At 41.5% G+C, this 72,089-nt stretch overlaps 2 long non-coding RNA genes across 3 annotated transcripts; one reads left to right on the top strand and one right to left on the bottom strand.

The window, feature by feature from the left end:
• Positions 1 to 47,077: 47,077 nt before the first annotated feature.
• Positions 47,078 to 48,636, bottom strand: LOC134911350 (uncharacterized). Of its 2 annotated transcripts, none has more exons than XR_010176502.1 (5): positions 48,566 to 48,636; positions 48,413 to 48,486; positions 48,191 to 48,262; positions 47,686 to 47,745; positions 47,078 to 47,318 (listed from the first exon to the last, which is right to left on the bottom strand). It is a non-coding gene; the product is annotated as an uncharacterized LOC134911350 (long non-coding RNA). The 2 variants fall into 2 exon arrangements; XR_010176501.1 differs by having other exon boundaries at positions 47,080 to 47,318; positions 48,417 to 48,486.
• A 2,167-nt stretch (positions 48,637 to 50,803) lies between these two features.
• LOC134911349 (uncharacterized) lies at positions 50,804 to 52,374 on the top strand. Its single transcript, XR_010176500.1, has 5 exons — positions 50,804 to 50,874; positions 50,954 to 51,023; positions 51,178 to 51,249; positions 51,695 to 51,754; positions 52,122 to 52,374. It is a non-coding gene; the product is annotated as an uncharacterized LOC134911349 (long non-coding RNA).
• The last annotated feature ends 19,715 nt before the right edge of the window (positions 52,375 to 72,089 follow it).

Below are 72,089 nucleotides of genomic sequence, written 5' to 3'. Positions count from 1 at the left end.
ACCATGTCAGGCAAGTGGTTAAGTATGATAGGCTGAGAAAAATTACAAATAATCCATGTAACAGTTCAAATCTGGTTGAAGGAGATCAAGCCATGGGAAAATAGGTCTAAATGTTTAACAACATGTTAATCTATCATTTATGAGAATATGTCAGCACGTGACATGTTGACAGTATTGCAGGTAACATATGTGAATAAAGGTTTCATGATTATAATAAACTTGAGGTGATTTCTGTATAAAACAAAGTTGAGTGACTATTTTGCTAATATAATTTCTATAATTCAGCAATCAGTGTCTGTTGGAGTCCAAGTAAACAAGGAGATCTTAATAGTTTTGCAACAGAATTTATCAGAACTTATCTACATAGATCATAAGGACAAAACTGTTACAGTTCCAAGAACATGTGCCAGTTAAACTAAGTGCTGAGAATTAGAGATGAGCGGGTTCGGTTTCTCTGAATCCGAACCCGCCCGAACTTCATGTTTTTTTTCACGGGTCCGAGCGACTCGGATCTTCCCGCCTTGCTCGGTTAACCCGAGCGCGCCCGAACGTCATCATGACGCTGTCGGATTCTCGCGAGGCTCGGATTCTATCGCGAGACTCGGATTCTATATAAGGAGCCGCGCGTCGCCGCCATTTTCACACGTGCATTGAGATTGATAGGGAGAGGACGTGGCTGGCGTCCTCTCCATTTAGATTAGGGTTGAGAGAGAGAGAGAGAGATTGACCTGAGGCTGTGATACTGTAGAAGAGAGTGCAGAGTTTAGTGACTGACGACCACAGTGACCACCAGACAGTGCAGTTGTTTGTTTTATTTAATATATCCGTTCTCTGCCTGAAAAAAACGATACACACAGTGACTCAGTCACATACCATATCTGTGTGCACTGCTCAGCCCAGTGTGCTGCATCAATGTATATATATATCTGACTGTGCTCAGCTCACACAGCTTATAATTGTGGGGGAGACTGGGGAGCACTGCAGTGCCAGTTATAGGTTATAGCAGGAGCCAGGAGTACATAATATTATATTAAAATTAAACAGTGCACACTTTTGCTGCAGGAGTGCCACTGCCAGTGTGACTAGTGACCAGTGACCTGACCACCAGTATATATAATATTAGTAGTATACTATCTCTTTATCAACCAGTCTATATTAGCAGCAGACACAGTACAGTGCGGTAGTTCACGGCTGTGGCTACCTCTGTGTCGGCACTCGGCAGCCCGTCCATAATTGTATATACCACCTAACCGTGGTTTTTTTTTCTTTCTTTATAGTCATACTAGTTACGAGTATACTATCTCTTTATCAACCAGTCTATATTAGCAGCAGACACAGTACAGTGCGGTAGTTCACGGCTGTGGCTACCTCTGTGTCGGCACTCGGCAGCCCGTCCATAATTGTATATACCACCTAACCGTGGTTTTTTTTTCTTTCTTTATACATACATACTAGTTACGAGTATACTATCTCTTTATCAACCAGTCTATATTAGCAGCAGACACAGTACAGTGCGGTAGTTCACGGCTGTGGCTACCTCTGTGTCGGCACTCGGCAGCCCGTCCATAATTGTATATACCACCTAACCGTGGTTTTTTTTTCTTTCTTTATACATACATACTAGTTACGAGTATACTATCTCTTTATCAACCAGTCTATATATTAGCAGCAGACACAGTACAGTGCGGTAGTTCATGGCTGTGGCTACCTCTGTGTCGGCACTCGGCAGCCCGTCCATAATTGTATATACCACCTAACCGTGGTTTTTTTTTCTTTCTTTATACATACATACTAGTTACGAGTATACTATCTCTTTATCAACCAGTCTATATATTAGCAGCAGACACAGTACAGTGCGGTAGTTCACGGCTGTGGCTACCTCTGTGTCGGCACTCGGCAGCCCGTCCATAATTGTATATACCACCTAACCGTGGTTTTTTTTTCTTTCTTTATACATACATACTAGTTACGAGTATACTATCTCTTTATCAACCAGTCTATATTAGCAGCAGACACAGTACAGTGCGGTAGTTCACGGCTGTGGCTACCTCTGTGTCGGCACTTGGCAGCCCGTCCATAATTGTATATACCACCTAACCGTGGTTTTTTTTTCTTTCTTTATACATACATACTAGTTACGAGTATACTATCTCTTTATCAACCAGTCTATATTAGCAGCAGACACAGTACAGTGCGGTAGTTCACGGCTGTGGCTACCTCTGTGTCGGCACTCGGCAGCCCGTCCATAATTGTATATACCACCTAACCGTGGTTTTTTTTTCTTTCTTTATACATACATACTAGTTACGAGTATACTATCTCTTTATCAACCAGTCTATATATTAGCAGCAGACACAGTACAGTGCGGTAGTTCATGGCTGTGGCTACCTCTGTGTCGGCACTCGGCAGCCCGTCCATAATTGTATATACCACCTAACCGTGGTTTTTTTTTCTTTCTTTATACATACATACTAGTTACGAGTATACTATCTCTTTATCAACCAGTCTATATATTAGCAGCAGACACAGTACAGTGCGGTAGTTCACGGCTGTGGCTACCTCTGTGTCGGCACTCGGCAGCCCGTCCATAATTGTATATACCACCTAACCGTGGTTTTTTTTTCTTTCTTTATACATACATACTAGTTACGAGTATACTATCTCTTTATCAACCAGTCTATATTAGCAGCAGACACAGTACAGTGCGGTAGTTCACGGCTGTGGCTACCTCTGTGTCGGCACTCGGCAGCCCGTCCATAATTGTATATACCACCTAACCGTGGTTTTTTTTTCTTTCTTTATACATACATACTAGTTACGAGTATACTATCTCTTTATCAACCAGTCTATATTAGCAGCAGACACAGTACAGTGCGGTAGTTCACGGCTGTGGCTACCTCTGTGTCGGCACTCGGCAGCCCGTCCATAATTGTATACTAGTATCCAATCCATCCATCTCCATTGTTTACCTGAGGTGCCTTTTAGTTGTGCCTATTAAAATATGGAGAACAAAAATGTTGAGGTTCCAAAATTAGGGAAAGATCAAGATCCACTTCCACCTCGTGCTGAAGCTGCTGCCACTAGTCATGGCCGAGACGATGAAATGCCAGCAACGTCGTCTGCCAAGGCCGATGCCCAATGTCATAGTACAGAGCATGTCAAATCCAAAACACCAAATATCAGTAAAAAAAGGACTCCAAAACCTAAAATAAAATTGTCGGAGGAGAAGCGTAAACTTGCCAATATGCCATTTACCACACGGAGTGGCAAGGAACGGCTGAGGCCCTGGCCTATGTTCATGGCTAGTGGTTCAGCTTCACATGAGGATGGAAGCACTCAGCCGCTCGCTAGAAAAATGAAAAGACTAAAGCTGGCAAAAGCAGTAGCACCGCAAAGAACTGTGCGTTCTTCGAAATCTCAAATCCACAAGGAGAGTCCGACTCCAATTGTGTCGGTTGCGATGCCTGACCTTCCCAACACTGGACGTGAAGAGCATGCGCCTTCCACCATTTGCACGCCCCCTGCAAGTGATGGAAGGAGCACCCGCAGTCCAGTTCCTGATAGTCAGATTGAAGATGTCAGTGTTGAAGTACACCAGGATGAGGAGGATATGGGTGTTGCTGGCGCTGGGGAGGAAATTGACCAGGAGGATTCTGATGGTGAGGTGGTTTGTTTAAGTCAGGCACCCGGGGAGACACCTGTTGTCCGTGGTAGGAATATGGCCTTTGACATGCCTGGTGAAAATACCAAAAAAATCAGCTCTTCGGTGTGGAAGTATTTCACCAGAAATGCGGACAACAGGTGTCAAGCCGTGTGTTCCCTTTGTCAAGCTGTAATAAGTAGGGGTAAGGACGTTAACCACCTCGGAACATCCTCCCTTATACGTCACCTGCAGCGCATTCATAATAAGTCAGTGACAAGTTCAAAAACTTTGGGTGACAGCGGAAGCAGTCCACTGACCAGTAAATCCCTTCCTCTTGTAACCAAGCTCACGCAAACCACCCCACCAACTCCCTCAGTGTCAATTTCCTCCTTCCCAAGGAATGCCAATAGTCCTGCAGGCAATGTCACTGGCAATTCTGACGAGTCCTCTCCTGCCTGGGATTCCTCCGATGCATCCTTGCGTGTAACGCCTACTGCTGCTGGCGCTGCTGTTGTTGCTGCTGGGAGTCGATGGTCATCCCAGAGGGGAAGTCGTAAGCCCACTTGTACTACTTCCAGTAAGCAATTGACTGTTCAACAGTCCTTTGCGAGGAAGATGAAATATCACAGCAGTCATCCTGCTGCAAAGCGGATAACTGAGGCCTTGACAACTATGTTGGTGTTAGACGTGCGTCCGGTATCCGCCGTTAGTTCACAGGGAACTAGACAATTTATTGAGGCAGTGTGCCCCCGTTACCAAATACCATCTAGGTTCCACTTCTCTAGGCAGGCGATACCGAGAATGTACACGGACGTCAGAAAAAGACTCACCAGTGTCCTAAAAAATGCAGTTGTACCCAATGTCCACTTAACCACGGACATGTGGACAAGTGGAGCAGGGCAGGGTCAGGACTATATGACTGTCACAGCCCACTGGGTAGATGTATGGACTCCCGCCGCAAGAACAGCAGCGGCGGCACCAGTAGCAGCATCTCGCAAACGCCAACTCTTTCCTAGGCAGGCTACGCTTTGTATCACCGCTTTCCAGAATACGCACACAGCTGAAAACCTCTTACGGCAACTGAGGAAGATCATCGCGGAATGGCTTACCCCAATTGGACTCTCCTGTGGATTTGTGGCATCGGACAACGCCAGCAATATTGTGTGTGCATTAAATATGGGCAAATTCCAGCACGTCCCATGTTTTGCACATACCTTGAATTTGGTGGTGCAGAATTTTTTAAAAAACGACAGGGGCGTGCAAGAGATGCTGTCGGTGGCCAGAAGAATTGCGGGACACTTTCGGCGTACAGGCACCACGTACAGAAGACTGGAGCACCACCAAAAACTAGTGAACCTGCCCTGCCATCATCTGAAGCAAGAAGTGGTAACGAGGTGGAATTCAACCCTCTATATGCTTCAGAGGTTGGAGGAGCAGCAAAAGGCCATTCAAGCCTATACAATTGAGCACGATATAGTAGGTGGAATGCACCTGTCTCAAGCGCAGTGGAGAATGATTTCAACGTTGTGCAAGGTTCTGATGCCCTTTGAACTTGCCACACGTGAAGTCAGTTCAGACACTGCCAGCCTGAGTCAGGTCATTCCCCTCATCAGGCTTTTGCAGAAGAAGCTGGAGACATTGAAGGAGGAGCTAACACGGAGCGATTCCGCTAGGCATGTGGGACTTGTGGATGGAGCCCTTAATTCGCTTAACAAGGATTCACGGGTGGTCAATCTGTTGAAATCAGAGCACTACATTTTGGCCACCGTGCTCGATCCTAGATTTAAAGCCTACCTTGGATCTCTCTTTCCGGCAGACACAAGTCTGCTGGGGTTGAAAGACCTGCTGGTGACAAAATTGTCAAGTCAAGCGGAACGCGACCTGTCAACATCTCCTCCTTCACATTCTCCCGCAACTGGGGGTGCGAGGAAAAGGCTCAGAATTCCGAGCCCACCCGCTGGCGGTGATGCAGGGCAGTCTGGAGCGACTGCTGATGCTGACATCTGGTCCGGACTGAAGGACCTGACAACGATTACGGACATGTCGTCTACTGTCACTGCATATGATTCTCTCAACATTGATAGAATGGTGGAGGATTATATGAGTGACCGCATCCAAGTAGGCACGTCACACAGTCCGTACTTATACTGGCAGGAAAAAGAGGCAATTTGGAGGCCCTTGCACAAACTGGCTTTATTCTACCTAAGTTGCCCTCCCACAAGTGTGTACTCCGATAGAGTGTTTAGTGCCGCCGCTCACCTTGTCAGCAATCGGCGTACGAGGTTACATCCAGAAAATGTGGAGAAGATGATGTTCATTAAAATGAATTATAATCAATTCCTCCGCGGAGACATTGACCAGCAGCAATTGCCTCCACAAAGTACACAGGGAGCTGAGATGGTGGATTCCAGTGGGGACGAATTGATAATCTGTGAGGAGGGGGATGTACACGGTGATATATCGGAGGGTGATGATGAGGTGGACATCTTGCCTCTGTAGAGCCAGTTTGTGCAAGGAGAGATTAATTGCTTCTTTTTTGGGGGGGGTCCAAACCAACCCGTCATATCAGTCACAGTCGTGTGGCAGACCCTGTCACTGAAATGATGGGTTGGTTAAAGTGTGCATGTCCTGTTTTGTTTATACAACATAAGGGTGGGTGGGAGGGCCCAAGGACAATTCCATCTTGCACCTCTTTTTTCTTTTCTTTTTCTTTGCGTCATGTGCTGTTTGGGGAGGGTTTTTTGGAAGGGACATCCTGCGTGACACTGCAGTGCCACTCCTAGATGGGCCCGGTGTTTGTGTCGGCCACTAGGGTCGCTTATCTTACTCACACAGCTACCTCATTGCGCCTCTTTTTTTCTTTGCGTCATGTGCTGTTTGGAGAGGGTTTTTTGGAAGGGACATCCTGCGTGACACTGCAGTGCCACTCCTAGATGGGCCCGGTGTTTGTGTCGGCCACTAGGGTCGCTTATCTTACTCACACAGCTACCTCATTGCGCCTCTTTTTTTCTTTGCGTCATGTGCTGTTTGGGGAGGGTTTTTTGGAAGGGCCATCCTGCGTGACACTGCAGTGCCACTCCTAGATGGGCCCGGTGTTTGTGTCGGCCACTAGGGTCGCTTATCTTACTCACACAGCGACCTCGGTGCAAATTTTAGGACTAAAAATAATATTGTGAGGTGTGAGGTATTCAGAATAGACTGAAAATGAGTGGAAATTATGGTTTTTGAGGTTAATAATACTTTGGGATCAAAATGACCGCCAAATTCTATGATTTAAGCTGTTTTTTAGGTTTTTTGGAAAAAAACACCCGAATCCAAAACACACCCGAATCCGACAAAAAAAATTCGGTGAGGTTTTGCCAAAACGCGGTCGAACCCAAAACACGGCCGCGGAACCGAACCCAAAACCAAAACACAAAACCCGAAAAATTTCCGGCGCTCATCTCTACTGAGAATACTGCATTTCAAAGATACAAGCCAAGAAATTTCAAGTATGTCAGAAGACAGGCCACAAAGCATCTGAATACAAACTAATAAATGTGAAAGTGGATGCTACACAGAAAAAGAAATGTAACAGAAAATAACAGTCAGCTTTTGAGTGTTACAGACAGTCACAGAAAAGATTACTCAGGTGCCACCAGACATTGCAGTTGCAGTCAAGAGTGGTTCACTACATTAAGCATGTGTGATCCTATCACAGGCAGAAGAATAAGAAATACAGTACTTACAACTACAAAAGTTGGAATAGTCACAATCCACGTGAAAATAGGAGGTGAAACCAAAGTAACAGAAATCCAAGTGTCATTACAGGTACATTGGGACAAACCTCATAGCCATAAGTGTCCTAGAGCAGAATGTATTTAAACTTCAGTTCACAGAAGGAAAGAGTGTTGTGCAGAACTAAAGAGGGACTGTAATAACAGTTACCCAGTGCTGATAACTATATACTTAACACAGAGGAGTGTTATGCAATGATAACTTCTGACTCACAGAGTATAGAATTCAGCACTGAGAGCTAGGTCATCTCTGATATAACAGTATTTAAAAATGTCTATACAGGATGGTGACAGGTATATCTTTGAACAATGCTGAAAAACCAGTGTGTGAAAGTTGTATAATAGGCAAGAAAATCCATTGCCGCTTATCAAAAATTGCAACCAGAGCTGAGGCACCACTGGAGCTTGTGCATACAGATGTATGTGGTCCAATGGAAGAAAAATTGAAAAGTGAATACAGATACTTCATAAGATTCAACGATGACTTCAGCGGAATGACACATATTTAATCAAGAAAAAGAAGTGATTAGCAAAATTGCAGACTACAAGAGATCAGCAGAAACTCAAACTGGTCACAAACTAAAGATATTGGAGTGTGAAAATGGAGGAGAACATCTAAGCAAAGATGTTGAAACATTCTTGAAGAAGAATGGCATTGAACATTAACTGTCAATTGCATACATGCCAAAGCAGATTCATGTAAGTAAGCGTGTAAATCATACTATAGTAGAAAAAGCTCAGACTATGCTGTAAGTTGTCAACCTGGACAAGTGCTTTTGAGCAAAATTAGTGTCTACAGTGTTTTATCTAAATAATTATGCTCACACAGTTGCTCTAAAAGATAAAATACTGATAGAAAGGTGGGCAGGAAAACAACCAAGTATCAATCATCTCAGAGACTTTGGGTTCATTGCATATGTACACATACCTAAGCAGTAGAAACATAAGCTGGATTCCAAATCCATAAAATAAATCATGCTTGGATACTGTCAAGAAAGTAAAGTATAAAGACTTTGAGACTCTAAATAGAGAAAGCTTATAAAATCAAGAGATGTTTCATTGAATGAAACAGCACTACTTAAAACAAAGCTGTAATAGGAGTTACAAAACAAGTACTGTATATGTAATTGGATATGACAACAGCTGAAGACATGCATGAAAAAGAAACTACCAGCGTGGACATCCACCGTAAGAAAAGAACTTCAGCAAGATGAAATAGTGGAGAACCACCCAAAAGATATTATGAGGAGTTTGCAAATGCCACATTCTGTGAACATCAAATATTTCAAAAGGCAAAGTCAAGTAATGACTAGTGAGAGTGGAAATCAGCAATAGACAAGGAGATGAGATCACTCTTTGACAACAATTCATGACCTGTAGTTGAGAGACCAAGTTACTGAAAAACAGTGAAAAGCAAATGGATCTTCTGCATAAAGATGAAAGTAGATGGGACTATAGCCTGTTACAAATCTCATCTTGTTGCAAAAGGCTATATGCAGAAATCTGGTAATGACAAAGGTGGAACTTATACTTTCCTGTAGCAAGACACAGTAATACTACATTTGGATTGCTATAGCTATAGTACCTTGTACAATACTGTTATACAAATTATACTTTGACTAGGGAACCAGACAGGCATGTCAGAGAGAAGCTTGTTGGGGGTTCATTGTTATAAAAGTTACAAATGGGCACTAAGGCTACGCATCTCATTATGTAATTGTATTGTTGTGTTGATTGCAGTATATTACATTGTACTTGTGCTGTGCAGATTGTTGTGCATAGCAGTGTACTTGGATCATACTGATTACTGAGGGTCATTCCGACCCGCTCACACGCAGCGATTCTTCGCTGCAGTGCGAATGGGTCAGAAATGCGCATGCGCAGTGGACGCATTACGCATGCATGTCGTTGCCTGGCGACTATCGTCACTGGGCAACGATGCCGCCAGTGACAAATATGATCACAGCGGCGATCGCAAGAAGATGGACAGGCGGGAGGCGTACGGGGCGGATACTCACCGTTTACAGCCATTTTCGGGGAGCGGTAAGAAAAACACAGGCGTGACCAGGTGAATGGAGGGCGGATGTCTGACATCAAAGCCAGGACCTGCATCGCTGGATCCGTCACACAGGGTAAGTAGGTCTAGGGCTAGTCTTGTTTTGTGTGAATCTTTTTTAACATAGCAGGGCAGCACAAACGTTCACAGCCCTGCTATGCTGAAATACACACCCCCATAGGTGGAGATTAGTTGATCGCACCAGCAGCAAAAATTTGCTTGGTGCGATCAACTCGGAATGAGGGCCACTGTGCAAATAATATGTTTGGACTGTGTATCATGCTTTGTATTTATAACGTACTGTGTTAATTGCTGTAAAATATATTTATTAAAGACTGAGGCACTGAGGTATAACTTGAGGACATTATAGAGGTGTCTCAGTCTGATGGCATATAAATGGGCATAGCTTGAATGGACTCTGGCATTAGTGGCATATAAAGAGACATGTGGGTGTTCCAGCATATATAGGGTTGTAATGGGATTCTTACATCATATGAGGGGCTCTTATATATTACCAGTTATTTATATAGCGCACACATATTCTGCAGTGCTTTACAGAGAATATTTGCCCTTTCACATCAGTCCCTGCCCCAGTGGAGCTTACTATCTATATTCCCTATCACATGTACACGCACACACATTCACACTAGGGTTAATATTGTTGGGAGCCAATTAACCTACTAGTATTTTTTGGGATTGTGGGAGGAAACAGGAGTACCCGGAGGAAACCCATGCAAGTACGGGGAGAATATACAAACTCTGCACAGTTAGGGTCATGGTGGGAATTGAACCCATGACATCAGTGCTGTGTGGCAGTAATGCTAACCATTACACCATCCGTTCTGCCTTATATCATACAAAGGTGCATGATGGGGTTCTGGCATACTGTATAAAGAGACACAAGTTTATTAGAGTGGTAAGAAAATGACCTGAAATCTGACAAAGCTGTTGTAATTAGTGATGAGCGGGTTCGGATCCTCGGAATCCGACCCGCCCGAACTTCACCTTTTTTTTACACTGGTCCGAGCGACTCGGATCCTCCCGCCTTGCTCGGTTAACCCGAGCGCGCCCGAACGTCATCATCCCGCTGTCGGATTCTTGCGAGACTCGGATTCTATATAAGGAGCCGCGCGTTGCCGCCATTTTCACACGTGCATTGAGATTGATAGGGAGAGGACTTGGCTGGCGTCCTCTCCATTATAGTAGAACACAGAGTGACTTAGTTAGTTATAATTGTGGGGAGGATTGGGGACGGGGAGCAGCTGTTAGGGAGTACAGTGCAGGGTTTTGATTATACCACCAGTGAGTTTAATCCTTTGTTTCTCTGCCTGAAAAAAACGCTCCGACCACCATATCTGTGCTCACTCAGTGTGCTGCACTGCTGCATGATATATCTGTGCTGAGTGCACTGCTCTGCTCACACTGCCTAATTGTGGGGACTGGGGAGCAGTTATAGCAGGAGTACAGTGCACAGTTTTGCTGACAGTGACCACCAGTCCAGTATACGTTTGTCTGCCTGAAAAACACTCCTGTTTTTTTTTTTTTCTTCATACTAGTTTAGCAGTCTGCTGACAGTGTCCACCAGGTCCGTTATACAGTATATTATATATATAAGCAGCAGTACGGTAGGCCACGGCTGTACCTACCTCTGTGTCGTCAGTGCACTCGTCGTCCATAAGTAATATAATACTATACTATCCATCCATCTACATTGTATACCTGTGGTGTTTTTTTTTTTTCATACTAGTTTAGCAGTCTGCTGACAGTGTCCACCAGGTCCGTTATACAGTATATTATATATATAAGCAGCAGTACGGTAGGCCACGGCTGTACCTACCTCTGTGTCGTCAGTGCACTCGTCGTCCATAAGTAATATAATACTATACTATCCATCCATCTACATTGTATACCTGTGTTGTTTTTTTTTCTTCATACTAGTTTAGCAGTCTGCTGACAGTGTCCACCAGGTCCGTTATACAGTATATTATATATATAAGCAGCAGTACGGTAGGCCACGGCTGTACCTACCTCTGTGTCGTCAGTGCACTCGTCGTCCATAAGTAATATAATACTATACTATCCATCCATCTACATTGTATACCTGTTTTGGTTTTTTTTTCTTCATACTAGTTTAGCAGTCTGCTGACAGTGTCCACCAGGTCCGTTATACAGTATATTATATATATATAAGCAGCAGTATGGTAGGCCACGGCTGTACCTACCTCTGTGTCGTCAGTGCACTCGTCGTCCATAAGTAATATAATACTATACTATCCATCCATCTACATTGTATACCTGTGTTGTTTATTTTTCTTCATACTAGTTTAGCAGTCTGCTGACAGTGTCCACCAGGTCCGTTATACAGTATATTATATATATAAGCAGCAGTACGGTAGGCCACGGCTGTACCTACCTCTGTGTCGTCAGTGCACTCGTCGTCCATAAGTAATATAATACTATACTATCCATCCATCTACATTGTATACCTGTGTTGGTTTTTTTTTCTTCATACTAGTTTAGCAGTCTGCTGACAGTGTCCACCAGGTCCGTTATACAGTATATTATATATATATAAGCAGCAGTATGGTAGGCCACGGCTGTACCTACCTCTGTGTCGTCAGTGCACTCGTCGTCCATAAGTAATATAATACTATACTATCCATCCATCTACATTGTATACCTGTGTTGTTGTTTTTTTCTTCATACTAGTTTAGCAGTCTGCTGACAGTGTCCACCAGGTCCGTTATACAGTATATTATATATATAAGCAGCAGTACGGTAAGCCACGGCTGTACCTACCTCTGTGTCGTCAGTGCACTCGTCGTCCATAAGTAATATAATACTATACTATCCATCCATCTACATTGTATACCTGTGTTGTTTTTTTTTCTTCATACTAGTTTAGCAGTCTGCTGACAGTGTCCACCAGGTCCGTTATACAGTATATTATATATATAAGCAGCAGTACGGTAGGCCACGGCTGTACCTACCTCTGTGTCGTCAGTGCACTCGTCGTCCATAAGTAATATAATACTATACTATCCATCCATCTACATTGTATACCTGTGTTGTTGTTTTTTTCTTCATACTAGTTTAGCAGTCTGCTGACAGTGTCCACCAGGTCCGTTATACAGTATATTATATATATATAAGCAGCAGTATGGTAGGCCACGGCTGTACCTACCTCTGTGTCGTCAGTGCACTCGTCGTCCATAAGTAATATAATACTATACTATCCATCCATCTACATTGTATACCTGTGTTGTTGTTTTTTTCTTCATACTAGTTTAGCAGTCTGCTGACAGTGTCCACCAGGTCCGTTATACAGTATATTATATATATAAGCAGCAGTACGGTAAGCCACGGCTGTACCTACCTCTGTGTCGTCAGTGCACTCGTCGTCCATAAGTAATATAATACTATACTATCCATCCATCTACATTGTATACCTGTGTTGTTGTTTTTTTTCTTCATACTATTTTAGCAGTCTGCTGACAGTGTCCACCAGGTCCGTTATACAGTATATTATATATATAAGCAGCAGTACGGTAGGCCACGGCTGTACGTACCTCTGTGTCGTCACTCGTCATCCATAAGTAATATAATACTATACTATCCACCCATCTACATTGTATACCTGTGGTGGCTTTTAGTTGTGCGCAAAATATGGAGAACAAAAATGTGGAGTTTAAAAAAATAGGGAAAGATCAAGATCCACTTCCACCTCGTGCTGAAGCTGCTGCCACTAGTCATGGCCGAGACGATGAAATGCCATCAATGTCGTCTGCCAAGGCCGATGCCCAATGTCATAGTACAGAGCATGTAAAATCCAAAACACAAAAGATCAGTAAAAAAATGACCCAAAAATCAAAATTAAAAGCGTCTGAGGAGAAGCGTAAACTTGCCAATATGCCATTTACGACACGGAGTGGCAAGGAACGGCTGAGGCCCTGGCCTATGTTCATGGCTAGTGGTTCAGCTTCACATAAGGATGGAAGCACTCATCCTCTCGCTAGAAAAAAGAAAAGACTTGCGGCAAAAGCACAGCAAAGAACTGTGCGTTCTTCGAAATCACAAATCCCAAAGGAGAGTCCAATTGTGTCGGTTGCGATGCCTGACCTTCCCAACACTGGACGGGAAGAGCTTGCGCCTCTTTTTTTCTTTGCGTCATGTGCTGTTTGGGGAGTATTTTTTGGAATTGCCATCCTGAGTGAGATGGGCCAGGTGTTTGTGCCGGCCACTAGGGTCGCTTAGCTTACTCACACAGCTACCTCATTGCGCCTCTTTTTTTCTTTGCGTCATGTGCTGTTTGGGGAGTATTTTTTGGAAGGGCCATCCTGCCTGACACTGCAGTGCCACTCCTAGATGGGCCAGGTGTTTGTGTCGGCCACTAGGGTCGCTTAGCTTACTCACACAGCTACCTCATTGCGCCTATTTTTTTCTTTGCGTCATGTGCTGTTTGGGGAGTATTTTTTGGAAGGGCCATCCTGCGTGACACTGCAGTGCCACTCCTAGATGGGCCAGGTGTTTGTGTCGGCCACTAGGGGCGCTTAGCTTACTCACACAGCTACCTCATTGCGCCTCTTTTTTTCTTTGCGTCATGTGCTGTTTGGGGAGTATTTTTTGGAAGGGCCATCCTGCCTGACACTGCAGTGCCACTCCTAGATGGGCCAGGTGTTTGTGTCGGCCACTAGGGTCGCTTAGCTTACTCACACAGCTACCTCATTGCGCCTCTTTTTTTCTTTGCGTCATGTGCTGTTTGGGAAGTATTTTTTGGAAGGGCCATCCTGCCTGACACTGCAGTGGCACTCCTAGATGGGCCAGGTGTTTGTGTCGGCCACTTGTGTCACTTAGCTTAGCCATCCAGCGACCTCGGTGCAAATTTTAGGACTAAAAATAATATTGTCAGGTGTGAGGTGTTCAGAATAGACTGGAAATGAGTGTAAATTATGGTTATTGAGGTTAATAATACTATGGGATCAAAATGACCCCCAAATTCAATGATTTAAGCTGTTTTTTAGGTTTTTTTTTTTTTTAAAACACCCGAATCCAAAACACACCCGAATCCGACAAAAATAATTCGGTGAGGTTTTGCCAAAACGCGTTCGAACCCAAAACACGGCCGCGGAACCGAACCCAAAACCAAAACACAAAACCCGAAAAATTTCCGGTGTACATCACTAGTTGTAATATATTTCTCAGGCTTTAACACATTTTCAAAAAACATCTGTTAGGAGGTTTTAAGTGAACAACAAACCAAAACCATATGAATGTACTGTATGCATGTTATCGTACCAGTCATTGCTTATATCCAATTTTTTACTGGAAATGATCAGCTTTTGATGTGTACAGATATTTATTACATGTAGAATCCTTTTATTTATAATTAATGCATGGAAACACAGTGGTTAACAATGCTACCTTACAGCGCTTGGACCATGTACATGATTCTAACTAGGACACTACCTGTATTGAGTTATCTGGGTTGGGCATGGGATACCGACAGTCAGGATGCCAGCGGTCAGAATACTAACACTGGCATTCCAGCTGTTTGAAATCCTGACAGGGGTACTGCAGTTAATTAATCCTAACCCTCCCCCTGCAGCCTAACCCTAACCCTACGCCCCTGCAGCCTAACCATAACCTTCCACTCTCACGCAGTCTAACCCTATCCCTCCCTCCCCACAGCCTAACCCTGGGGGTCATTCCGACCTGATTGCTAGCAGGCTACTTTTAGCACTGCTGCGATCAGGTAGTCGCCGTATACAGGGGAGGGGGAATCGCTGTGCAGGGCTGCGCTCGCTTGTGCAGAGAGCTGCACAAACAAAAGTTGGTGCAGCTTCTGAACAGCTCAGGACTTACTCACCCGCTGCGATCATCCAGGATGGAGCTGATATCAGGATCCTTCCCTGGAAACAGCTGGGCATGCCTGCGTTCAGACGGACACTCCCTGAAAACGGTCAGTTGACACCTCCGGCTGGCCTCTTCCTGTCAATCTTCTTGCGGTCACGGGTGCGATTGCTTTCTTCGTTAGTTCTACCACTACCTGGTGACTGCCATCACCAGGGAGCGACGCGCCTGTGCATTGTGACCCATGCGCAGGTGCACTACAGACCTGATCGCACCGCTGCGAAAAACGGCAGCTTGCGATCAGGTCGGAATGATCACCCCTAACCCTTCCCCCACAGCCTAACCCTAACCCTTTCCCCACAGCCTAAAACTAACCCTCCCTCTGCAGAATAACCCTAAACCTCCCTGGCATACTTACATTCGGGATTCCGGCATTGGAATTTTGCCAGCTGTTGGGATTCTGGTGCTGGTATTCTGACCACTGGGATTCTGTACACCGACATGTCAACTACATCCCAGTTATCTATGTGTTTCTGTGGGTTTTCTCCAGGTGCTTCAGTTTAGCTTTTAACACTCCAAGGACATAGGTTCATTGGCTATTGACAGAATTAGCTTCACTATAAATAGCGGTTAATGAAAATCCAATCTAATATACATAAATCAGCAAATGTGTAAATTATCAATTTAACTTTACTATAGCAAAGACTTACAAAACATAAAATCTACTGTATTAGCTAAATATATGTTTTTCACTAGAAAACACCTTGTATATTTGAATAACAGCAAAGTTATTACAGTATCATATCTATAATGGATGCGAGGTGTGCAGTGCACAAGAGGTAGAGCCCCTGGGTCCAATAGGGCCCACACTGAACACCCTGCTCCAACTTAATAAATGTACCTTCTGCGACAGCTGCCTCTCACTAAGAAATCTTTAGGAATATGGCACCAGCGATATATACCTGGGGATATGTGCATGCACAGTAGACTCTGGCACTGTGCCAAAGTCCAAACTGTACATGTGTCAACCCAAGGAAGTTTCATATAGTCACACAGTTTTGGAGATACCCTATTCCAAATAAAGTTTTCTTTGTCTGTTTTGTGCTGTACTGTACATCAGAATTAACTTCTGATAAATTTACAACTAGGACATTGGGGGTGATTCCGAGTTGCTCACTCGCTAGCTGCTTTTAGCAGCATTGCACACGCTAAGCCGCCGCCCTCTGGGAGTATATCTTAGCTTAGCAGAATTGCGAACGAAAGATTAGCAGAATTGCGAATAGAAATTTCTTAGCAGTTTCTGAGTAGCTCCAGACCTACTCACAAATAGCGATCAGTTCAGTCAGTTTCGTTCCTGGTTTGATGTCACACACACGCCCAGCGTCCGGCCAGCCACTCCCCCGTTTCTCCAGACACTCCCGCGTTTTTCCCTGAAACGCCTGCGTTTTTCTGCACACTCCCATAAAACGGTCAGTTTCCGCCCAGAAACACCCACTTCCTGTCAATCACACTACGATTACGCCGTGAGTAAAATACCAAACTTTTGTGCTAATTTACTTGGCGCAGGCGCCCTGCATACATTGCGCAAGCGCAGTTTGCGACTAATCGCTCCGTAGCGAAAAAAATAACGAGCGAACAACTCGGAATGACCCCCATTATTTATTAATTTACTGTAGTTCTCAATACCTGTATATAAGATCTGCATTAAACTTAATTCTTTGGATTTTGCAATGGGACTGAGAAAACCATCTGTTGCAAAATACAGATGCGACTGAACATCGGTTCCAAGCACTTTCAAGTTTCTAATGTTACTTATATGACTATTAATACATTGTAAGTTTGTCCTCTATTCTAGGACATACAAGAAATATATTGGGCAGCATAAAAGTCCTACCAGCATTTCTCCGTGTTGATTTAAGATTCAGGATGTTGCTTACTCACAATGCTGTGGTTTATCTCTTTATAATAAAGAAGATCACACTTAAAGTGACAGAAGATCTTCAACAACATATGCTTGTGTTTCAAATTTTTACCAAAGCCATCTGCCTTTATTGCGGTCGTATTTAGCTCAGATGAAAAAGTATGAGCAGTAATGCAGACATGTGCTGCCTGCATTGGAATTATAAATGATAATATGTATTTAAACAGTACGGATGGTGTAATGGTTAGCATTACTGCCTCACAGCACTGAGGTCATGGGTTCGATTCCCACCATGGCCCAACTGTGTGGAGTTTGTATATTCTCCCCGTACTTGCGTGGATTTCCTCCGGGTACTCTGGTTTCCTCCCACAATCCAAAAATATACTGGTAGGTTAATTGGATCCCAACAAAATTAACCCTAGCATGAATGTGTCTGTGTGTACATGTGGTAGGGAATATAGATTGTAAGCTCCACTGGGGCAGGGACTGATGTGAATGGCAAAATATTCTCTGGAAAGCGCTGCGGAATATGTGTGCGCTATATAAATAACTGGTAATAAATAAATAAACAGAAATAAAGGGGGGAAAAACTACTGGATATTTCTTGGTGGCAGTATTTATTAGAGATGAGCGGGTTCGGTTTCTCTGAATCCGAACCCGCCAGAACTTCATGTTTTTTTTCACGGGTCCGAGCGACTCGGATCTTCCCGCCTTGCTCGGTTAACCCGAGCGCGCCCGAACGTCATCATGACGCTGTCGGATTCTCGCGAGGCTCGGATTCTATCGCGAGACTCGGATTCTATATAAGGAGCCGCGCGTCGCCGCCATTTTCACACGTGCATTGAGATTGATAGGGAGAGGACGTGGCTGGCGTCCTCTCCATTTAGATTATAAGAGACTGAGAGAGATTTACTGGAGCTGACTAGGAGGAGTACTGTTACTGTAGAAGTGTAGAGACTGAGTGGAGAGAGTTTACTAGTGAGGACAGTGCAGTTTACTTTATAATCCGTTCTCTGCCTGAAAAAAGCGATACACAGCACACAGTGACTCAGTCACATACCATATCTGTGTGCACTGCTCAGGCTCAGGCCAGTGTGCTGCATCATCTATTATCTATCTATATATAATATTATATATATCTGTCTGACTGCTCAGCTCACACAGCTTATAATTGTGGGGGAGACTGGGGAGCACTACTGCAGTGCCAGTTATAGGTTATAGCAGGAGCCAGGAGTACATAATATATTATATAGTGAGTGACCACCAGACACACAGTGCAGTTTATTTAATATATCCGTTCTCTGCCTGAAAAAAGCGATACACACAGTGACTCAGTCAGTCACATACCATATCTGTGTGCACTGCTCAGGCTCTGGCCAGTGTGCTGCATCATCTATTATCTATATATAATATTATATATATCTGTCTGACTGCTCAGCTCACACAGCTTATAATTGTGGGGGAGACTGGGGAGCACTACTGCAGTGCCAGTTATAGGTTATAGCAGGAGCCAGGAGTACATAATATATTATATAGTGAGTGACCACCAGACACACAGTGCAGTTTATTTAATATATCCGTTCTCTGCCTGAAAAAAGCGATACACACTGTGACTCAGTCAGTCACATACCATATCTGTGTGCACTGCTCAGGCTCAGGCCAGTGTGCTGCATCATCTATATATATTATATATCTGTCTGACTGCTCAGCTCACACAGCTTATAATTGTGGGGGAGACTGGGGAGCACTACTGCAGTGCCAGTTATAGGTTATAGCAGGAGCCAGGAGTACATATTATATTAAAATTAAACAGTGCACACTTTTGCTGCAGGAGTGCCACTGCCAGTGTGACTGACCAGTGACCTGACCACACTAACCACCAGTATAGTTAGTAGTATACTTATATTGTGATTGCCTGAAAAAGTTAAACACTCGTCGTGTGACTTCACTTGTGTGTTTTTTTTTTTTTTATTCTATAAAAATAAAACTCATTCTGCTGACAGACAGTGTCCAGCAGGTCCGTCATTATATAATATATAATATATACCTGTCCGGCTGCAGTAGTGATATATATATATTTTTTATATCATTTATCATCCAGTCGCAGCAGACACAGTACGGTAGTTCACGGCTGTGGCTACCTCTGTGTCTCTGCACTCGGCAGGCAGTCCGTCCATAATTGTAATACCACCTAACCGTGGATTTTTTTCATTCTTCTTTATACATACATAGTTACATAGACATCTTCTCTTTATCAACCAGTCTATATTAGCTGCAGACACAGTACAGTACGGTAGTTCACGGCTGTGGCTACCTCTGTGTCTGCACTCGGCAGGCAGTCCGTCCATAATTGTATACCACCTAACCGTGGTTTTTTTTCATTCTTCTTTATACATACATAGTTACATAGACATCTTCTCTTTATCAACCAGTCTATATTAGCTGCAGACACAGTACAGTACGGTAGTTCACGGCTGTGGCTACCTCTGTGTCTGCACTCGGCAGGCAGTCCGTCCATAATTGTATACCACCTAACCGTGGTTTTTTTTCATTCTTCTTTATACATACATAGTTACATAGACATCTTCTCTTTATCAACCAGTCTATATTAGCTGCAGACACAGTACAGTACGGTAGTTCACGGCTGTGGCTACCTCTGTGTCTGCACTCGGCAGGCAGTCCGTCCATAATTGTATACCACCTAACCGTGGATTTTTTTCAGTCTTCTTTATACATACATAGTTACATAGACATCTTCTCTTTATCAACCAGTCTATATTAGCTGCAGACACAGTACAGTACGGTAGTTCACGGCTGTGGCTACCTCTGTGTCTGCACTCGGCAGGCAGTCCGTCCATAATTGTATACCACCTAACCGTGGATTTTTTTCAGTCTTCTTTATACATACATAGTTACATAGACATCTTCTCTTTATCAACCAGTCTATATTAGCTGCAGACACAGTACAGTACGGTAGTTCACGGCTGTGGCTACCTCTGTGTCTGCACTCGGCAGGCAGTCCATAATTGTATACTAGTATCCATCTCCATTGTTTACCTGAGGTGCCTTTTAGTTGTGCCTATTAAAATATGGAGAACAAAAATGTTGAGGTTCCAAAATTAGGGAAAGATCAAGATCCACTTCCACCTCGTGCTGAAGCTGCTGCCACTAGTCATGGCCGAGACGATGAAATGCCAGCAACGTCGTCTGCCAAGGCCGATGCCCAATGTCATAGTACAGAGCATGTCAAATCCAAAACACCAAATATCAGAAAAAAAAGGACTCCAAAACCTAAAATAAAATTGTCGGAGGAGAAGCGTAAACTTGCCAATATGCCATTTACCACACGGAGTGGCAAGGAACGGCTGAGGCCCTGGCCTATGTTCATGGCTAGTGGTTCAGCTTCACATGAGGATGGAAGCACTCAGCCTCTCGCTAGAAAAATGAAAAGACTCAAGCTGGCAAAAGCAGCACAGCAAAGAACTGTGCATTCTTCGAAATCCCAAATCCACAAGGAGAGTCCAATTGTGTCGGTTGCGATGCCTGACCTTCCCAACACTGGACGTGAAGAGCATGCGCCTTCCACCATTTGCACGCCCCCTGCAAGTGCTGGAAGGAGCACCCGCAGTCCAGTTCCTGATAGTCAGATTGAAGATGTCAGTGTTGAAGTACACCAGGATGAGGAGGATATGGGTGTTGCTGGCGCTGGGGAGGAAATTGACCAGGAGGATTCTGATGGTGAGGTGGTTTGTTTAAGTCAGGCACCCGGGGAGACACCTGTTGTCCGTGGGAGGAATATGGCCGTTGACATGCCAGGTGAAAATACCAAAAAAATCAGCTCTTCGGTGTGGAGGTATTTCACCAGAAATGCGGACAACAGGTGTCAAGCCGTGTGTTCCCTTTGTCAAGCTGTAATAAGTAGGGGTAAGGACGTTAACCACCTCGGAACATCCTCCCTTATACGTCACCTGCAGCGCATTCATAATAAGTCAGTGACAAGTTCAAAAACTTTGGGTGACAGCGGAAGCAGTCCACTGACCAGTAAATCCCTTCCTCTTGTAACCAAGCTCACGCAAACCACCCCACCAACTCCCTCAGTGTCAATTTCCTCCTTCCCCAGGAATGCCAATAGTCCTGCAGGCCATGTCACTGGCAATTCTGACGAGTCCTCTCCTGCCTGGGATTCCTCCGATGCATCCTTGCGTGTAACGCCTACTGCTGCTGGCGCTGCTGTTGTTGCCGCTGGGAGTCGATGGTCATCCCAGAGGGGAAGTCGTAAGCCCACTTGTACTACTTCCAGTAAGCAATTGACTGTTCAACAGTCCTTTGCGAGGAAGATGAAATATCACAGCAGTCATCCTACTGCAAAGCGGATAACTGAGGCCTTGACAACTATGTTGGTGTTAGACGTGCGTCCGGTATCCGCCGTTAGTTCACAGGGAACTAGACAATTTATTGAGGCAGTGTGCCCCCGTTACCAAATACCATCTAGGTTCCACTTCTCTAGGCAGGCGATACCGAGAATGTACACGGACGTCAGAAAAAGACTCACCAGTTTCCTAAAAAATGCAGTTGTACCCAATGTCCACTTAACCACGGACATGTGGACAAGTGGAGCAGGGCAGGGTCAGGACTATATGACTGTGACAGCCCACTGGGTAGATGTATGGACTCCCGCCGCAAGAACAGCAGCGGCGGCACCAGTAGCAGCATCTCGCAAACGCCAACTCTTTCCTAGGCAGGCTACGCTTTGTATCACCGCTTTCCAGAATACGCACACAGCTGAAAACCTCTTACAGCAACTGAGGAAGATCATCGCGGAATGGCTTACCCCAATTGGACTCTCCTGTGGATTTGTGGCATCGGACAACGCCAGCAATATTGTGTGTGCATTAAATATGGGCAAATTCCAGCACGTCCCATGTTTTGCACATACCTTGAATTTGGTGGTGCAGAATTTTTTAAAAAACGACAGGGGCGTGCAAGAGATGCTGTCAGTGGCCAGAAGAATTGCGGGACACTTTCGGCGTACAGGCACCACGTACAGAAGACTGGAGCACCACCAAAAACTACTGAACCTGCCCTGCCATCATCTGAAGCAAGAAGTGGTAACGAGGTGGAATTCAACCCTCTATATGCTTCAGAGGTTGGAGGAGCAGCAAAAGGCCATTCAAGCCTATACAATTGAGCACGATATAGGAGGTGGAATGCACCTGTCTCAAGTGCAGTGGAGAATGATTTCAACGTTGTGCAAGGTTCTGATGCCCTTTGAACATGCCACACGTGAAGTCAGTTCAGACACTGCCAGCCTGAGTCAGGTCATTCCCCTCATCAGGCTTTTGCAGAAGAAGCTGGAGGCATTGAAGAAGGAGCTAAAAGGGAGCGATTCCGCTAGGCATGTGGGACTTGTGGATGCAGCCCTTAATTCGCTTAACAAGGATTCACGGGTGGTCAATCTGTTGAAATCAGAGCACTACATTTTGGCCACCGTGCTCGATCCTAGATTTAAAGCCTACCTTGGATCTCTCTTTCCGGCAGACACAAGTCTGCTGGGGTTGAAAGACCTGCTGGTGACAAAATTGTCAAATCAAGCGGAACGCGACCTGTCAACATCTCCTCCTTCACATTCTCCCGCAACTGGGGGTGCGAGGAAAAGGCTCAGAATTCCGAGCCCACCCGCTGGCGGTGATGCAGGGCAGTCTGGAGCGACTGCTGATGCTGACATCTGGTCCGGACTGAAGGACCTGACAACGATTACGGACATGTCGTCTACTGTCACTGCATATGATTCTCTCAACATTGATAGAATGGTGGAGGATTATATGAGTGACCGCATCCAAGTAGGCACGTCACACAGTCCGTACTTATACTGGCAGGAAAAAGAGGCAATTTGGAGGCCCTTGCACAAACTGGCTTTATTCTACCTAAGTTGCCCTCCCACAAGTGTGTACTCCGAAAGAGTGTTTAGTGCCGCCGCTCACCTTGTCAGCAATCGGCGTACGAGGTTACATCCAGAAAATGTGGAGAAGATGATGTTCATTAAAATGAATTATAATCAATTCCTCCGCGGAGACATTGACCAGCAGCAATTGCCTCCACAAAGTACACAGGGAGCTGAGATGGTGGATTCCAGTGGGGACGAATTGATAATCTGTGAGGAGGGGGATGTACACGGTGATATATCGGAGGGTGAAGATGAGGTGGACATCTTGCCTCTGTAGAGCCAGTTTGTGCAAGGAGAGATTAATTGCTTCTTTTTTGGGGGGGGTCCAAACCAACCCGTCATATCAGTCACAGTCGTGTGGCAGACCCTGTCACTGAAATGATGGGTTGGTTAAAGTGTGCATGTCCTGTTTTGTTTATACAACATAAGGGTGGGTGGGAGGGCCCAAGGACAATTCCATCTTGCACCTCTTTTTTCTTTTCTTTTTCTTTGCATCATGTGCTGATTGGGGAGGGTTTTTTGGAAGGGACATCCTGCGTGACACTGCAGTGCCACTCCTAGATGGGCCCGGTGTTTGTGTCGGCCACTAGGGTCGCTAATCTTACTCACACAGTCAGCTACCTCATTGCGCCTCTTTTTTTCTTTGCGTCATGTGCTGTTTGGGGAGGGTTTTTTGGAAGGGACATCCTGCGTGACACTGCAGTGCCACTCCTAGATGGGCCCGGTGTTTGTGTCGGCCACTAGGGTCGCTAATCTTACTCACACAGCTACCTCATTGCGCCTCTTTTTTTCTTTGCGTCATGTGCTGTTTGGGGAGGGTTTTTTGGAAGGGCCATCCTGCGTGACACTGCAGTGCCACTCCTAGATGGGCCCGGTGTTTGTGTCGGCCACTAGGGTCGCTAATCTTACTCACACAGCTACCTCATTGCGCCTCTTTTTTTCTTTGCGTCATGTGCTGTTTGGGGAGGGTTTTTTGGAAGGGACATCCTGCGTGACACTGCAGTGCCACTCCTAGATGGGCCCGGTGTTTGTGTCGGCCACTAGGGTCGCTTATCTTACTCACACAGCGACCTCGGTGCAAATTTTAGGACTAAAAATAATATTGTGAGGTGTGAGGTATTCAGAATAGACTGAAAATGAGTGTAAATTATGGTTTTTGAGGTTAATAATACTTTGGGATCAAAATGACCCCCAAATTCTATGATTTAAGCTATTTTTTAGTGTTTTTTGAAAAAAACACCCGAATCCAAAACACACCCGAATCCGACAAAAAAAATTCGGTGAGGTTTTGCCAAAACGCGTTCGAACCCAAAACACGGCCGCGGAACCGAACCCAAAACCAAAACACAAAACCCGAAAAATTTCAGGCGCTCATCTCTAGTATTTATTGATATCCTTAGATTCTTTCCTGGTTTATTTCTGAAAGGTAAAAAGTCCTAAATTCTTGAAAAGGAGTATTCACATCATCTAGGCCTTCCATCTTTTTATAAAAGCCCACTGCTGCTGAAGCCTTTACAAGGGAACTTCAGCAATGCTTCCCTATGCAAAGAATGGGTAAACATATTTATCATAGACAGCAGTGGTAATAAGCGCTAATGGACTGGGATTAGCTGAAGGTGCCCACAGTAAAACAAAATACTTATTTTTGAAAAACATTTTTTTTAAATAATTGTTTAAAGAATTTGTCAGGCGAAAAGCTGGCACACACATACACTCCTTATCACCTAACTGGTCTGGCAAGTGGTAAGACTACTCCTGCTGCCAGCCAGCATTGATGGTGAACTGAGGTCACCTGCCCCACTGACATTGTTTTGTTGAATTACCAAATAGAACATATTGCTACGATGAGCAGCAATAGAAAATCTACATTTCTGTTAGGTATTAAAAAATAATTTCCATAAGCATTTTGTCTCCACCATGGTATATATTTAGAGTTTCAGTTGATCAGTTTAAAAATATCCAATATCTTTCAATGTTAGTTAAATTCAACAAATACTGTAGAAACCTTGAATTTAACAAAAAAATGGGGTCTACCGGCAATACCAACAGACATGCATAAAATATGCATTATTTGTTATCCAAGGGATCAAGCATTAGCACTCACTCCCATCATCTCAGCTTCTTCAGTGACTGCTGCCTCTCCTTCGTTCTGCTCACCTTCTCCCATTCCCACATCCAACATTTATCTTGTGCTTCTCCTCTACTTTGGAACTCACTCCTATACTCTATCAGGCTTTCTATCACTTTTTTACTCTTTTAAACAATCTTCGAGATTCAGTACATTAAACAAGCCTATCATACACCCTAACTCTCTACTCAGAACCTCTTACCACTAATTCTCCCCTTCTAGCATATCCCTGTCACTAGTGCACCCATATTCCTATGTTTACTCTCTCCCCACCAGCGACACTGATGTGGATTCAGGTTTACTAAACTGTTAAAAATCTCCAACTATTATTTATTTAGTCCCACCCCCCAATATCAAATGACTGCCCGCCATTAGTTACATGTTTACCCCACACTCATCTCTTCATTATAATAATGCCCTTTGCCCACATTACACTAAGGGGCAGAGTTGAGCATACAGTATATAGCCTGTGGATTGTAGATTAGGTGTTTTCTTGCAGCACATGTCCCAGAATTGAGCTTATACAAGCACAGATACACAGTTGTGTGTATTTCAGTGGCATCTCAAAGTGTGGATAAGTGGTCTGTAACAAGACATTTGCATGCAGGGAAAGGTCAGAGATGGCATGTTAGTGAAATTGAGAGCTTTGTAGAGTTTGCCAAGATGATAAATACTCTCGTTTCCAGATGTATCTTTTTCACCTAGTATAGGGTTGGTGGAAGTGTGCATTAATGATGATGATGGGTATCAAGCCAAGCATATGGTTAGAGGCAGTCTGCTCAGAATAAAAACATGTACTGTAGTTCCCCATTGGAGAAGTTCTGTCTGACTTGCATGCAACTCTGCATCAGCCCCTTAGTGTTCCCTGAGCACTATACCTTCTTCCATTTGGATTCTGGAGCTGCATGCTATATGAAACATACTCTTCTCTCAGTCTACCCTGCTGTCTGCACATGTGTGGTCTTATGATTGGGTGAGAGAAGGTGGAAGAGCAAATTAAGCTGATCTATGTGATTTATATAGTAAGGTGGCTGGAGAGGTGATAGATACCATAAACCATAACAATGCCTAGGGTAGCCACCCACCGCATACTATAACTCACCCAAATTCTCCTTCCCTTACCCCTCACATGTCGGGAAAGTAAAGCTAATAATCCATGCCCACTAATACTGTACACAAGTTTTGGGCTCTGTCCCTGCTCTGGCTGGACCTCATATTGACATTAATTCCTTGCACAGGCCTGCAGACAGGGTGTGTGTCCACACGCCACTTAAGTTGCTGTAGGGTGGTACAGATGGTGTACTGTTTATCATTACTGCCCCACAGCACTGACGTCATGGGTTCGAGTCCCACCATGGCCCTAATTGTGTGGAGTTACCCCAGTTTCCTCACACATTCTAAAAATATACTGATAAGTTAATTCGCTCCTAACAAAAAATAACCATAGTGTGTGCATGTACATGTGCAGACAAGATGGGCCAAGTGGTTCTTATCTGCCATTAAATTCTTTGTTAACCCACCTCCCCTGACTGTAGTCACTGGGGTCAGCAAACACTGATCATGTATCCTTGTGGTTGGGAGCCTCAGCAGTGATATAAGGGAGTGCTCCAATCCAGCATATTCATGCCATTGGCTGCCCTGTTTGTGAGGGGTGATTGGACTATGTGTGCGTCTATAGGGGCTTCGGTATGTCACACATTCCTTATGAAGACCCTATGCATTATTATGATTTCCTGTACTCTCAGAAAGATGGTTCTGATGCCACATTGCTAAAAGATGGAGTGTAGGTCCTAAAGTATATTGCTGATTATTGAAGAGTTCAAATTAAATGTGCTCATCTACAGTATGTTGGTGTGTGGAGCGTGCTATTGCGCTTCCTCCATAATGCTCGATTAGATGAAGAATTTACCTTTACCAATATGGCTGCCATACTTTAGTCTGTGTATGTGTGATGCTATCTTGTGTAACAGCGTCAGGGAACTGGTATCATCTCCTGGAGTAGATGGCAGGATGCAGCAGCTGAGAGATCACAGAAGTCAGTTGGTTTAGTGAAACTGGCCTCTATAGTTTTATTGTGCAGCAAAATAGAAAAAAACATGAAATCAAAATACATTGCCGGCTGCCATTATCTAAACACAGAATAATCCTAATGCACTGATAAAAATACAAGGAGAAGTTTACCAGGCACAGTTTACTGGTTTTCAATAGCAGGTTTCTCTCTCACAGAGACTTACATAGTCTCTCCTCTTTCCCCAGGCAGTGTGAGAGAGCAATGGTCAGGCTGACAGCCTTTTGAACACACCCATACAGCTAAAAGCCCTAATTAGCCTGTTGTGAGGCTAAAAGCCCAAAGATCCAAACTGGGCCTAAATGGATGGGGAACTCACTCTTTGGTCTCACATCCAACAGCAAGACCCTTATCCAGTTCTTACCAAAAGCTCTCAGCAGAGCCAACACAATATTCCTGGAGGTTTAAAACCCATAGGTTAGAAACCTGGAGCAAATATACCTGCCTTTACTACTATTCCAGTTATATTATTCACACTTGTCACTATGTTTGAGCATTGCAGTGGTACGCACAGGTGGGTACTACTCAGCTCCATGGGGACACTGCAGAATACCTGTTTCTCTCTTGATCCTGCCTACATACATGACCGGCTAGTCCTATGCTTTAAACCATCTTAGTTTTATGCCCTGTTCCATCAACCCTATCTGTATAATGGAACTGTGAGTACAGCTGTACTATCACTGAGCACTACAATAACACAAGTTCCTGGTTAAGTCTATCCTCCATGCATGCCTACCAAACTATTATCCACTGGTCTCTCCTAATAACATCTTGTGTACAATCTGTCCTACTCTTATTGTGAAAGGCAGTCTTTCCTTCTTTTTGCTACAAATCATAAACTTCTTTATAAGAATTTAAAAGATATATTCTAACTTACATAACCATCTCCATCCAACTCTGTTTCACTTAGTTTAGTCAGCTAGCTAGCTCGGTGCAACCTTTTGGCCTTAACTGGATGAAAACAATATTATGAGCTGTGAGGTGGTCAAAATTGACTGGTAATGAATGGTATGGAGGTTAATAATACCGTAGGAACAAAAATTGGCCAACTTTACATGATTTTAGTTGTTTTCATTATTTAACAAAAAATACAAATAAAAAAACAAACTCAAAACATGTGAGGGTGATCTTGTCAAATTAGAACTAAAACAAAAATGAATACTGATCCGAAACCAAAACACAGGGGTTGGTGCACGTCTCTAGATGCTGACAGTCACTATGGGAAACAGAAGTGGATTTTGGCTGCTGTAAGATGGTAATTTTCAAGACTGGGAGCTGACAATTTGGAGAGAGAGACATGAAGAAAAACAATAAACCCAGGCAATTCCAGATGCAACTACTAGTTATATTATGTTTAAGGTCATGTTTATATTTGTTATATACTGTAGTACACTTTAGTGTTAGTTTACGTTTCTACACTGTTGGTTTTCTGTTTGTTTTTTAATGTATTCCAAGTGAGCAAGTAAATCTATACATATAATACAAATGTACTGTATAAAATACATTGTACAGTAGCTTTATATTTCCCCCCAAAACAATTGTTGTATAAAGATAAAATGTGCTTCTGCACTCAGTGATTTCTGATCTTTGAAACTTTACTATATACAGTATTTGCTTTACTATTACGTTACTTGACACAAGAAACTTTTTTCATACTACGATTTGTGAATTATTTTTTAAACCATGTAATGATTAATTGGTAGCAAGAGTTTGTAATGATCTATGTGCATTTAAAAAAAAATACAAAAAATAAATAAGGCAGAAAAAGGTTGGTAACTGGACAATAAAACTGAGACAAGTATAAATCATGCATCGGTATGCAACAGCTGAAGACTAATTACTCATATCTGTCTTGAACATTGTACATTGGTATAAGAAATGGTAATGACTTTTTGTTCAAGTCTGTCTTGGAATATTTTGCAATAAGTTCAGAGTAATGTGGGATCCCCGATGCTAAGTGAACTGTTTCACATGATCTATCACTAAAATGGAGATAGCTTAGATATAAGTCATGTGAATGGGACTTTTAGGTATTTGGTTCTGTATTATATTGTTTGGTGACTAAAATAAAATATTTTATTTTTTTTATGAGATAATACCATATCCAGGCAGGTGAATAAGGGATATCTTTATTTATTTATTTATTTATTTATTGCAACCACGATTAAAGTGATTTGGTACTATACAATTAAATAAAAAAAATACATAATTAACATATACATATACAAACACACATACATACATACATACATACATACATACATACATACATAACTTAACAGTGGTGAATTTCATATTATGCACATGAGTCACGTGCCTAACGGTGGCACTTATTAGGTAGTGGTACTTGGATGCATGTTTTGGTACTATCAACCTGAAATTAACAAGTAACTGCTAAATATTTCCAATCTCCTGTACCATAAGTCATCTTAAGTGCTAATGGGTAGGATATCCACATACTGTCGCTGTAAGTTGTATGTATAATTAAAAATAAGACATTAAATTGCCAATGACATGGTGCTCCCTGATTGGCTGGCAGGATCAGCAGTGACAGTAGTCACGGGGGGTCCCGGCATTCGGGAAAAGGGGTTTCATGTGTAAACATGGAACCCCTTTAGTGCGTGGGTTCGGGATTTTTTTTTTTAACCCCATGTATGCTACATGGACTAAAGAGGACAGAACTACACTGGATAATAGGTGAGTATTTTGGGCATCTTTTAACTGGGACAACGGGACAAGGGGACCGAGGGGCTACGTGGGACAATAGTTAAGTATGTGAGTGTGTAAGTGTGCATGTATGTAAAATAAAGCTTTACTTTCACGGTGTGTGTGTTGTTGTTTTTTGGGGTATTTTTTTATAGTAGAACTACAGGTACCAGCGGGCCCGTTATTTCCCTGCATGTTGGTACTTGTGGTACTCCAAGTACCAGCTTGCGGGGGAGGCTTGATGGGACTTGTAGTTCTCCCGCAAAAAACAATATTCTCTTTTTTACACAAAGGCTATCAGCCTCCCATCCACCGCCCACGGCCCTTGGGTGGCTTGAGGGGGGGTCCCCTTGATTTAAGGGGTCCCCACTCCTCCAGGGTACCCCGGCCAGGGGTGACTAGTTAGGAGGGGTAATGCCACGGCTGCAGGGACCTATATAAAAGTGTCCCCCAGCTGTGGCATTATCTCTCTGGCTAGTGGAGCCCAGTGCTAGTTTGAAAAATACAGGGGACCCCTACATCTTGTGTCCCCCATATTTTTGGAACCAGGACCGGACGCAGTGCCTGGTGTTGGTTGTTTAAATGTGGGGGGCCCTACGCAATTTTTCCCCTGTATTTTTACAACCAGGGCCGGCTCAAAGAGCACGAGGCTGGTTATACATGGGAGGGGGGACCTTGCACAATTTTTTTAAACATTTTTAACTGTTTAAACACCTCATCACGTACACAATGAAGCCCTGCACGGATCTTACTCCCGTAAAACACTGCCCGACAATATGAATCACATCGATATACCGTCTGGTGCTTCACAAGCTTTTTTTAAAAACACATAACATAAAGCCACAACATATGGTAAACTGTAGTTATTTTAAACCCACATCTGATAAAACTAAGTATAGCCAGAGGGGATGTAGTTATATGACCAGCGGTCAGGAGACCGCTGGTCACAATACCGGCAACTGCATCCTGCCCACCCACAATCCCAAAAGTCGGCATGCTGACTAACAGGGACTATTACCACTTGTGGGTGTTGGCACAGCTCGCCAACAAGCCCGCAGTGTGGCGAGTGTAGCAAGCCCGTAACAGGCTTCATTGCTCTCACCCCCCCACCGGGCATCTCAATGCCAGGATCCCACCATCGGTATGGTGACCGGCTGTCTCCTGACCACCGGTCACACATACCCAACCCTAGTCAGAGTATACAATTAACAAAATAAAACCAGAAACAATTTGATAATGTTAGCATTGAATGTTTTCTGGTGTTTATAATGTAGTTCCTACAGCCAGAGTACCAAGAGGTGTTGGGGAGCAATGAGCTTTTGAAAAGGACACCTGATGCAAATGTGGCCGCACCTCAACTGCACTGGGGGAGGCCCAACCTGTCTACTTCCCTGAGCCTTAATAACCCTATAAGCATGTTACACCAAATCATTAGAAACACGCATCAAGAAAGGCAATGTAGGAGCTAGTTAGGAACCAATACCAACCTGTTCAACATGCAAGAAAGTATTGGAAGCCATTGTAAAATGTCAATGGAATCCTGGAGGTGATGCTGTTGCCCAGGGTGCAGGGCACTAGGGGTGGCACCATTGTTGCTGCATGGCACCTGTTTGTGACTTGCATATGAAACGGCATCCTGCAGCCAGTAGCTCTGCTGCAGAGATACCTGGAACGTCCAAGGTGCTCTCTGGGCAGGCACCCTGCACCTGCAGAGCTGCACGAGGCATCCATAGGATGCCCTGGGCAGTGCTCTACTTCCCAGAGCTTGCACCACCACCCCCAGATGTTACATTATCATATCACGGCCCCATTCTGGCCCTCCTTGAGGGGGTATAGGTAAACACTTTTGGATCACTGTATGATGTATCAGGATTCTGTAATTCACAGGGATTTTACATTTTATTTGGACCATGTGCACTAACTTCTAATTTGTTAAAAAAAAACAGTTAATTGGAAGTCTTGGAAATATTCTCTTGACATGACATTGTCCAAACAGAAATGCGCTTTGACTCAGCTAAGTAATAATACCCTTTATTCGCTAAAAAAAATGCATCTCCTTATTACTAGCAGCAGACCAAAAAGGAAAAACTTAAAAAATTAAATCACCCTATTTACCTGGTTCCATGGTAGATTGTGCTTGCTAATCAGATAAAGGTGAATTAGTGGGAGCTGAACTGATGATTGAATAGTTAATGCAACTAATTAAGTGGGAGTCCATAAGATGATTGATAGAACTGAAAAGTTGGGAAAGGAGAAAAAAAATATGTCAGGAACATGTCACAGAACTACATACAGCATACACAAATTAAATGATAAAAAATTTGAATATGCATTAACACTAAGAAAAGCTAATTACAGTGATGGTGATTCATATTTTACTGTGGACTAGAACAAAAAAAGTTTATTTTCTTCTTCTAAAGCATTCCTGTGAATATCTATCATGCGTGAAAATGATTTAAAAATGCATTTGTTTATGAGTGTGACTTAATGCCAAAGTCTGTAATCAAGAAGAAATGTAATGAAATTTTCTCAAATAACCAATTTACTGTGATTTTTTTTGCGCAAAGTACTTTACAAACTGCTGCATGTATTAATGGCAAAATCACCAGAAGGCTGCAAGATTGCTGAAACTGCATACAGCTTGAGCTATATCTAGAATATTATAAAGAAGCACGTTAAACATATGTATTAAGTTGTCACTTCAAGAGGCCCAAACAATTAAAAACTATGCTGTAACAGTCTTGTGGTATTGCACCAAAATTTGGTAATTTACTCAAGAACGATGTAGTATCTTTTAAGTATGTTCTTTCACTTTTAATAACCTGCTGTAAATAGTAATCCAGATATTTGGACACATGACAAAATAAGGAATCCTCGCTGAGACGAATGGGTGTACAGGAGTTTTGTAGTGATTTATGTGCAGTTTTAGGATTGTATAGAATATCAGGATATGTGGTACTTCTAATAGCAATGCTGTCTTGGTTTGATCGGTTATAATTATATCCTTTATTGCAGCATGTAACATGCCATCCAATTCCTTATAGTATAATTCTGTATGATCACTGTCCAATTTGCTATATATACGGTAGTAAAGTCCAGTAATTGCTGGTATTCTTAATTTTCATCCCCACGACAACCCAATGTCTCTGCAGAGCTTTGGTCTCTTCAGGGCCGATCGCTCCAAGGTTCTCTCAGGAAAAACGAAGAGCGGTGGAATATGCTTCTTCATCAACGACAGATGGTGTACCAATGTCATGTTCCTAGGCAAATCACGTAGCCCTCACCTGGAGATGCTAAGTATCAACTGAAACCCCTTCTATTCCCCTCCTCAATTATCCTTGTGGGAGTGTACATCCCCCTCCTCGCCTGAGTGAACGAAGCCCTGCCCCACCTGGCCTTATGCATATCCGACATAGAACAAAAACACCCAGACTCTCTGCTTATAGTGCTGGGCGACTTCAACAGAACTAACCTGAGCATGGAGCTACCTAATTACAAACAACAAGTCACATGTCCCACTAGGGAAGAGCGCACCCTTGACCACTGCTACACTACCCTAAAGTCTGCCTTCTGGTTTATCCTGTGTGCTACACTCTGCCTATCTGACCACTGCCTCATCCTCCTACTCCCTACCTTCAGTATACACAGAAGTTGAAAGCGGTTAAGCCTGTCATCAAGGCTGTTAATAAATGGACCAACGAGGCCAAGATGAAGCTACAGGACTGCTTTGACTGCATGGTATTCGAATCCTTGGCAACTGACCTGAATGACCTGACAGACACTGTCATATCCTACATCAGCTACTGTGAGACATGTGTGTACCTACCAAGACTTGTCACATGTACAACAACAACAAGCCTTGGTTCAATGCCCAGCTCAGGCAACTTCTTTGGGCCAAAGAGGAGGCCTACAGCAGTGGTGATAGAGAGTTCCTAGTTCGGTTGTATAGTGTTCTGACTAAAGAAATCAGACTAGCAAAAAAGCGGTTCTTGGACAAGCTGACAAATGATCTCTCCATCATTGACCCTGTATCTGTATGGAAAGGAATGCAATCCATAACCAACTACAAGAAAACATCGAAGTACACTACCATGCACCAAGACCTAGCAGAAGAGCTGAACCACTTTTATTGCAGGTTTGCAAAAGAAGTCCCCTGCGGTCCAAACAATCACCTCTATGATGCCCCGAACACCATCAGTCAACTCCAGGCACTGCAAATCGCCCAAGAAGAGGTGGATGCACTGTTCAAAAGGGCCAAACTAAGGAAATCTCCAGGTCCTGAATGAGTGTCACCATCTGCCCTGAGAGCATGTGTGGGACAGCACACCCCCATATTCACCAAGATCTTCAACAAATCACTGGAGCTACAGAAAGTCCCTTCCTGCCTCAAAAGGTCCACTATTGTCCCAGCCCCCAAGAAACCCTCTATCACAAACCTGAATGACTACAGGTCTATAGCACAGACGTCTGTGGTCATGAAAACGTTAGAGCGTCTGGTTTTGAATCACCTGAAAACTGTGAATGTCCATCAACTGGATCCCCTACAGTTCACCTATCAATTGAATTGGTGTGTCAAGGATGCAGTCAACCTGGGCCTGCACTACATTCTACAGTGCCTAGACATTCTTGGTACCTATGCGAGGGTCCTGTTTGTCGATTTCAGCACGGACTTCAATACAATTGTCCCCAGCATCCTCCACCCCAAATTACTTCACCTAGGGTTCCCATAAACTAACTGTTCCTGTATAGTAGACTTCCTGACAGATAGGACACAGGTGGTGAAAGCGGGGGAATTCACCTCTCAAGCACAGTCCAATAATACAGGGGCCCCTCAGGGCTGTGTCCTCTCATCCCTGCTCTTCTCCCTGTACACAAATGACTGCACCTCAGAGGCGCAATCAGTAAAGATCATCAAATTCACTGATGATACCACTGTCATTGGCCTCATCAAGGACGGGACTCAACCCCCTCAAAACTGTTAAGATGATAGTGGACTTCAGGAAGAAGTCAGATAGTGCACCTCCGCTAACAATTGCTAACAGTGTGGTATCGCTAGTGGACTCCTTCAAGTTTCTAGGGACCACAATCTCCCGGGACCTTAAATGGGGGTCCAACGCTGACACCACTGTCAAGGAAAGTGCCACAGAGGCTGTTCTTCCTCAGGCAACTAAGGAAGTTCAACATCCCACAGAAGCTCTTGCTCCTCTTCTACTCCACGATTATGGAGTCAGTACTGTGCTCCTCGATACTAGTATGGTACGGCTCTGCCAGCATGAGGTACAGATGCAGGCTCCAAAATGTGGTCAGAACTGCAGAGAAGATCATCGGGGCTGACCTTCCCTCAGTCCAGGACCTGTACCTGTCCATAGCTAAAAAGTGGGCAACAAAGATAGTAAAGGACCAATTACACCCCGGGCACAGCATGTTTAACTTGCTTCCTTCAGGAAGGCATTACAGGGCCATCCCCTCAAGGTCTACCAGAAGCCTCAAAAGTTTATTTTCCCTGCAGAACTCCTGAACATTGACTGACTAGATGTACATGTAACTCACTTGTGTCCCTACGGTATTCCTATCCGTATGACTTTACTTGCTCCACCCCCCACCTGCTTATCTGTTACTTACTTGGCTGTTGTATAGCAAACTGAAGACAAATTCCTAGTATACACAAGTATACCTGGCCAATAAAGCTGGTTCTGATTCTGTATCACAATAGCGCTCTCTTTATCCATGGGGTGTACTGTAATATCCATGTAACTCGAGATGTCTTTTAAGGATTTAAATTCCATACTAGATAGATTGTGTCCCATTGATCTATAATCTTCTCGCAATCCTCTGTACAGTTAGTCATAGTCCATGTAAATTATTTTATAGCTGAATTGCAAGATGCTAGGTAAAAGTTGGACTTAACTTTCACCGGACAAGTTTGACTGCATGTTATAACAGATTCTCTCTTCCCCCAAAAATGTTTAGGGCGTAATTGCCTATTTAATCTGCAAGTATCAATTTTGCTAGTAAGGTTATTGTGCAGGTTTACAGGCACAAGACTTAACCCTTTCTGCAACACGCATAACTCTTTATTCGTGAAAGTTCTAGAGGAGAGATTAAATATTATCTCTTGCTTTTTGCATTCTATGATTTCTATGGTACTGAGTGCCACACAAAATATTGGTCTGTATTTCTCTCTGTGATGGAGTATGAGGGCTCCATCTAAAAGTGCAACCGCTATTGGTATTACCAAGTCCGGATACTGAGGGACTTTTTCACCTGTCATTGTGTAATAAATCTTTTAAATGCACTATGGAGTGCTGCTTCTCTTTCTTTTGACAGAAATTGCGACCGACTGGACTTTGGGTTTTGAGAAGGCTCAGCTGCTGTCCACCTACCTTGATTGAATATTGGATGGACTTGGTGCTTTACATATAAAATATTTTATAAGGAGAGGTGGAAGATTTGTTTCCCACCGGACTGTGGTGCTATATTTGGCGCAGAGTAATCTTTAAAAAAAAAATAAAAATCTATCTATCTATCTATCTATCTATCTATCTATCTATCTATCTATATATATATATATATATATATATATATGTTTTATATCTACATAGATAGATAGATAGATAGATAGATAGATAGATAGATAGATAGATAGATAGATAGATAGGAGCCCACACAAACCTTAATCCAGCCCTGGCTAAATCCATACACATTCGTATTTGCTTGTAATTCAGAATCAGGCCCTATGCGTCTTAAGTGTTTATGTAATGAAAAATATGTGGCAGTTAAACTATCATTAACCGAGCTATAGTTATTAGCTTATTATTCATACTTTTCTCACTGTAGACATTAAAGTGTAATACTGCAGTAATTAGATTTTCAACAAACAACAGCAGAGCATAAAGCTTTATCACTTAATTCACATCTTCCCTGCAGTATGTGTCAATGTGTTATCACACAACACTCCGGCCAGATAGCTGATGTTCACTATATAATTATAGAGACATGAGTCTTTGTAATCAAAGATGCTGTCCAGTATTTCATGTTTCTGTGTGTATGCTGACAGCAGATCTTTACACTGACGGGTTATACGCTGTTTCATTTTATCTCTGTTGTTGCAAAACAATATATGAAGACACCTATATGTTGAATTGGTTGCGCAATAGTTTGCCTTACTAAACAAAGCCAGTATATAAATATAAACAGCAGCTGTATGCTCCAATGTCAAAGTCAAGCTGAGGCAATGTTAGAATATGCACTAAAACCTTTCTGTTGTCGAAAGAAGACATTGACATGCATTTAATGAATGACCTTTGACACAATCAGGGTCATCAGTTGGGACAGCTATTTTTATATCACTCAGGGTTTATTTAACAACTGTTTTCTTCCTATTTGTCAGTTACATTTTGCTTTTGGAACTGTATGTGTACAAGGCTTTTCAATAAAAATGTTCTGTGTATACAATATACACACACACACACACACACACACACACACACACACACACACACACTGTATATACATTTTATTTTCTGCCACATTCACCTCTAAAATTCTCTTGAATTACATCACTAAAGATGTAGAAATAATATGAATACGCTCACACAGTATGATTTGCTTTGACTATTGTAATCCTTTACAAACTGACCTACCCAGTATAAATGTTATAATTTCAATCCTTTTTGATGTACTAGACAAGTCTAAGTTTACTTTTATATATATATATATATATATATATATATATATATATATACGAGAATTCCACATGGTGGAGGGTGCACTCTCACTAAATACAAAGTCCAAACATTACTTCACGACAAAATATTTATTGTAGCCTCATGGGTTTCGACGTTTCGATCCAAAACCAGGATCTTTTTCAAGAAAGGCCATACATAAATCATCAAATCCAATCTTGATAAAGTGATTCACAATGGTTAAAAGTATATATCTAGAAAAAATGAAACAAAACATGACTAAGCCTCCCAGGTCCCAATAAGTAACAATAATGGTAACACTGACTGTTACAGGAATTTGTACTACTCATGCAGCAAATTATCAAAAATAGAAAAAATAGAAAAAAGACCAATATACCAGAGCAGGTGGCTAAGGGTGAATGTTCAGGAGGATGTACTAAAACACCATGTGTGCAACATTAATCCCACGCATAGGTGTACAACTCACTTATCTTCACCTCTATCAGCACATTCCAGTAGTACTGTGCCTAAACAATAAGGCACTGTGTGTACGTGAAAATCTGCATAATCTCAACAGTCAAACCAGACAGCTGCTGTAATCATAAAAATATCTGTTGTAAACACAAATCAGAACAATCCATTAGTTGTGTGTCTATGAGTCTTCTTAATTTGAGCTAGTTTATTAACTTTTGACATCTATCATTAATTGAATGCACTCCCCTGATGTACTATATTGTGATCAATGTCTGTATGTAATATGTAGATGTCAATTGTTTACTACATAAGTTTTAATTGTAATTGTCATATATGTATGTTTTTGTTTGTGTTTTTGTATTGTTTATTGCTGCAGCTACCTCCTGGGTCCCCTGTAACAATTCTTTGACTAGTTTCTATATATTTGCGAAGATTGCTTTTTTCTGAACCATATATCAGCATGGTTGGTTGAAGATGGGTGGTTTAGGAATGAGTTAATCATTAAATACATAACCCTATTTTATTATATTCTAGTATTGTTTCCCCATGTTTGAACCACACCAGCAGCTTGCGTTCTACCGACCTCGGCCGCTGGAACGCACGGGACTTCTGGTTTCCGGCACTCGGTGTGAGGAGTGCAGTCCGGTTTTTCCCGCTGGCGCTGTGGTGAGTGTAGGTGCGGGTGTGCTAATATTGGTTGCGGCTTGCTGCTTTGCGTACATGCCCCCTCTGTTATGCAAATTTTTTGTTGATTCCCTGTGGCCAGTTGAAGCATGCGTTCCTCCGAGTTTCTCGGGTGGAACGCAGGGCACTTCCGGTTTCCGGTCCTGGACACGTGGAGCGCGAGTCCATTGTGCCGCGGGTTGCTTGGTGACCATGAGGGGTGAGGTGCACGGCGGGGGTGTCTCTTCCAGTCCCCATAGCTATTAAAGAGTGGCTTGAGTGAGCTTAATAGGTTGTACAGGTGAATAATGAGTTTGACCCCATTGACCCTAGGTACTTCCGGGTCATGGGGTATTTAAACCTCTGCTATTGATAAGGTTTGTGTATGCAGCCCTGGCTTGTGTGGAGTTCCTCCTGCATCTGTGAGTAACTCCTGAGTTTGTCCCACTGACTTAATCTTTGCTGGTTGAGCAGTTTACTGACTCGGATCTATTATTGTTTGTAGTTATGGATGCTATACCCAGGTGCTGCCCCATGTGCATGCTTTGGGCCCACAGGTATTTATTGAATATTGATTGTGATCCTAGTTGCACATGATTACGTTTAGATATGTATTGTTAATACCTAGATGTTTTTGTGATTACAGCATTCATATGCTTTTTCTATTGAGAGCCATGGATTGTATCTGTGAGATTGTTTAGTCCTGGTGCTACTCCATGTGCACCTTTTTCAGACATACAGGTATCTGTCACTGATTAAGCTCTATAACCTTGTTCTGATTTGTGTTTACAACAGATATTTTTATGATTACAACAGCTGTCTGGTTTGACTGTTGAGACTATGCAGATTTTCACGTACACACAGTGCCTTATTGTTTAGGCACAGCACTATTGGAATGTGCTGATAGAGGTGAGGATAAGTGAGTTGTACACCTATGCGTGGGATTAATGTTGCACACATGGTGTTTTAGTGCATCCTCCTGAACATTCACCCTTAGCCACCTGCTCTGGTATATTGGTCTTTTTTCTATTTTTTCTATTTTTGATAATTTGCTGCATGAGTAGTAGTAATTTCTGTAACAATCAGTGTTACCATTATTGTTACTTATTGGGACCTGGGAGGCTTAGTCATGTTTTGTTTCATTTTTTCTAGATATATACTTTTAACCATTGTGAATCACTTTATCAAGATTGGATTTGATGATTTATGTATGGCCTTTCTTGAAAAAGATCCTGGTTTTGGATTGAAACGTCGAAACCCATGAGGCTACAATAAATATTTTTGTCGTGAAGTAATGTTTGGACTTTGTATTTAGTGAGAGTGCATCCTCCACCACGTGGAATTCTCGTCTACATTTGCAGTCCTTTGTCTTTTGGGAGCACCCACCACTGGAATCCTGATGAGAGTGCAGAACTGTCTCATTTGTATTGGTTTAAGACCTCTTTCATGCGGTCTTTTCTTTTCTGACACCCATCCTCTTATCTAGTTTGAAGTGGCACTCTAAACGTGACTTTCTTGCATGCAGCATATGTGTTTTTCTGTTTATTACTGTTTTTCATGTAAAAAAAAATTACAAAAATGTCACAGGAAGGTGCCTATCTGCTTGATGACGGTCTGCTGTCACAAGCGGAACAAGGTACCTTATTCTTTACTGATGAGGAGGTGGAGAAGTTGTTATTCGACAAAATAGATTTTGATACACTACCAGCTGATACTACATTAGATGTGTTTCACCGATTAGTGAGAAAAAGGCAACGTGAGATTTATTTGAAACTCCATAGGCAATTCCTCTCGGAATATCACCGACGACGGCAGATTCCGAGAGGCTTTCACATTATTAATATACCTACCATAAGGAGAAGTAATCCTAAATTCTGCAGTCATTGGTGTGGCATTTTAAATAAATGTTCCTTCGATTTGATATCACTGGTTATAGAAGAGGTGGGCCCTGAACTCAAAAGTTTCAGGGCCGATATTGAGGCAGCTAATGTTGTTGCGATTCCATTACTACGTGATGATAAAACACAAAATTGGGTTGATACATTGCAGGTACAAATTGACACATACCAGCAGGAGCTAATCTCATTTAAACATAAAAAATTAACAATAGTCACGAGTGACTATAAAAATCACACTGTGTACAGGTGGCTGCTGGGCAATACGCAAAACTTCAATGATAACACCAATAGACCAATGAGAAGGAGAAGGGCACCACACTTCCCTGTGGAATTTGATTCCTCTGTGTCAACCTCCGACACAGACCCCAACGAAGGGTCGGGAGATTCGAGGCATTTTTTAGAAGCTGGGGCAGACCTACCCCCCCACTCTGGAAATTCGAGGAGGGGTGGGTACCAGAGGAGGGGTGGGTACCAAAAGACGTGGGAGACCCAGAAAAACATAAGTACAGTGTTTAATTTATCCAACACACCCCTCGATGAGTCTGATTTGTCCCTTTTGTCTAAAGGTCTGTCATTTGTGCCCACTTATCAGCACAATACATTTCAAAATACAGTCGATCAGTTCAGATTTGGACGGTCCCTTATACTTAAAGAATACTTTTCTGACAAATCTACAGATCGACCTCACACATCCTTTAAGAAACCTTCCACCTTTGACCCTCCCTCTCAAAATGCTAGTGCAAAAACCTTTTTAAGGATAGTCAATAGAGACATCGGTAATTACTCGCCCCCTAAAAGTTTTGATAACCTCTCCAATGCGGAAAGAGGTGCCTTAAAAAGATTACGTGAGAACAAAGAGTTAGTGATATGTCCAGCCGACAAAGGTGGTGCGGTGGTGATCCAGAATTGGCAAGACTATGATAAAGAAATGATGCGCCAACCTGCGGATGAAGTAACGTACCAATGATTGGAATATAATCCCATATCAGGCAATAAGAGAACCATTGACGAATGCCTCAAAAGGGGTCTCGAGAATGGGTGGCCAGATAGTGAGTTATACTCTTTTCTCACTGTCGAACATCCTAAATGTCCTATCTTGTATACTTTGCCAAAAGTGCATAAAAGCTTGAATGCACCACCAGGCAGGCCTATCATAGCCGCTGAAGGGTCTCTGCTACAGCCGATAGCTCAGTTTGTAGATCATATTCTTCAACCCTTAGTAACCAGGAGTGGCAGTTATATCAAGGACACCGGAGATTTCCTTTCTCAACTTAAAGAGGTGGACCTATGTGGTGTCCCGTGTTTGTTGGCCACCATGGATGTCAACTCTTAATATACAGTGATACCACATGATGACGGGTTATGTTCCTTAAGAACATCATTAATTAACAGTTCAAAATTAAGTATGCCTATTGAATTCATCATCGAACTGGCTGAATTGATCCTCAAGACCAACCACTTCATGTATAAAGACGCATATTATTTACAACTAGCGGGTACAGCGATGGGGTCGAACTTGGCCCCATCATATGCTAACCTATACATGACACAATATGAGTCTACTAATATCTTTCCTAAATATGGCCATTCTATTTTTTTCTATTGTCGTTTTATCGACGATAATTTTTTACTTTGGACTGACACCGAAGAACTGTTCACATCTATGGTTACTGAATTAAATTCTCTGGCTAGTCCTATCAAATTTACATCAACCATTTCAGACTCGAGTATCAGCTTTCTTAATGTAACCATCAATAAAACAAATAATGTGTTGGCTATGACATTGTATCGGAAACCAACAGACCGCAATCTTACGCTTCATGCCTCTAGCCATCATCCCCTGGCCCTAAAAGACAACCTACCTGTGTCTCAATACCTTAAAGTTCTTCGGATAAACTCTACCAGTGAGAATGTAGAAACACAACTTGCTGATGTGACTGCATGTTTTAGGGAACGAGGTTACCATACTTGAGTATTAACCAGATGTCTCACTAAAGCAAAGGCTATCTTCTCAGGGAAATGTAACAGTTAGCGTAATAAAACCAAAAACAGGATGGTGTTTACTACTCGTTTTGATAACCATTCTGGACATATCAACAAAGTTTTGAAGAAACATTGGCCAATTGTCAGCACTGATTCTACTTTACCATTCATTCATATGAAACCACCTATGTTGGCCTATAAGCGAGGCCCGAACCTGAAACAAATGTTGATGAGACCTACTTTGTACCCAGAGGCAAAGTTAACTCACGCACAATTACATACACGGAAACCGGGTTGTTTCTCTTGTGGAAACTGCACGACGTGTAGATCAATGATGGTGGGACCGACCTTTAACCATCCCCATACTGGGACCACGGTTAAAATTAGATTTCATCTGCACTGCAGAATGGACCATGTCATTTATATCTTGAAATGTCCTTGTGGGCTTCTCTATGTGGAGCTAACTTTGCGTAACTTCAGAGACCGTATGGCTAATCACCGGTCCTCGATCCACACCGCATTAAATAGTGGAACCTCTGACAAACCGGTCGCACGCCACTTCTTAGAAGCTAAGCATCAAGTGGCTAGTCTAAAGTGCAAGCTTATCGACTGGGTACCCCCCTTGCCAACAGGAAGGGATCGAGTGAGGCAGCTCAAACAGCGGGAATGCTACTGGATTAACGAACTAGATACTGTATCCCCTAGGGGGCTCAATGAATACAATCCATTAGGTGTGTGTCTATGAGTCTTCTTAATTTGAGCTAGTTTATTAACTTTTGACATCTAGCATTAATTGAATGCACTCCCCTGATGTACTATATTGTGATTGATGTCTGTATGTAATATGTAGATGTCGATTGTTTACTACATAAGTTTTAATTGTAATTGTCATATATGTATGTTTTTGTTTGTGTTTTTGTATTGTTTATTGCTGCAGCTACCTCCTGGGTCCCCTGTAACAATTCTTTGACTATTTTCTATATATTTGCGAAGATTGCTCTTTTCTGAACCATATATCAGCATGGTTGGTTGAAGATGGGTGGCTTAGGAATGAGTTTATCATTAAATACATAACCCTATTTTATTATATTCTAGTATTGTTTCCCCATGTTTGAACCACACCAGCAGCTTGCATTCCACCGACCTCGGCCGCTGGAACGCACGGGACTTCCGGTTTCCGGCACTCGGTGTGAGGAGTGCGGTCCGTGTGCGGTCCGTTTTTTCCCGCTGGCGCTGTGGTGAGTGTAGGTGCGGGTGTGCTTATATTGGTCGCGGCTTGCTGCTTTGCGTACATGCCCCGTCTGTTATGCACATTTTTTGTTGTTTCCCTATGGCCAGTTGCGGCATGCATTCCACCGAGTTTCTCGGGTGGAACGCAGGGCACTTCCGGTTTCCGGTCCTGGACACGTGGAGCGCGAGTCCCTCGTGCCGTGGGTTGCTTTGTGACCATGAGGGGTGAGGCGCACGGCGGGGGTGTCTCTTCCAGTCCCCTGAGCTATTAAAGAGTGGCTTGAGTGAGCTTAATAGGTTGTACAGGTGAATAATGAGTTTGACCCCATTGACCCTAGGTACTTCCGGGTCATGGTGTATTTAAACCTCTGCTATTGATGAGGTTTGTGTATGCAGCCCTGGCTTGTGTGGAGTTCCTCCTGCATCTGTGAGTAACTCCTGAGGTTGTCCCACTGACTTAATCTTTGCTGGTTGAGCAGTTTACTGACTCGGATCTATTATTGTTTGTAGTTATGGATGCTATACCCAGGTGCTGCCCCATGTGCATGCTTTGGGCCCACAGGTATTTATTGAATATTGATTGTGATCCTAGTTGCACATGATTACGTTTAGATATGTATTGTTAATATCTAGATGTTTTTGTGATCACAGCATTCATATGCTTTTTCTATTGAGACCCTGCAGCCATGGATTGTATCTGTGAGATTGTTTAGTCCTGGTGTTACTCCATGTGCACCTTTTTCAGACATACAGGTGATTATCTGTCACTGATTAAGCTTTATAACCTTGTTCTGATTTGTGTTTACAACAGATATTTTTATGATTATAGCAGCTGTCTGGTTTGACTGTTGAGACTATGCAGATTTTTACGTACACACAGTGCCTTATTGTTTAGGGAATGTGCTGATAGAGGTGAGGATAAGTGAGTTGTACACATATGCGTGGGATTAATGTTGCACACGTGGTGTTTTAGTGCATCCTCCTGAACATTCACCCTTAAGCCCAGTACCCACGTGCCGATGCATGAGACATGTGTGCTGAGCGAACCGCTCAGCACACATCTCTCCTGCCGCTCAGCACAGCGCGATCTGTGCTGAGCGTGCGGGGGGAGACGGGGGGCCGCTCATTTCACCCAGCGGGTGAAGTGAGCGACCCGCTAGATTGGCCTGCATGCAGGCCAATCTAGCAGCAGCGATAGCGATGTGCGGGGCCGCGCATCACTATCGCTGAGTGGGCTACACACGGAGCGATCATGCCGATATTCTAAGCAATCTAGTCAGATTGCTTAGAATATCGCTCCGTGAGTACCCCCCTTTAGCCACCTGCTCTGGTATATTGGTCTTTTTTCTATTTTTTCTAATTTTGATAATTTTGATAATTTTGATAATTTGCTGCATAAGTAGTAGTAATTTCTGTAACAATCAGTGTTACCATTATTGTTACTTATTGGGACCTGGGAGGCTTAGTCATGTTTTGTTTCATTTTTTCTAGATACAGTATATACTTTTAACCATTGTGAATCACTTTATCAAGATTGGATTTGATGATTTATGTATGGCCTTTCTTGAAAAAGATCCTGGTTTTGGATCGAAACGGCGAAACCCATGAGGCTACAATAAATATTTTGTCGTGAAGTAAATGTTTGGACTTTGTATTTAGTGAGAGTGCACCCTCCACCACGTGGAATTCTCGTCTACATTCGCGGACCTTTGTCTGTTGGGAGCACCCACCACTGGAATCCTGATGAGAGTGCAGAACTGTCTTGTGTATATATATACACCCCCTGACAAAGTCTTACGACGAAACGCGTTGGGCGTGGCCAGCAGGACGAGGTTCAAGGATCCATTGTCTGAAGTGTCAGCGCGTGTGGTCCGTTATTCAAGTCCGTGCGGCTAGAAGGATTTAGCGGCTGCTGTTATCCTGTGAGCGACGGGGTTCGTTGGTGTGGTTTTCCGGAGGCTCCACTGATGATCTACATCGCGCTGGTTAACTTTTATTTTAAATGTACGTGAGTGATACTGATGCCAGTAAAAACTTGTAATTCTATACTCACCATTGCGCCCTCCATTATTTCACATGTGCTGAGGAGTACGGGTTTACTCCTAGAGGAGGACTGCTGCAAAAGTACATTTGGACTGATATATATTTCAAAGACTCTGTGTGAGATTGCGCGACATCTTTTCTATATATATATATATATATATATATATAGTCCCTGCATGGGTGGCACTCAGAGACTGTAGAAAGCAATTATTAAGTGAAGAAAAGCCCCGCAGGGCAAATTTATTTGTGACGTTTCGGGGTATTTCTCCCCTTCCTCAGACCGAGGAACGGGAGAAATACCCCGAAACGTCACAAATAAATTTGCCCTGTGGGGCTTTTCTTCACCTAATAATTGCTTTCTACAGTCTCTGAGTGCCGCCCATACAAGGACGATATACACAGATGCAAATCTGAGGGGAGGGCACAGGTGCAAGGTGAACGTAAGTCCGGAGTGCCAGGGACACTTTTTTATATATAAAACAAGTATTTAAAAAATGCAGCGGAACTCTGAGATTTCCATAAAGTCCGTGTATTAAAAATCACTCCATACTATTCCAACGTTTTGGGGATAGTATGCCCCTTTGTCAAGGTGAGTAACAGTGAACATATTCAAAAAACATGCCTTTATACCTGTAGGAGAAGCCCCATCAGTGCAAACGGGAAGCGCCTCCCAGTCTCGGGTCTCGGCGTCTTCCGTATACATCATTGGAGAGCAGCCGCACGTTGCCGTGGCAACCGGACTCCTGTCACTTCCTTCCTGACGCGCTGGTAAACAGACAGATGTGTCTAAAAAAATACAGTCCCTCTGCACCCAAAAAAGATGAATGAATAACCCAACAGGGAAATCATACTTAATAGTTATAATAAAGTGACTATCAAATTAACAACAGTAACATTGAATATATTTTTTTATATAAAAACATATATAAATATATATATATATATATATGGACAAAAACAAAAGTTCTCTTGGGGAGCTTTACCACCACAGATATACTTATATAATTATAAAATCATTTATTAAAAAACATGTATACTTTTATAACATGAATCACAAGATCACATATGTCATATGAGCAATACATTCATTTCTGATTGTCTGTTATACATGATGTTTTCAATCATTAGATGAAATACTTATTCCTCAGCATGAGAAAGTATGAATGATCAGTTCACTGTTTTTACGGAAAACGCACAATCGTTGAAACCCAACGCGTTTCGTCCCTTAGGACTTCATCAGGGGTGCAAATCTGGGTGGTTCAATAAAAAATATATATATCAAACAGTGTCCCTTCACATATATTTCAACTTCATGAAACCACTTCATTATTTAATAAAATTTTACCTGCTTTATATACAAAACAAATCACATAGAAATGCAAAGAAGGGAGGATATACTGAAAAAAAGTAAGGAGAACATCGGAGGAGGAGGAAAAACATATGGAGTGTAAAGTAAGGATTGGATCCCTACTGAATGGTTCAAATTTAAATACCAAATATATACCATATAACTATATAGTTCAGTACACATCAATTAATGAACAGTTTACATAATGACCAAGGATGGCATCTAGTGCCCGTGATACTTAATTGATTAAATGAAGTAATTGTACATACCAAAGAATGGGTTCACCAAAGGGAATACAAACAGAGCATGAATTCACTGAGAGTGTATTCCTACAAATTAGAATTGTACTTCTATTAGAATACAAAAACATCTTAGAAATGAGGCATCATTCTATTAGTAATGATTCTTAAATGCAATAGTTGGCACCAATCACTCAATTAATATTATGGTGCTCATCAGAAGTTAGGTATAGTCGTTAAACATTTATTAAACATACCACTGGTCAGTTTTCAATAGATTCTCCCACTAATATTGAAATGTGCCTCTTATTAACAAAATGATATACGATGAATTTGTTAAAACAAAACATCAATGTCCATGTTGTATCTACATACATACATATGGTGGTTAATGAAGGACCATACTGAAATAGGTAGATTGTAACCGATGGGAATTCTACTAAAACGATTCATATGTAGCCGAAATAGGATATAGTCTTTTCTACATACTAAACGTGATTAAGGTGTGTGCTCATTTATGAGAGTATATGCTCACCTGTGGAAACTTAACAAACCATCAAATTATGGGTGTTGGCTGAAGTACATCAATAGTACATCCATGTATTTCCTATAGGGTTATGGAGTGTTTGATTAGAAAGGGGTACTAGCAATAGATCACCTACAATGCAGCAACAACTTAAAATATAAAATGTGACAATCAAAATTATTTAGAAAGAGATCCTAATGACACTATTGATTAATTAGATGTCAAGCTCACCTACCAGAAACTTCTATTTAGATTTCACAAACTGGCAATTCGGATGAGATCAGGAGATATTATCCGATCAGACCCTATAAAGATGGGATGTCTTAGTTGGAAATATGACAAGTCTAAATCAATAAAAAAGACTGAATGGAATAAGGTATTTACCTGGCGTGTTGTCTCAAGGTCCACCTCACAGCTATAAGTGAGAGTGAACTCTTTAGTCCTATATATACCCCCTGTGTAATTGACATAATTTCCTGTCAAGCTAATTATGTCCCTCAATTAAGTTAATTGACTACTAGACTACTAGTGGATATCATAGCTAGTGGATTAACCTGTTAAGGACTTGTATCATTTAGAGGAGTCACAATAGACATTGTATAAATTGTGTTTACTATATACGCCGCTCTAAATAAATTGAGAAATGTATAATTGCGTTCCACTCCTATCGAGCGATATGCGCTCCACAGCCGTAACTTCCGGTTCCGGCGGAAATACCGGCGGTCCCGGCGGAATTGCATCTTTCATTTAATAGAATTGCCTGAAAAGATCCCAATGGATCCTACAGCTTGTAAAACAATCCTTTGGGGACATGCATCATACAGAAAAAATCCCTAACGATGTCCTGCACACTATGTCACCTGTGCATTCCGCTACAGACAGGCCACGGAATGCAACATTGCGTTCCATTCCTGTCGGGCGGTGTGCGTTCCAAAGCCGTACCTTCTGGTTCCAGCGGAAGCGCGTCATGCGTTCCACGGACGCCGATAATGCGTCTCATGGTACCTGATGCGATGTTCTAGTAAAGCGATAACATTATGCTTTCCATGGACATTAATTCTGCGTTCCACGGATATTGGGCTCCGTGTATCAATGTCCCTAATAGATTCTACTAACATCATAACTTCAAATAACTCCATCAGTACCACTGGTATTGATGGGTATTACCTTATACAAAGCCTTGTCAATTTACATATATTAACTATGTCAGTGATTTTTCAAAAGGGCTACATAATAATTATGGTAATATAGTGATAATATAATGTGCTCGACTTCCTAAAAAATATTTTATATTTTATCCATAATCAGATCCTATTGCTAATAATATATTACATTTAATTAGTGTGGTGCATTAATCACGTCATTAATCTTTAATTGTGAATGAGACCAATTTAACTCTTAGAAAAAAAGAAAAAGAAAAAAAAAACACTATGTCCCATATCTCATCTATGGGTATTAAAATCATTTAAATCAGTGATTAATTTATTAATTAGTGTACTAATTAGTGACTATATCTATACCTACCCGCTAAACATAAATGGACAGTGTTAGCGGGTAGGTATAGATATAGTCACTAATTAGTACACTAATTAATAAATTAATCACTGATTTAAATGATTTTAATACCCATAGATGAGATATGGGACATAGTGTTTTTTTTTTTTCTTCTTTTTTTCTAAGAGTTAAATTGGTCTCATTCACAATTAAAGATTAATGACGTGATTAATGCACCACACTAATTAAATGTAATATATTATTAGCAATAGGATCTGATTATGGATAAAATATAAAATATTTTTTAGGAAGTCGAGCACATTATATTATCACTATATTACCATAATTATTATGTAGCCCTTTTGAAAAATCACTGACATAGTTAATATATGTAAATTGACAAGGCTTTGTATAAGGTAATACCCATCAATACCAGTGGTTCTGATGGAGTTATTTGAAGTTATGATGTTAGTAGAATCTATTAGGGACATTGATACACGGAGCCCAATATCCGTGGAACGCAGAATTAATGTCCATGGAAAGCATAATGTTATCGCTTTACTAGAACATCGCATCAGGTACCATGAGACGCATTATCGGCGTCCGTGGAACGCATGACGCGCTTCCGCTGGAACCAGAAGGTACGGCTTTGGAACGCACACCGCCCGACAGGAATGGAACGCAATGTTGCATTCCGTGGCCTGTCTGTAGCGGAATGCACAGGTGACATAGTGTGCAGGACATCGTTAGGGATTTTTTCTGTATGATGCATGTCCCCAAAGGATTGTTTTACAAGCTGTAGGATCCATTGGGATCTTTTCAGGCAATTCTATTAAATGAAAGATGCAATTCCGCCGGGACCGCCGGTATTTCCGCCGGAACCGGAAGTTACGGCTGTGGAGCGCATATCGCTCGATAGGAGTGGAACGCAATTATACATTTCTCAATTTATTTAGAGCGGCGTATATAGTAAACACAATTTATACAATGTCTATTGTGACTCCTCTAAATGATACAAGTCCTTAACAGGTTAATCCACTAGCTATGATATCCACTAGTAGTCTAGTAGTCAATTAACTTAATTGAGGGACATAATTAGCTTGACAGGAAATTATGTCAATTACACAGGGGGTATATATAGGACTAAAGAGTTCACTCTCACTTATAGCTGTGAGGTGGACCTTGAGACAACACGCCAGGTAAATACCTTATTCCATTCAGTCTTTTTTATTGATTTAGACTTGTCATATTTCCAACTAAGACATCCCATCTTTATAGGGTCTGATCGGATAATATCTCCTGATCTCATCCGAATTGCCAGTTTGTGAAATCTAAATAGAAGTTTCTGGTAGGTGAGCTTGACATCTAATTAATCAATAGTGTCATTAGGATCTCTTTCTAAATAATTTTGATTGTCACATTTTATATTTTAAGTTGTTGCTGCATTGTAGGTGATCTATTGCTAGTACCCCTTTCTAATCAAACACTCCATAACCCTATAGGAAATACATGGATGTACTATTGATGTACTTCAGCCAACACCCATAATTTGATGGTTTGTTAAGTTTCCACAGGTGAGCATATACTCTCATAAATGAGCACACACCTTAATCACGTTTAGTATGTAGAAAAGACTATATCCTATTTCGGCTACATATGAATCGTTTTAGTAGAATTCCCATCGGTTACAATCTACCTATTTCAGTATGGTCCCTCATTAACCACCATATGTATGTATGTAGATACAACATGGACATTGATGTTTTGTTTTAACAAATTCATCGTATATCATTTTGTTAATAAGAGGCACATTTCAATATTAGTGGGAGAATCTATTGAAAACTGACCAGTGGTATGTTTAATAAATGTTTAACGACTATACCTAACTCCTGATGAGCACCATAATATTAATTGAGTGATTGGTGCCAACTATTGCATTTAAGAATCATTACTAATAGAATGATGCCTCATTTCTAAGATGTTTTTGTATTCTAATAGAAGTACAATTCTAATTTGTAGGAATACACTCTCAGTGAATTCATGCTCTGTTTGTATTCCCTTTGGTGAACCCATTCTTTGGTATGTACAATTACTTCATTTAATCAATTAAGTATCACGTGCACTAGATGCCATCCTTGGTCATTATGTAAACTGTTCATTAATTGATGTGTACTGAACTATATAGTTATATGGTATATATTTGGTATTTAAATTTGAACCATTCAGTAGGGATCCAATCCTTACTTTACACTCCATATGTTTTTCCTCCTCCTCCGATGTTCTCCTTACTTTTTTTCAGTATATCCTCCCTTCTTTGCATTTCTATGTGATTTGTTTTGTATATAAAGCAGGTAAAATTTTATTAAATAATGAAGTGGTTTCATGAAGTTGAAATATATGTGAAGGGACACTGTTTGATATATATATTTTTTATTGAACCACCCAGATTTGCACCCCTGATGAAGTCCTAAGGGACGAAACGCGTTGGGTTTCAACGATTGTGCGTTTTCAGTAAAAACAGTGAACTGATCATTCATACTTTCTCATGCTGAGGAATAAGTATTTCATCTAATGATTGAAAACATCATGTATAACAGACAATCAGAAATGAATGTATTGCTCATATGACATATGTGATCTTGTGATTCGTGTTATAAAAGTATACATGTTTTTTAATAAATGATTTTATAATTATATAAGTATATCTGTGGTGGTAAAGCTCCCCAAGAGAACTTTTGTTTTTGTCCATTCTATGTGCAGTACTCCTTCTGACAGGGGGTACCTCTCAGTGGTTTGAGCTATTAGACTATAGCGCAATTAAGGGGTCTTAAGTTTTTCTGTTTTATATATATATATATATATATATATATATATATCTTATAGAAATATGCGTATTTATGTGTTACCAGCTATCCATTATAATAATAATACTATGTCCAATATGTGTTTAAAAAACATACAAAATACTCAAATGTTAATTGTTAGGGAATATGTGAGTACACACTGTCCATACAGCCAATATAGATGTGTTGTAATTAACAATAAGTGCTAAGAAATTTTTGTTAAAAATAGGTCATAACAGAACCGTGCAAAATATATTGATAATTAAAATATTGTACAACGTGCCTATTGGATTAAAATGAGAATGTGCAAAGAAACACAGTGGGGAAAAAAAAGAAGACAAGGGAAGGAGAACAGGGAGAAAAGGACTAGGAGAATGATGTAAATTACAATCTCTGGGGTCCTGAATTACTATTTAAAAAAATGTCACTCGGGTCCTCGCTAGAAGACTACTTAGGTGTACATAAACTAATTCCAAGGCATCAATTCATTGAGGGCCATAGAGTTAATGGTCCCCAATTCAAAGATCCACCTTGCTTCCATCCATAGGAGTTTGCCTTCATGGTAGCCTCCTCTCAGAGTTTTTGCCACGTGGTCAATAACCAGATGTTTAAAGTGATTTAGGGTATGTCTCTTTTCTGCAAAGTGCCTCGCCACTGGTTGGTCTGAAACTCTACCTGCAATGCCGTGTTTTATGGCTGATCTATAAAGAGCCAGCCTTTCCCTTACTGTCCTGATAGATTTCCCTACGTAATACAGATTACAGGAACATATAATTAAGTAAACGATATGAGAAGAAGTACATGTGAGAACATGTTTAATCTTGTATGTCCTGTCTCTATGTGGGTGTTTAAAGCTAGAACCAGTTAACATATGCGAGCATGATAGAAATGAGGAGAACTAGTCTCCGGTGGTATGCCAATCCCACCCTTCTGGTGCTATTATTAAATTGAATAAATAGATATACAGCAGCGTATGTTTTGAGACTTGGTTAGAGTCTCTAGCATATAAAGGTAGGTAAATGGTTAAAACATTGCGCTATGTAATACTCAAAAATAGAAAAATAAATGAATAAATAGATAAATTGGCTGTGAATCTATCAGAAATGTGGTCGGGAGACTTCAATGAATATCATATAAAACACATTTAATTTATAGACTAACAACACAAAAGCTAAAAATAAAAATGTACACGGACATTGTACATCGGCACTGACCACCCGAGGCGTTGATAGCCTCACCACTGGGTTCAAAGAGACGGACATGCCGCATCAGTGGGAGAATAAGCGGTGGTAAATATACAGCATTTGCTTTCAGTTATTACATTGAACTGTCTTCTATTGCAGCCGGGACGCCGGCATACAAATGAACAAACATTCCATATGTGGATCTAGCACAAGAGCACATTGCAACAATTCTTTCACATTGTCCATAAAGGACATTTAGTAACCCATTCTTATTGAGTACTATGTATTTATATGTAGACTTGGTTAAACCAATCTAAGCATTTTTTATCTGTTTGACACTTAGGGTTAGCCCCATTCGGGACAACATGCAATTTTAGCATATGATTTTAATGTAGAAAATAACTTTTTTTTATTTTTAGTTTTTGTGTTGTGGGTCTATAAAATAAATGTGTTTTATATGATATTCATTGAAGTCTCCCGACCTCATTTCTGATAGATTCACAGCCAATTTATCTATTTATTCATTTATTTTTCTATTTTTGAGTATTACATAGCGCAATGTTTTAACCATTTACTTAAAATATGCGTACATGTCGTGCACTTTGGGCACTTTGGGCACTTCTAGCAGCCGGGAGGTCTATTTAAAAACCCAGATGGATGGTCCACACTTTTTTTAAAATCTGTAATGTCCGTATGGACTACAATATCCTTGATGTTGCTTCCCCTTGTGAAGAAAAGCATTGGACGTTTGTTCCTGAAACTTGACAAGGATTTGTCTGTGGATACTAATGGACATAAGGCCCTGGAGGCTCGTGGAATAACCGCACTGAAGGTTTTATGACAAACTACAAAAGGAATTAATGACTCCTGAGATTTTGTTTTGCGAATCATCAGGCTGCTTTTTGGCATCGTAAGGATCTCATTCTTTTGTGATAATAATACTTTACGGTTGTATCCTCTTACGAGGAATTTTACAATTAGTTTATCCAATTCAGCTTCCAATGTAGACCCATCACTTACTATCCGGGCCACTCTGATCATTTGTGATCTGGGGAGACCTCTTTTAAGACCCCTGGGGTGATGGCTATTTGCCCATAGGAACGTGTTTTGATCTGTAGGTTTAGTAAATAGTCCTGTGTGGACCTTTCCATTACTGATGGTAATTTGGACATCCAGATAATTAATGGTAATCCTACTCACTTGGTATGTGAATTTAATCAGAGAGATCCGTGAGTTAACTGTTGTTATCAGATGTTCAAACAGTTCATGAGGTCCTGTCCACAAGAAGAACAGTTCATCTATGAAACAGGTATATAGTAATACCGCTGTGGACAGTGATAAACACAGCGTTCTCCCCCTGCCAGCAGTAAAATCTTTTCAAGTGGCTACATTTAAAGACTGCAACTTTATATCCCGGCTTAAAGAGACATGTGTCCAAAAGTAACAACTTGTTACTAATTATACAAGAATAACTATATGGACATTCATTATAAGTGGATAATAAGGACAATTCACTAATGAGATATTATATGTGGATTTATATAGATTGTTATAATAGTTTTTCTACCTTTTTATATATATATGTTTTATGTTGCATATTTGGAGTATAAATAAATTGAATACGTTTAAATTCATCAAGGTTTCCAGCGCTCCCTTGATAGTATTTACTATCTTTACGTATATAGAAATATATGTTTTACAACCTCTGGGTCTTGAAAGAAAATGGACTCTTCTTCTTTAAACAAAAAAATATTAGCAAAAGCAGGGGAGACATTGCTCCCCATCACACACCCTTTCTTCTGGCGAAAAAAATGCCCGTCAAACAGAAAAAAAATTCTTGTTAGAGTAAGTTCCAACAGTTTAAGAAATCAAGAAATCTTCCATTGCCTTTAGGCCCTCCTTGTGGGGGATGCTTGTATATAGATTACAGATGTCTACAACACACAGAAGTGTGTCAGTAGGCACTGTATCAATCACTGCAAGACGTTGTAGAAAACATGTAGAGTCTTTGATGAAATTGCTGTGCTTAAGAATCAGTGGTTCCTGTATACCATCAAGGAATGTCGAGAACGGTTGATAGAATGAATTCCTAGCTGAAATGATTAGACGCCCTGGTGGATGCTGCACATCCTTGTGGATCTTTGGAACCATAAAAAATATCAGTACTACTGGGTGTTCTTGTATGAGAGCTTTGCAAAGTTTAGCTGTAATTAAACCACTGGAACTTGCTTCATTCAAAATACACTCCACCTCTTTTTTGTATATAATCGTGGGATCTTGGGGTAATACCTCATAGGTGGATTCATCAGTAAACTGTCGGTATATCTCTTTTGTGTAATCTGACGAATTTATTACTACTATTCCACCCCCCTTTCAGCAGGGCGGATCACGACATCTATGTATGATCCAAGTTGTTTCAGGGCAGCTTGCTCTTGTTGTGTTAAATTGAAATTGGTCCTGGCCTTTGCCCTGCTATACTTAGAGACTGACTCATCGAAAAGGCGTATGTATGATTTGATGGAAGGGTTAGACAAAGGTGGATCAAAAGATGACTGATGTCTTGTATTAATAAATTTCTGATGTATAACCTCCTGTTGGAGGGGTACTGTGTCCTTATATGTCTTGTATTGATACATTTCTGATGTAAAACCTCCTGTTGGAGGGGTACTGTGTCCTTAGATTGTGTCTGAAAAAACTCCTGAAGTCTCAATTTGCATGCAAAACGATGTACTGTATATCCACCTGCCAGGTAAAATCATCATGGGTAGTAGTCGGGACAAAGGATAACCCCTTGTCCAAAACTTTCAATTCATGTTCAGTGAAAACTCTATTAGATAAATTGTAAATCAATGATTTTTCCTTGCTGAGGACCCTCTGGTTCCTCGTGCATTGCCCGCCCCTGCGGGTGGTCGTTCTCACCTTCATTTTTCTTTTACGGTCAGGGTGACCAGTGGGGTCCCTAAAGGGGCACCTGATGTAATAATTGATGCCCATTTGGTGTCCTGTTGTATAATCTCATTGTCACTATTAGACGTGGCTGACATATGACGTTGAGCTTCTCTCAATCCTTCAATCTCTTCAATCCTTTTCAATGTACTAGACAAGTCTAAGTTTACTTTTTAATATATATATATATATATATATATATAAAATAATGTTTCAACTATCACTCAGTCATTGGACTGAAACATTCAGTTCAGACTTTGGAATTTTAGTTCAAAGTCTGAACTTTCCCATTCAAACATAATGCACCTGTGTTTTCGATGACTATCTATCTATCTATCTATCTATCTATCTATCTATCTATCTATCTATCTATCTATCTATCTATCTATCCTGCCATGCTCCCCAACCTGTCAAGAACTTCAATCTTTCATTTCTCTTATTATATTTATATCAATATTCTCACCTGCAAGTCATTGCAGTGCTGCACCTATACCAAGTGTGCGCTAATATAAAATCTAGTAAATACAAATATATGATCCTTGGGTCATCAATTCCAGGAATCCTGGTGTATCTGACAAAGGGTGATCTCATCTGTGCATACATTCAGGAGCTTTGCCTGCCCCAGTATTAAAAAAAAACAGTATACTGTATGTACATCCAGGGGCTGGTGTGTCTCTTTGTATCAGTATCTATCCGGGGGTGTTGTCATCTGGTGTATCTGCCAACAGTGGGTGATCTCATCTGTCCATATACATCCAGGGGCTCTGCCCCAGTATTAAAAAAACAGTATACTGTGTGTGTACATCCAAGAGCTGGTGTGTTGTATATAACAGTATCAGTCCAGGGGTTCTCTGTCTGTCTTCTGGTGGTGTATCTGGCAAGAGGTGATCTGTCCACCAAGGCTTGATCTGTACATCCATCCAGGGGCTCTGCCCCAGTGTAAAATTAAACAAAGAAATGCTAAAAAAAACCTAAAATATAATTATAAAAATATATATTTTTTGTGCTGTACCCCAGTGTTTAATTGTACAACTGCACAATTTTTATTTCTTTTTATAAGTACTGTGACACTGTTAGTCAGACCACAGTATATTATTATTTAATACTTGTACATATATTATGCCACACTGTTGGTGATATTAAACTTTGTGTTTAAACTTTGTGTCTGTGGTTGAATAATAATTCGTACTCATACACGTATAGTGCCACACTCTTGGTGATATTAAACTGCAGAGTTTGATAATTATTTTGTACTCATACACATATTGTGCCACCCTGTTGATGATATTAAACTGCAGTGTTTGATTTCTATTTCTGACTCATACATGTATTGTGCCACACTGAAGGTGTTACTTTTTTTGTACAAACTGTGTGTGCTGTACCCCACTTCATTCGTGTCTGGGGATAGATATGGAGAATGTACAATTGAGAGGAGTGCAGTAAGCACATACTAGTGGTGCAGGTGCTGCCAGCAGTCATGACAATACAAGTCCTTCAACATCTTCTACTAAGGCTGATGTCCAAGGGGCATAGATGGCATGTAAAATCAAATAAGCATAATTTTACAGTGGCAGAGAAAAAAAACATGAAAAATAAATTTAACTACAGACAAAAAATAAAATTCCAAACATGCCATTCACCACACACAGTGGCAGGAAAAGACTAATGCCTTTATCTATATTTGGAGGTTCTGCCTCTTATGATGATGTAAGCCCTTCTCTCTGTAGAAGGCTCAAAAAATGAAACTCATTAAGGCACAGGAACCAACTGTGTGCTATGAAAATCACAAATCCTTGTGGAAAGTACAAGTGAGTCTGCAGGTGCCAAGCATGAGTCTGACCTTTCCAATACTGCACTCAAAGAGTAGGCTTCTTCCACCATTTGTGCTTCCTCTACAAATGTGGAGATGAGCAGCACAAGTCCACATGCTGACATAGAAATTAAGGATGCTTCTGTGGCAGTGCACCAGGATGAGGAGGATATTTGTGTAGCTGGCTCTAATAAGGATGTTGATGAGGATGTTGTTTGTGTAAATCAGGCACCAGTGGAAACAGTTGTTGCTCATGATATGAAAAAGCCCATTGTCATGCCTGGGCAAAAAATAATAAATCCACATTTTCTGTGTGGAATTATTTCTACCCAAATCTGGACAAGTGTCAAGCCATATGTAGCCTTTGTAAAGTCATAGTAAGTAGAGGTAAGGAAATTAATCACCTAGGAACATCCACCCTGTTACATCACTTGCAGCACATTCATCAAATGTTATTGTCAAATTCAGAAACATTGCTAAAAAAAAGTAACAGGCAGTCCAGTGTCAGCTAACTGCTCCCTTCTCTCTGTTAGATTCAAGGGCCTGCAATCTTCACCACCAACACCTTCATCATCAACATTCTCAGTAATGATTGGAAATAGTCCTGCTAACAATCTCATAAGCATGATTGACTCCTCTCATATCTGGGCATACTCAGAAGCATCCTTGAATGCTACGTCTGCCTGTATAAGGACATTAAAAAAGCATTATTAGTGTCCTCAGAAATGCCATTGTACCCACTGTCCACTTATCCACAGATATGTGGACAAGAGGAACAGGGCAAATGAAAGACTACATGACTGTGACAGCCTACAAGGTAGATGTATTAACTTCAGCAGCACCAACAACAGCTAATTCAGAGGCAGGCTACTCTGTGTATCACCAGTTTTACTAAGAGGCATTCCGCTGACAACCTCTTAGAAAAACTCAGGCAAATCATTGCAAAATGGCTTACCCTACCTGGACTCTTCCCAGGATTTGTGATATCTGACAATGCCATCAATATTGTGAGAGCATTACATCTGGGCCAATTACAGCACATCTCATGTTTTGCTCACGCAATTAACTTGGTGATGCAAAAAAATGTTTTAATGACAGGGGTGTGCAGGAGATTCTTTCCGTGGCCCGGAAAATTTCTGGACATTTTCATCATTCTACAAGTGTATGTAGAAGATTGCAGCACTTGCAAGATGTGTTGAGTTTTCCATGCCATCAGCTGAAGAAAAAGGCAGTATCGAGGTGGAATTCAACCCTCTATATTCTTCAGTGGATGGATACACAGCAAAAGGATATCCAAAGCTACAGATTCACCTATGACAAAGGGAAAGGAGAAGCACAGTGGAGAATAAATTCTATGTTGTGCAAGGTTCTCAAACACTTCAAAGTTGCAATATTTGAAATTGGTTCAGACGCTGCCAGCTTGAGTCATGTCATTCTTCTTATTAGACTCTTAGAAAAGATACTGGACAAATTGAAGGAGAAGCTGAAAGGAAGCAAGTACGCTAAGCATGTCGGACTTGTAGATCAAGCACTTCATTGGCTTTGCCAGGATCCAAGGGTCGTCAATCTCTTGAAATCAGATAACTATATTTTGGTGACACATACTTGATCCTAGGTTTAAGTCCTATGTTGTATCTTTCTTTCGACCGAACACAAATCTGAAGAGATGCAAAGAGCTGTTGGTAAACAAACTGTCAGCTCAAGTGGCATGTGACACAGCAACATCTCCTCTTTCAATTTCTACGACAACTGTGGCTGTGAGGTAAAAACTCACTTTTCCTAAGCGACCTGCTGGCGGTGATGCCTAGCAGTCAGGAACAACTTTTGACAACCAGTCCAGATTGAAGGAGCTGCCTACAATTACTGACATGTCTGCTGTCACTGCATATGATATGGTCACCATTCAAAGAATGGTTGATGATTATTTCAGTGAAAGCTGCCAAATAGGCATGCCAGACAGTCCGTTTCACTACTGGCAGGAAAAAGAGCTAATTTGGAGGTTCTTGCACAAACTTCCCTTTAGTGTGTGCTCAGAAAGAGTTTTTAGAACAGCCAGGAACCTTGTCAGTGATCAGTGTAGGAGGTTACTTCTCCAAAATGTGGAAAAGTTGATATTCATCAAAATGAATTACCAATTCCATGAGGAATATCTATACTGACAATTACGTCTACAAAATAAAGAGGCACCTAATATAGTGGATTCCAGCAGGGACAAATTAATTCTGTGTAAAGAAGAGGATGTACACAATGATGGGGATGAGGAATCATTTGATGAAGGCAATTACATCATCTTGCCTATGTAGAGCCAGTTTGAGTCTGATCACTGCCAGCAATGTTCCCTGCCAATTGCCAGCTTGTTTTGTGGGGGACCAAACAAACCAATAATTTCAATTGCAACTTAAGTGACAGTCCCTGTCGCTAAGATGATTGGTTTGTTAAACTGGGGAGGCACTCAATATCCTGGCACTCTGCATACCAGTGCCGGGATCCCAACTGCTGGGATAGCAACAACTATTCTCCCTCTTGGGACATGTAGCATAGTGAGCGCATCATGGTGAGCAGAGCGAGCCCACAAGGGGCTCTTTTGCACTCGCCCCCTGCCGGTAAAATGATGGTCGCCGGGATCCAGAGCACTGGTATATCGTAGTACACCCGTTAAACTGTGCGTGTCCTTTTTAATATATACAACATAAGGTTGGCTGGGAGGGCCCAAGGACAATTCCATCTTGCACCTCTTTTCTTTGCATTATGTGCTGTTTGGAGCACTGCTGACTGTATATTTGTATAGGTGACAAACATTTATTTAGTTTTTAAACTGCCACCCTGTCTGCCACTGCAGTGCCATTCTGTTTCCTATATATGTCATGTTGGAAGTTTAAGTGCCACATGTTTGTGCCGCCCACTGCTGTCGCTTAGCTTAGTCATCCAGCTACCTTGGTGAAACCTTATGGCCTAAACTGGATGAAAACACTATTGTGAGCTGTGAGGTGGTCAAATTTGACTGCAAATTAGTGGAAATTAATATTATTGAGTTTAAAAATATTGTAGAAACAAAAACATCTCCAAATTCTGATATTTTAGCTGTTTATATGATTTAAAAAAAAATCAGATCCAAAACAAATACAGATCCAAATCTCGAAGGAGATACAGATCCAAAACCCAAGATTCGAGCCGGCGCACATCTCTAGTTTATTGTCAGCTCTGCTAATAATTATCCCAGTGTACATTGGATCGCTTCATTGATTTGTACATAAGTCCATGCATGTGTTGCCAGTCTTTTTGACAAGTTTTGGGCTTTTTTTTCTCTAAATATGACATCACAGGGAAAAGCGTTGGTGGGAATGGAAAAGTGTCCCAGCCAAACCCACCACAAGCCAGGATAAGGCACAGCCAGGTAAGTACATTTGCAGGATTGTGCTTTGGTAACTGTAAAAAAAAAATTTGGTTTGCAGTTACACATGCTTCATTTTTTTAAGAACCGTCTGCCAGACTACCACCACCACCACCACCATGACCACTGCCTAAGGAGTGGAGAAGGAGTCATGGAATTCCTTCAGAAACCTCCACATGTGTGGTCATTTGGTGATTATCTGCAAAGATGAATGAAAAGGCTTAGCATGTTGTCTTTAATGCAAATGTCTTTTTCAGCACTTTGGAAAAGTTTTGGTTATATGTCTGAAGTAATGCTGTTTTGAAAACTTTTGTTGTTTTGGTCCAGACTCCACAATTGGTCATTCTGCTGTTTGTACCCTTGTATTTCATCCATTCATTGAGGAAACACAAATAGATGGGACATTCACATTACACATTTCCTTTCACTGCCACTGCCGCAAACACTAAAACCAGTGTAAGCCACCCAGCCCAGACTTATAAGAGCCACCAACACATACAGGTGCTGGTGCTACCTCAGCCTTCCTCTCCTCCATGGCAGCATTCCATGACTGTCATGTGGCACTATTAGACACACAAATGAGGTACTTGTCTCAAATATTAAGGCATTTGCAAAAGCATGTCAGTGTTTTTTCTGCAATTATTGCAAGTTTGTAGCAGTTAAACAAAAATGTTAATAATCTGAATGAAAATGTGAGCAATCTAAATAAAAATTAATTTTGGTATTATGACCAGAATACTAGAATCCAATCGACTTGTGTTAGGCACAAACAAATGCTAACAGCTTTCCAGATCATTTTTTTTAGAATGTTTCACTCACAAAACAATATCCTTAGGGATATCAACCAAAATATGATGGCATTGGGAGAACAAATTGTTAGTCACCTCCCTGAGGCCTCAAGTAGAAGTAATAGCAGTGTCAACCCCTCACCTGCACCAACACCTCTCAGGTGTGGGGCCCATACTTGAGTTGGTGCTGCTGGTCTTTGCCGCTTTTCATCCTTTCCTAGGCAGGCACCTAAAAGAAGATGTTCCCAATAAATGTTAATATATGTTATACCATTGCAGTTTTATGGCTACATTTTTTAAGCTTTATTTATATGCTAAAAAAAAGCATTTTTGACTATATTGGTTTAAAACAAAAAAGATACTGTTATTTTAAAAATGGTTACTCTGGTAAAAAAGCATTTTGTTTATAGTGGTATGCTTTAAAAAAGCATTTTTTATATTTTTGTTTGCATATAAATGATAGTTATTTTAAAAATAAATTAATATTTTTAATGTATATTTCTGTGCTGATGTGCTGACAAAATGCATTATTTGTTGTATTTGAATGCAGAAAAGAAATGTCTGTTTTATTTTTATTTATATATTTTTTTATTCAAATTTGTGATTGAGGTCTATTTCAGGCTTTTTATTTTCTTCTTACTTAAACACCACTCTAAGGTAATGTCAGAAATATCATTATATGCTGGTGTTGACAAAATAAAACATGTTAACAACCTGTTTTTTGTTTCATTGCTATTCAATTACAGTGTAAATCCTGCCCTCATGCAATTAGTTAATTTAAAAACTTAATGCACCTGAAAAGAAGGGCAAACTTATTTTGAGTACTTTTTAGGGAAAAAAATGGTCTTTATTTACTACTGTAAAAGGATCAGATGTTAGGCACTCTCAGAATTGCCAATATGACACATTTCAGGAAGGGCTAAAAGCTTTGCACCTAGACTACAATCTTGTTTTTTTTTCCAGGGCATCACTTGTATTGAAATACCCTGGAGAAGTGATTCACCACAGGTGAGGTCAAACATTCATTTAGACAAAAATCAAAACACACATAATTTAAAAATTTCTGGAATGGGTACATTGTGCAGTATGCTGAGTAATTTGTTATAATTTAGGAGACATATTTTTAGTGAAGGTTAATTAGCAATGTTGTATAAATTACTATGAAGTAGATGGCTATCATCAAAGACATAACCTGCCTCCCACTTTCTATGCTCGCAGAATGGCTAGATGAAACCAGTAGCCTTACTTTGTTGCATAATATGGTCAGGGTGGTTGATTAAAGCACATATTATACAGTGCACAGCAGAAGAGCACAATTTCAGAGATTTTATCAAAGGAATACAAATAAATCACTTCCAGATCTACCAAGGCAGTGGAACCTAAGTTTTAATAGTCCAAATGTATGTTCTATTGTAGATATAGTGGACTTATGTGCATCATTATGCTTGTGCTTAGCATGACTTTCAGGAAAAGACAATGGAGTCAGAAGCCAGGAGAAACAGCCATACCCCGAGTTCCCTGTTATGCAAATAAAGAAATGTATTGTTAGGTTAATGTGACCAGATTTCTAAGTATGTAGGGAGGAAGAATTCAGAGGAACATGTACTTACCAATCAGCCAGCATTTGTCCCACCTCACACTTAGTAAATTCATGATATGCATTGCTATCAATGTTAAATTTATGATATCTGTTCTGATTGTGACTTCCCATGATTTGGTGCGCAAAGTTGAATTTGACATGCAAATTCTATATGAATCGGTCCTTAGTGAAGTCAAAATTTTTGCAAAAAATAGCAAAATTGGAAAAAAAAATCATAGTAATTCACTGTGACTGTGTCTGACTATCATTGAAGGGCTGTGAGCTGCATTACCACTCTATGTCAGTGAAGGGATGTGGGATGCAGCACTACAGTGACTGTGTCATACTGTCAGTGAAGGGTTGTGAGCTGAATCACTGCTGTGATTGTCATTGATGGGCTATGGGCTTCAACACTGCTGTGACTCTGTCATTGAAGAGGATATATGGTATAATATAAAAGGTCTGCTAGATAGAAGATCAGAAGCAGCAACCCAGTAATAGTGTTGTGGCTGCTACCAGTAATGATAGTATCTCAACATATACTAAAGGTGCTATAGGGGACAAGAAGTTTAAGAAGTGCACTAGAAAGCTAAACAATATTTTGTAATGTTAAAGAAAACATAACCTCTAATAATAATGTGAATGTTAGCTGTTTAAAAATGTAAACATTGCCAACATGCCATACAACACACAAAGTGGCAATGAAAGGCACAGCATATCCTTTTGTTGTGAGTGGTGGTCCTTCTAGTGCTACTGCTGTTTCATGCTCTAGTATGCCTATTGCAGAAGCCAGGGCCAAGCAGTCAGGCATATTTTTATGTAATTTCATATGATGATGCAACACCTTCTCACTTTGAGTCTAATAGAAGTGTCACCTTTAAAACAGATAAATTAGTTCCAAAAAAAGAACACTAACGCTGAAGAAGAAACTGTATTCACAAATCGCTGAAGAATGTCTAGTGATGTCCACGTTAACTATGTGTTAGTCTGACATTTCTGACATTGTACTCATAGTGAAGTCTCCTTCCACCAATTCTGCACCCCTGTGCAGAATTGGTGGGGAAATGTGGGGATGAGCAGTAACAGTAAAGATGGTAAAATAGAAATTGAGTGTGCTATTGTGGAAGTGCAACAGATGTTTATAATCAGGATGTTGTTTGCGTCAAAGTCAGTCATTCACCAGTGACAGAAGTTCTTGCCCGTGATGAAAAGTAGGCCATTGTAATGCCTGGGCATAAGCCCAAAAAGCCACCTCTTGTGTGTGGAATTATTTTTACCTACATCCTGTTAACATTTATCAAAGCATCTGCACCATTTGTGAATCCAAAGTAATTAGAGGTAGGGATGTTAACCATCTAGAAACCTTCTCTCTGTTACATCATTTGGAGCAAGTATTTGTCAATATCTGGTAAAATAATACCATGCAATCCAACATCAGCTGGATCTCTCAGCTATATCCAAGCATATGCAATCTCTGCCACATACTCCTTCATTATCAATCTCCTCATTACTGATCGGACGTAGTCCTGCAAACAATTTGCAAAGGCTTACTGACTCCACCTATACAGGATTTTCCATCCTTTCAAGCTCTTTCCAACCAATAACACCAACATACAGAGACTTTTGTAATGGTGGATTTCTAGGGGATGAGCTTATATTATAGGGTGATGATATTAATACTGATAAGGGTGAGTAATTGGATGAGGAGAATTACATATTTTAACTATAAAGGGGATTAACAACACTGTTAGCTGCCTTAAGTCCATTGGTAGCTTCTTTTGTTGGGGCACAAACAAACCAACCACTTAAAACACAAAAGTGGCAGTCCCTGTCACTGAAGTGCTTAGTTTGTTAAACCGTGCATTTGCTTTTAAATAAACAACACAGGAGTTGGTAGGAGGAGCTAAGAACAATTCCATCTAGCAACAGTTTATTTTTTTATTAATTACTGTATTATTGTGTGGCATTGGTGATAGGTTTTTATGCATAAACACAACCAAAATCAAAACACAAGGTTCCACGCACGTCTCAAATTATTATTATTATCCTTTATTTATATAGCACCACAGGGGTTCCGTAGCACCCAATTGCAGAGTACATAAACAAATAATCAAACAGGAAAACAGCAACTTACAATTGATGATAATATAGGACAAGTACAGGGTAAATAAACATAGCTACATCAGCAGATGACACTGGAATAAGTATCAGGTGGCAGAAGACTGCTGGATTTGGTGCAGTAAGAAGATTATTTAAGTAAGAAAAAGGATAAGCACATGAGGGAAGAGGGCCCGGCTCATGCGAGCTTACATTCTAAAGGTGATGGGTAGACAGACAGGTTTGGCACAGATGGGGTACATAGAGAGCATGGAACAGAGGGTTAGGATGAGATTTGGCTGGGTTTGGTGAAGAAGTGGGTCTTGAGAGCACATTTGAAGTTTTGTAGAGAAGTGGAGAGTCTGAGGTGGAGAGGTATGGAATTCCAGAGAAGTAGTGCAGCACATGAAAAATCTTGGAGGTAGGAGTGGGAGGAAGTAATACGTAGGCAGGAGAGTCGGCATGCATTAGCAGATTGAAGAGGACGGGTGGGAGTGTAAAGGGATATAAGGTCAGAAATGTAGATGGGAGAGGAGTGGGTGAAGGCTTTGTAAGTGAGTGTGAGATGCTTGAAATGGATCCTAAAAGGGAAGGGGAGCAAGTGAAGGTCTTGTAAGAGAGGAGAGGTGGACGTAGTGCATTTGGTGAGGAAAATGAGCCGGGCAGCAGCATTGAGGATAGATTGGAGTGGAGAGAGGTATTTGTCAGGAATGCCAGTCAGGAGGAGATTACAGTAGTCCAGTCTTGAGATGACCAGTGAGTGGATTAGAGTCTTAGTAGCATCCTGGGTCAGAAAGGGTCTGATCCTGGAAATATTTTTTAGATGAAAACGGAAGGTTTGTGAGAGGTGCTGAATGTGTGGTTTGAAGGAGAGGGAGGAGTCAAGGATTACTCCAAGACAGCGCCCTTGGGGATCAGAGGAGATAGTAGTGCCATCAATAGATAATGAGATTGTAGGAGGTGAGGTTATGCGGGAGGGAGGGAAGATGATCAGCTCGGTCTTAGACATGTTAAGTTTAAGAAAGCGTTGGGACATCCAAACAGAGATGGCAGAGAGACAGTTGGAGATATGAGTGAGGAGAGCGGGGCAGAGGTCTGGAGAGGAAAGATAGATTTGAGTGTCATCAGCATAGAAATGATATTGGAAACCAAAAGAACTAATGAGCTTACCTAGTGAGGACATAATGGTCCTCATACCGAATTGTTCGCTCGCTAGCTGCTTTTAGCAGCCGTGCAAATGCTAAGACGCCACCCTCTGGGAGTGTATCTTAGCTTAGCAGAAGTGCGAACGAAAGGATCGCAGAACAGCTGCAAAATATTTTTGAGCAGTTTCTGAGTAGCTGAAGACCTACTCCTAGCTTGCGATCACTTCAGACTATTTAGTTCCTATTCTGATGTCACAAACACGCCCTGCATTCGGCCAGCCATGCCCGCGTTACCCCAGGCACGCCTGCATTTGTATCTGACACGCCTGCGTTTTTACACACACTCCCCGAAAACAGTCAGTTACCTCCCAGACACATCCACTTCCTGTCAATCACTCTGTGGCTAGCAGTGCGATTGAAAAGCGTCGCTAGACCTTTTGTGAAACTGCATCGTTTGTTGTGAAATCCGTCACGCGTGCGCATTGCATCCCATACGCATGCGCAGAAAAGCCTCTTTTTAGCCTGATCACTGTGCTGCGAACGGCAGCTAGCGATCAACTTGGAATGACCCCCATAGAGAGAAAAGAAAAGAATACTTTTTATTAAACAATGTGCCAGATAAAGGGAAACATTACAGCATTTTCATCAGAAAGATTAAAATATGTCACTCATCAGGAACTATTTTAATTTTATAGAGGGGGATATGCATTAAGCATCGCATTTTGAAGGAAATGCATCCCACCACTCATTGTAAGCATAGTAGCATTTTGTAATGCTGTGTGCTTGAAAAAATCACAAAGGACAGCTCTCCTGATAAGAGCTGTCCTTTGTGATACAAGGACTTCTGGCTTTATGATCCGGGAGTCCTACTGCACATGCGTCAGATGACGCGCACGCTGCAAGGGGGTACTGGGTTTAGTGCATATTGTGAAAAGAAACCCATAGACTTATAATAGGCAACTCCATCTACAGATGGTGTTTGCTACCAGGTCCAAGCACTGGAATCATTGGCGTTTCTATAATGGGTGTAGTGTGTGCAGTGTACATGGACCCCTGAGTCCAGGGACACCGCACACACTGCACCCATTTCTCCTATACTTACCTTTCTGGAGTCCATTGCTGATCGTGTGTGGGTCCCCTTCTCTCCCGTAGCTGTTGCACTGCTGCTAGCGCACTGACCACTAGACTCTGAAAAAATGGCGCGGCAGACATTTTCTACTCATGCACTGTAGTCTCTGGCACTGTGCCAGAGTCTACAGTGCTCAGAGTGCTAGCAGCGGCGCAATAGCTACGAGAGAGGAGGGGACCTGTGTGCAGACTCCGTGTGTGGGCCCCCTCCTCTCCCGTAGCCGTTGCGCTCCTGACTGGAATGTATTGCATTCAGCAGCATAGCATCATTCTTCACCTCCTCAGATCTTTCTGCATTTTCAAAAGATCTGAGAAGATGACCAACAACCCGTGGGTGTGCGCATTGCATCGATATTATGCCCACACATAGACAGTTTTTAAATGCTCATTCCAGTTTGTCGTAAATGGCAATATCATTTAAAAAAATCTTACTGTGTGTGGACACCTTTACAGTAGATTAGTTATCTACAGTAACTCTATACAAATGTTAAAAATGTAATTGTCATTGCTCATTTAATTACACAAAATAGAGCATATTTGTGCAAACATGTGGATATGTTTTGGTCACAGATGCTGAGAGATAGAGCTCTAGAAGCCCCATGTGCCCCCCCTCCATCTGTCAATGCTAGGGTCATGTGCGATCAGCTGTAAAGAAGGGATTGCGTGGCCACTGTCCCCAGGGTATATAAGGGTTGTTGGCAGCAGCAGCCAACTAGTAACAATCTTGAGATCTCTCCCTTCAGTGCTCACAACCTGTGCCTGACCTACTGGAGCTGTAGCATCAGAGGTGAAGCTGGAGAGGGAACCGGGATCACAGCAGGAGCTGAAAGGTCCCTATCGCAGGGTGGGGCTATTCAACGGCTCTTACCCCAGAAAGCAGCCACGTAATTAACACTTTCCCCAGGCAGCATCAACTCCCCTGCACCAGAGTCTACTACACATGTGCAGGTCTCCAAGAACATGTCACCCATGCCGTGTTCCCAGGGACATCTCTAGTAAGCATGTGTGAATCACTGAAAAATTACTGCTACTGGCATTTTCCCAGTGATTTCTGCAGCTCCACAGAAAGCACAGGGCCAGGGGAGCAGAAAGTGTAATTAAATGGGTGCAGGGTGTATGGTGTGTGGGCCTCCCTGGACACTGCACACCTTGCAACCAATATAGATATGCCAGTGACTGGGATGTATCAAGCCTTAGAGAGAGATAAAGTTGAGAAGCTGCCCATAGCAACCAATAGTTTCTAGCTATCATTTATAATGTATCAAGAAAAGTCTATACAATGACAATTATATGCTGTTTGGTTGCTATGGGAAACATCTTTCTCTTTGGCTAGGATTTAATGGGATCCGATAATGCCAGCCAGGAAATTATCGCACCACATCAGACATTACAAATGTGCTTCTATTTTCCAGAACTCAGCCAATGTAAAGAGCAATAAAACGAAGAAAAAAAGAAAAAGAGACCGAAGAAAAAAATTATCTTCAACCTCAGTTCCAGAATACTTTCAGATATAGAAGAAAAAGTTTTGAAAACAGGCCTCAAGTTTGCACCAACCACACTGTCCGATATCTTTGAGAAGTTCACCGATATACAAAAATTAATCAGGAAGAGGAAGATTTAAAGAAATTCTTTGAATTAAAGAAGAAATCTACTATTAACTCCCAAAAAATTACCAACAACCAGTTGAGACTACCCACTCAACAACCCCTTTCAAAAAACCTTCACAGTTCAATCCCACCCACATCAGAGGTAATTTTGTGAAACCTTCCAGAAACTTATCACAGAAGACTTAATTTAAAAAAAGGAAGAACATCACCTGGAATTTAAACAAAAAAGAACGTCAAGCAATTATGAATTTAAAGAATGACGACACTATTATAATCAAACCTTGTGATAAAGAAGGGGGAATCACGATTTTGGACAAAGGGATTACAAAAATGAGCTCCTGAGTAAGCTAACCAACAACTCCACATAGCAAAATCTTAAAAGCAACCCCTCCATCAAATTCAAGAACAATTTCCAAAGACACATTAAAAAACATTGAGACTCAGGTGCTATCACAGAAGCAGAATATGAATACATCAAAAAAGAAGATCCCATAATTCCCACAATATATGTTGTTCCAAGGGTACATAAAAGTATCTTTGCACCCCCTCGCAGGCCCATCATAGCAGGAACTGGGAGCCTAACATCAAACCTTTCTGCCGTCATCGACTATCTACTACAACCCTTGGCAGTACGAATTATGTAATGGTTAGCATTACTGCCTCACAGTACTTAGGTCATGGGTTCGATTCCCACCTTGGCCCTGTGTGGAATTTTTATATTCTCCCCGTACTTGCGTTGGTTTCCTCAGGGGTGCTCTGGTTTCCTCCGACAATACAAAAATATACTGGTAGGTTAATTGGCTCCCAACAAAATTAACCCTAGCGTGAATGTGTACATGTGATAGGGAATATAGATTGTAAGCTGCACTGGGGCAGGGACTGATGTGAATGGTCACAATATTCTCTGTAAAGCGCTACAGAATATGTGTGCGCTATATAAATAACTGGTAATAAATAAATAATAAACCCTTGGTAAATAAAACCCCATCTTACCTTAAAGATACAGGCAATACTATCAACAAGATAAAATACATCACATGGAATGAGGATATGTTTTTTAGTGACTGTGGACATTACATTCCTATACACCATCTTAGAACACCAATAAGCGGAAGAAGCTATTACTTGGTTTTTAGAACAATCCGAACACACAACAGCAGTCAAGGACTTCATTAAAGAATCCATCATGTTCAACCTGGAGAGCATATTTTTATTTTTCAACAGGGACTACTACTTGCAAAACAGGGAACTGCAATGGTGACATGTTTCGCACCCAGTTATGCTAATCTATTCCTGTCCAACTGGGAATTGAGCAAGATTTATCCGAATGAAGTCTGGAACAACAACCTCTTAAAATGGAACAGATATATCGATTATATAATTTTCTTTTGGAAAGGACTAGTGGAATCCCTTCCAAATTTTTGCAAGAATCTCAATCAGTACAACAAAAACATTAAACTTACTTTTACCTTCAATAAAGAAGAAATCCACTTCCTCAATCTTACCATCTACATTAAGGACAATATCATCCAAACCAGAACCCATCACAAACCCATAGACACTCGAAGCTACAGTCTTATTGGGGTCCCCAGGTGTCAATTTGCCAGGATCAGGAAAAATTATAGTGAGGACACAGTCTGCCTAGAGCAAATGAAGGACCTTAAAATAAAGTTTCTGAAGAAGGGCTACAAAAGAAAAGAGTTTGACAAAGCAGCCACCAAATTCTTCAACTTAAAAAGTCCCACTCTACAAACAAATGAACCAAAATCTTTTGCATCCATCAATTCCAGACATCAATGGTCCTTCCTTACCGGATATGACTCGGGACACAAACAAGTTGAAGCCACCACCAGGAAACACTGGCACATACTCTGTGGGGATCCCATTCTGAGAGAC

The sequence above is a fragment of the Pseudophryne corroboree genome, chromosome 4, assembly GCF_028390025.1.
Source record: "Pseudophryne corroboree isolate aPseCor3 chromosome 4, aPseCor3.hap2, whole genome shotgun sequence".
NCBI lineage: Eukaryota > Metazoa > Chordata > Amphibia > Anura > Myobatrachidae > Pseudophryne > Pseudophryne corroboree.
Note: the sequence above shows the minus strand (reverse complement) of the source record. Positions and strands in the feature narration are given on the sequence as shown.